The following is a 72,089-nucleotide window of genomic DNA, read 5'->3' on the forward strand; positions in this document are numbered from 1 at the left end:
AGAGATGAGGACCTTACACACTTTGATTTTATGTGTTCCTCTCATGTTCAATAACAATTCCCTGAATATGAGAAAGGTGTTTTTCTTCCAAAATGCATCTCCATGTATTATCTTGTTTTGATCTTCAAAGTTATAAACACTTCCTACTTTCTGGTTTGTACAAAAAGGAAAAAAAAAGATATGAAAAAAACATTCACAGAGAAAGCTGGACTTCTGCTGAGTCATTTCAAATGAAAACTTTTGGATCTGGAAACCAAGTTCAGGTGACTAATTCATAATGTTTTTTTTTTCTGTGTTTCATAAAGGACCAGAGTTGTCATATTTTGCAATATCTCATTTTCCCTTTCTTTAGAGTATTTATTCTAAGATCTGAGCAATCTCACTCAAAATATGCATTGCAGGTAATCATAAAATATTCAGATTTCTATAACATGAAGTCTGAACTTTCAGCCATTTTACCAATACTAATGCTAAAAAAAGCTCATTTCCCAACTATCTGATGATAAAATAGCTACTGAAATGTGAAGAAAAATTTGATTTATGTCAATAGAGTGAAACAACCAAAAAACCAAAACAAACAAGCCACTCAAGAAATGGGCACGGGAAATGGGCAAACATTTCGCAAAGGAACAAGTCCAAATGGCAAACAAACATATGAAAAAATGTTCCAGCTCCCTGGCAATAAGGGAAATCCAAATTCAAACATCGATGAGGTACCACCTAACACCAGTTAGATTGGCCCACATAAACAAGAACACCAACGATGCTTGCTGGCGAGGATGCGGGGAAAAGGGAACCCTACTCCACTGCTGGTGGAGCTGCAAATTGGTACAGCCTTTATGGAAATCAGTCTGGAGAACACTCAAACAACTCAAAATCTGCATACCATATGACCCAGCAATAGCACTCCTAGGAATATATCCAAAACACCTGTTTTACGACAAACCAACATGCATCCCTATGTTCATAGCAGCACAATCAGTAATTGCAAAAACATGGAAGCAACCGAAATGCCCATCAACAGAAGATTGGATAAGAAAGCTTTGGTTCATCTACTCCATGGAATACTACTCAGCTATTAAAAAAAACAAAATGCAGTTCTTTGTGGCTAAATGGGCCCAACTGGAAACTATAATGCTAAGGGAAATGAGCGAATCCCAAAAGGTTAGATACCACATGTTTGCCTTGATTTAACTTGTAATTTTTGTTTGGTTGTTGGTTATTTTTTGAACCTGTCATTGACACTGTCTCAACCCAGATGTTTCGAAGAATGGAACTTGCATTATTTTTAACATATTGTTTACCCAATACTATGTCAATTAATTCCATAATGTTGTATATTGATACTGAGGTTTTGTTGGGGCTTTTAACTGACTGGATCTTTACTCTGTTAGCCCTATCTTCAGACTAGAGAAGGTCTCCCCAAGAGGCCACTGAACTTATCTGGACAATAAGACGCTGGACTTTATGCTAGATATGTGTTTGCAAGGAACGAATCTCAACTGAACTGAACATAACTGAACATAACTGTGGTTATGCAACAAGGTGGAGGAATCCACCATGGGGGGAGGGGTATGGGAGAGGTGGGGGGAATCCCCAGTGCCTATAAAACTGTATCACATAATACAATGTTAACAACTGTATCACATAATACAATGTTAACAACAATAAAAAAAAACTGATAATCAAATACAATACAGTATAAATGACTGTACAGTTACGATCCAACATGAATGCCGACAATAAAACAAAATCTTACTTAAAAAAAAAAACTATTTGTGTTAGTAAGTAGGAGCAGACATTTATGAGCAGTTTCATGACTCTTTTCAAAACAGACGATCTGGTAGTAATTGGCCTTTTCTGCTGCATAGAATAAAAGGAGAAAAAAAGCCAGCAATCAAACCTCCCCTCGAGGATATGTTATCTATGAGGACCTGAAAGGAATTCCTTGAGATGAAGAAATCTTGTTCCATGAGTGAGTCAGCATTTCTGGATAAGTATTATTTACTTCATACCTTGTTTCTTAGGTTTCCCATACACAAAACTACAACTACTGAAATTAGGGTGATATCTGATTCCATAGGAAATTCCACATACTCAAGGTACAATAAAAAATGTGTGTTTATTGATATTTCATGCTATGTTACTGCTCACAGACCCATCCTAACTCCCTGGCATATGCTTTTTGATTTTTCCCAGGGTTTTTTTTTTTACCAATCTCCTATTTTATCAGTTCCGTAAAGGTTATAAGGACATGGTACACCTAGCTAAGAATGGCAAACGAGATGTATATATGATGAGATGTGACCCAGAAGAACTAGTAATGATCAAAATGAGAGAAGGTCTGCTGGCCTTCCATGCAGGAGCCACACTCCCACGGCTGTTGTGCAGCAGCTTTAGGGGATATAGGTTAGTTTCTTTCAGTTCAACTTTGGAAAAGAGTACAACAGGAGAGCTGGTGGCCCTAATTTAGGATGTAGGGATGTGCACTGCAGTGATGAGAGCTGTGATCTGAAGTTGCAGAGGGCAGGTTGGCTGCATGCTGGCTGTGAGACTTGAGATGAATTCACTTTGTCTCAGTTTGTTCATCCGTAAAAGAGAAGCAAATGCCAATATCTACTTCAAAATCTTCTTGTCTGAGAAAAGCACACCTGATTAAATCCTAGGTAGCCTTGGAAGGAAATTCATGTCAATCCAATGGTAAAAGCATGCAGCTTTCTTTTTCTTTAAGAAAGACGCAAGAACTGGAAAGAATAAATGAATTCTGGTAAGACCTAATAAACCATGTTTCTGTATAATATCAGGGATGTGATCTGCATTCTACTCCACATCTGTCTTGAACTCCTCTCGGAAGTGTCTGGAATTCTTCGTACAAGATAGTTCTCTACACACCCAACCCTTCTACCCTTGCCATCTAAATACCCAAGATGACTTAATCATGCAGATTCATGTTCTGATGGTCATGGTTGAGAATTACTCTTTGGATGAGAAAATATACTCACAATTCTCTCTGTTAAGACAACGCAAAATATGATTTGTTGTCTGTGCAGTTGCCATTCTCCCATTTCTATTTCTTGAAGATGTCAGTAATTCCAAACGCATACATCAAGAAATGTAAAAGAGATTTACAAGAAGATGACGTTGAGAGGGCTTTTGAGGAAACAAACACAAGGTTGTTGGGAATCAGAACTTGAAGATTGGACCATAGGGTTTCAGATGGAGAAACAACTACAATTGAAGTCAGTGATTTTCTAACATGCAGTATATATACTCATTTCCCACCATCCAGTCCCTGTGTAGATTCTGATACACAGGACCGAGATGTCACAATGTTAAAGCATAAAACAGAGAAGGAGGAACTCAGAATTAAAATCTTCCTCCTTTAATGTATTTCATGAAGCATCAGGGAAATGATTTGGGAATATAATTAAAAGAATATTGGAATGTTGTAAAAGGCTAACGGAAACTGAAACTTATGTGAAAATAGGCTGTTCAGACACAATGGAAATTTCAAAATAATTTCAAAGGAAATTACACCATTGTCTAAAATGTGAATATTATTATTGAAGGCTCACTGGTATAAACATAGAATTTGATTCCCCCAGCTAGCTTAACGGTTTGCTTAAAGTATTGATCTTTTGCTAAAAATTTGAAGGATATTTTGGCTTTAATTTTAAAATGCCTTTTTAGAAAAGTCTTTCATTTTTCAAGTATACTTTGTACTATTTCAGGAGTAATTATAATTGGCTTTGAAAGTAAGACTGGCAGGAAAAGAGATGGAACTACACATACCTCCTACTGACATCCTCCACTGGTTTTGCCAGGCTATCACCAGGAAGATTTACAGCAAATGAAGACACAAAGTAAGGAACAAGCATCAAATCGGAAGCCAGCATCAGGGTTGGGTTTTGTTACTGTGCTGCAATGCCAAACACTGTACTCTCTCCATTGCATAGCTTCTGTTTACTTGATGACACTTTTCTAAAACTTTCTAGTAAACTTAGAGATTCTTTCTCATCTTACCTGATTCATTTGCTTTGACTTGACATTAAAAATGCCTGTTAGAAGCACAGTTAGGGCCTGTTAGGGCCCTGCACAGTAGCCTAGTGGCTAACGTCCTCTCCTTTCACACGACAGGATCCCATATGGCCACAGGTTCTAATCCTGATAAGCAGCAAATAATTCAGGAAAGTCAGCGGGGCACCTTGTAAGGAGCATATAGAACTCAGAGAGTGACACTCGATCCCTACCCCACAAAGGTTTCACTTCTGAATCTTCAACTTCCATACTGTGACAGCCACATGATTCAGTCTAAATGTGGCTCCTGCCCGAGGCTGGTGGTCTGCGGCCCCACGTTCTCTCGCGGTGCAACGTGCTGTGGGGCTGGAACATGACCAGGCAGTGCCATTCCCCGCAGTGCACCATGCTGTGGGGCTGGAACATCCAGGAGGCTCGGTGTGTCACCTGCCGCGGTGATCCACGGTGCCTTCCACCTGGTGGGTTTCAAAGCATATCACCCCATGTGAGCCAAGGGGCAGCTCAACAGTTCTGTCCCAGGATCTGCATGCCAGCTTCCACACAAGGGATGCAGGGATGGCTGACAGAGGTTTTAGCCAATGTCAATACATGAGAAATATCCCGTTAGCCACGGCAAAGTGTACAGCCAGCCACACTGAGTCGGTCGCAGCTGGGCTGTTTGCACATTTAGTCTTGTTTTCACCTTTCCTTGCTCACAAAATGTTGCTGTTTGAAAGGCATACTGAAATTCACAAGATATGCAAGAAGTGTCTTTTTCAATGCACAGCCTCAACAACCAACACAAATAGGAGCATCTTGATACAGCTAAGCTTCAAGTCAGGATTTTTTTTTATATCTGGCTCATGCAAAATTTAAGAAGTATATTCTTACTCTTTAAGTTCTGAACACCTGGCGCGGTGATGGGTCATCCTCAGGAAGCCCCTGTTGAGGAGGAACTCCCCTGGGTCCTCTCCCTCCCTTGGTAGCAGCATCTGAGGCAGAGGCAGAGAGCAGCTCCATGGGCTTCTAGTGCCACTGCTCACTGCAGGTGCACGGGTGTGGCTGCACAGCCCAATGCTGGGCTGAAAGCTCTGCCTGGCTGTGTCAGGAGACATGTGGCTTTGGACAGACACCAGAGTCATTCACATGAAGTGGTACAGCCACACCAGGGCAACTTGCTGGGTGAAACCTGCTGAGAAGACTTAGTGGCTGTCAGGGGCTCAGCAGGGACCAAGCTGAGGACTTGTGCTGATCACCAAGAGCCAGCACAGGGAGGCTGCAATGGGCACATTCGCTGCTGGAGCTGGTGTTGGTCTTTCTGAATGCTCAGAACCAAGTGTACACTCCTTCTCGGGCACCAGAGCCTCCCGGGACACCCGAGCTATAAGCCTGTCACACACAGTGCCTCCACTCTGTGCCCACACTGTGCATGGGTGCCATCGCTGCTATTAATGTCTCTCTGACCTGCAACAGGTCATCACATTTCTCATGTTTCAACAAGCTTGAGAGACAGGAAATAAAAAGCTGATACACAGATACACAGCTACCAGCTTTTTGACCTTATACAATGTTTGTAAATTAACATAAAACGTAAATATTTCTAGCTTAAATTAGATCAAATCAGGAATGACGGCAACTGTGGAAAGCATTTAGGACGTTTTTATTATACATGGAGATTGACAATGGACAATACATGAATGTCTTGTAGGGCACTTCGTGACATGGACCTCGCACAGCATTAACAAACCTTCTTAACAGTGCTACGTTGTAAATGGTGAATACACGAACATCTTGCAGGGCACTTTGGTGTCAGGGGACCTCGCATAGTGTTAACAAACCTTAACAGTGCTACGTTGTAAATGGTGAATACATGAACGTCTTGTAGTGTACTTGGTGACATGGGACCTCGCATAGGGTTAACAAACCTTCTTGACAGTGCTATGATGTAAAAAAAGAAAAAAGCAAAAAAGGAACAAACGGAAAAGAAAAAACAAAACAAAGCAAAAAAAAAGAAACCAAAAAATTACAAAAACAAAATGAAAAATACAAATTCCCCAAAACAATAAAGAACAAAAAAGAAAAAAGGACAAGCAAAAAAAAAAACAAAAAACTGCGAAACAAAAAACAAATGAAACGGGAGAAAATTTAAGAAAAAAAGTAAAAAACAAAAAAGAAAAACAAAAAACTAAAAAAACAGATAAATCTAAAACAAAAAAATAAGAAACATCTAAAAAGCAAAAGAACATAAAAACATATTAAAAAACAAAAAAGAAAAACCAAAAACAAAACAGAAAAAAATCTAAAGACCAAAAAGGAAAAAAGTAAAAAACAAACAAAAAAACTAGAAAAAATAAGAAAAAAATTTAAAAACAAAAAAGAACTAAAAAGCAAACAAAAGTAGCAAACCTAAACCAAAACAGAATAAGAAATAAAATTAACAAAAAGAAAGAAAAACAAAAAAGCAAAACCTAAAACAAAAAAGGAAAATACAACAACCGAAAAGAACAAAAAACTAAAAAAACAAACAAAAATGTAAACAAAAAAATAAGGAAAACAACCTAAAACAAGAACAAAAAGGGAAAAAATGAAAACAAAAACAAAAAAACTAAAACAAAAGGAAAAAAAACACCAAAAGAACAAAAAAACAAAACCAAAAAGGAAAAATAACCCCCCAAAAACAAAGAACAAGATAAGGAAAAAAGAACGAACAAAAAAGAAAAACAAAACCAAAAAAGAACAAAGGAAAACAAAACAAAAGTTCTATGAAGGTTTTCGTTTCCCTGTTGGCAGAGATCTCTACTTCTTTGAAAGATCTTGTATCCCAACTGCAGTGCTGTTGTTAGGCGGCACTGGCAGTGATGTAAATGTGGGTACGAAGTTCTTAATGGGCTCCAGCAGAAGGCTCCCAGGTCGGCCCTGGCCAAGTCCAGCTGGGCTAATAAGGGGCACAGCCTCAGAGCGGGTGGCCGAAAATGAATCCACACCCGTTTTTCTACCAGAACTGGAACTGGTTGAATCTTGAAAAGTTTCTGGCACACCTGTGCTTGCTCTTGTTCCCGTAGAATGTAGAGGTTTCATCTCACTTGTGCAAAGATTTGGTGGTGGAATGGATGGGTGTGTCTCATTTTGCAAAAAATTTACAAAAAGTTCCGCAAATGAGTTGTTGGGCACAGACTGCTCGTTGGGTCTGAGAGGTTTGTTGGGGTCACTTTGGGCTCCTCCTGCAAGCCATCCGCTCACCCATCTTGTAACATAACCTTGGTCTTCTTTAAACAACTGATCCATCTCTTCTCTCTTCAGGCCCAGAATACTGCCCATCAAACGCAGCACTTCAGGCCGCTGACTTTTCGGAGTGTGGAATTGCCTAATAAAAAGGTTTCTCACTAATACTATGTCTATTTTGCCCTCCATGCCATGTACCAAATGTATCCATTTCTTTTGTACATCCTCCAACATTTCTTGTTGAAGCTCATTTTGATTTTTAAGCTCCTGGATTTTTCTTTCTTTGTGTTCCAACTGTTCCATTAGTCTTGATGTGGAATCCAGTACGGCGTTTGCTTTGTCCAAATGTTCTTGTAAGCCATTTGCTTTCACTGGCAGGTCTTGAGCCTTTTCTTTCCATTTGTGTACAAGCTGCTCTTGTTTTTCCACTTCAGCAGCATCCATAACTTTTTCCTTATGCTGGACGTGCTCACGCACCATCTGCAGGTTGCCCAGGGACACAGTGTACTGCTTCTCCTGGTCCTGAGCCTGAGAGAGCTGTTGGGCAGCCTCGTCCCTCTGCTTGGAGACTATGTTCAACTTCGCCTGCAAGGATTCTATTTGCGCGCTGGCTTGATGGCTGGCAGTTTCCATCGCATCCAAGGAAGAATCTAGTTTTTGTTCTAAAACCATGACATTTTCTCTAAGTTTGGCCTCTCTATGTGCAGCAGCCCAAACTTCGTGTGTGTTCCTCTCTTGTAATGCTTGATATGCATTTTCCTTCTCCCTCATCTCTTCTACTCTTCTGTTGTTTTCATCCTTTAACTTTGAAATTTCCATCTCCAAAATGAGTATTCTTTCCTTCAAGTCTGTTTCTGATTGTCTTAAAATTTCATTTTCATTCACTTTGTTGGTCAAAGTTTCCTTTGAGGAAAGCAGCTGCTCGTTTTGGTTCTTGAGCAGGAGCTCTTTCTCCTTGAGGAAGATTTGCAGCACATCACATGTTTGCTTCAGCTGCCTGAGCTCCGAATTGTGCTGCTGGTGCTCTTTCTTTTTTAGCTCTGCAGCAGCAGCGATGGAGTCAGACAGCTGTTGGTTATCCTGCTGCAGAGCTCTGATGCTGACGTCTCTTTCTTCCAGGGATCTTCTTAGGTCTTCTGCCTCTAGTTTTAACCTGTCATGTTCCTGCAACAGCTTCTCAACTGCATCACTGTTAAGGCCCCCGGCCTCATTCCCGGTGCCAGAGGTTTGCAGGATAGCCAATAAGGTCTCGCATTTTTGCCGTAATGCGTCTACCTCAATGTCCTTTTCTCTTATGATCCGTGATAGATTCTGAACCTTTTCTCTAAGTATTTCTTGGGTTGTGTTCTCAAACCTGGAGGACATTTGTTTATTTTCGTCTTGGAGTTTAACTAGGGCTGCCTCTTTGGCAAACACTATGTCTATCATTTTGTGGTACTCTGATTTGAGATGGCTGTTTTCCCTTGTTTTGGCACTGAAAACAGCTAATATCTGCTCTTTCTCCCTAGCATAGTCTTGCAGCTGCTGCTGAAGTTCAAGGATGTCCTGGGAGTAGGACGGTGAAGACATTTTAACATGCAGAGCTTGGATTTCCAAATCCTTCTGCTGAATCATTTCAGTTAGCTTCCCTACTTCATGTGTAGATAGTTGGTCAATTTGTTTAGTTAAAGATAGATTCTTTTCATTTAGAAGCTTAATCTCCAAATCTCGCTCTTGTATTCCTTTTACTAACTCTTCTATTTCTGCTTTAGCTAGTTCATGGTTTTCACTTTTGTTTTCAAGGCGAATGATGGGGGTATGCCGTCCTTCCTCGGGCAGCTGGGTTTTGATCCTTTCAATTGTGTTCTGCAGGTTCTTAATCTCCTCCTCTTTCTCTAAGATCAGCCGCCTTTGCACTTCATTCACTTGCTCATACTGGTGCTTATTCTCCTCCATCGCCTTCAGCAGCTGCCTCTTACTCCTTTTCTGATCTTCAATGATCTTTAGGTGTTCTTTAATTTCTTCTTCCAGATGTTTCTTGACAATGGTCAGCTGGGTCACCTCTGACTCTAGTTCGGACACACAGTCGGGGAATCCGGGCTTGGCCCCGTGCACAGCCTGACTCTGCTGCTCCCTGAGCCGCTCCAGCTCCTCCTGGAGATGATTCTTCTCTTGTTTCATGCAGCCCAGGCTTCTATCCTTTTCCTCTACCGTCTGTTGTAAGATTTCATTCTTTTTAGAAGTCTCAATACATCTGTCCAATTCCGCCTGCAGCTCTGAACTTTTTTCTTGAAGATTTTCAATGCAAGTTTCCTTCTCATTTAGCACTTGTGTCAACTGGTCCTGCTTTTCTAAACTAGAGGACAAAAGCTCCTCGGTATGTTTATGACATATGTCTATTTGCTCAATGCTCTTTCTCAGAACCGCTATTTCCAGGTCCTTCTGCTGATGCAGCTCCAGTAAACGATCCTGTTCCTGCTTAAGGGCAGCACAATCCAACTGGTGTGTGCTGGACAGCTCCTCCAGGCTCTGCTTGTGCTTGTTGGCCTCCTCCAACAGCCTCTTCTCAGCGCCACCTAAGTCAGCTTCTAGCTGGTGCTTTTCCCTTCTCAGGGTCTCCAGAATCGTGTCTTTTTCTAAAGAAACCTGACGGTTTAGAGCAACAGACTCTTCTAATTTCTGTTCCACCTGTTCACATGCCAAAATCAACTTCTCATTTTCTATCCTGAGATCAAAGGCAATTTTCTGTAAATTTTCATCACGCTTTTCAGCTTCTGAAAGCTGCTGCTCTAAGTTTCTTACTTGGATTTCCTTTTCTTTCAGTAAATTGTTGCAATTATTACTAAGGTTTTGATTAATAATTAATTCTTGTCTAATTCTGTTGTGCTCCTCCTCATTTTGCTGAATGCATCTTTTCAGGTGAACATTGTTTTTCTGGATGCCTTCCCTCTCTTCTTTTGCTTCATTTAGCTGATCAACTAAATCTTGTAATTTATCTTCATGCTCCTGCTTCGCTAAACCCAAAGCATGCAGCTCACATTCTTTCTGAATTACATTGTTTCTCGCCTCCTCCAATTCTTCAGAAATGTTTGCTTTGTCTTTCTCCAGCTGATGAACTTGCTTTATTGCATGCTCTAGATCTTCTTTTAGTTTATGGATAACATCGCCTTGGTTTGATAGCTCATTTTTCATTAACATTACCTGCTGACTCAGTGTTTTGTTTTTACTTTCACTGTCAGCCAGTGCCTGCTGGAGCCTGAGCACTTCCTCCTCCACAGCACTCTGCATGGTTTCTTCGCCCGCAGCAGGCTCCACAGGTTGATCAGCACAATATGCCAGCCTCTCACATTCCACTCGTAACGTCTCATATTCAGGCACCATTTGTCCATTTCCCACATTCAGCTGTTTGTGTTCTCTCTGCAAAATCTCTTTTTCATGTTCGGCACAAGTTAATCTTTGAGTGGTGTCTTTGAGTTTATCTTCCAGTTCGTTGATTTTTTGGGAGCATTCAGTTTTTTCTCTCTGTAACATTTCGATGGCCTTTTGCATCTCAGAGAGTTTAGGCTCCTGGTAGGCTCCTGAACCACCTTGCTCCAGTAATTGTTCAAGCTCCTCAATCCGTTCTCGGTGTTGACGAGTTACCTCCGTCAGTTTCAGCTGATATGCATCTTGCAACGCTGCTATTTCATATTGGCAGTTATCAAGTTGCTGTTTTTGATTTTGTTTAAGATCTTTGATTATCTTCTGAAGGTTACCGACTTCATTTTGATCAGAATGATGTGGTCCTTCGGCCTGAGGTCTCTCGGCTATGTTTATCCAGTGGCTAAGCTCAGAATCAGGCCCTGACACTTCCCTGGGCTGCCAGTTAATTTCTTCGTCTGAGCAATTTAAGTCAATAGTCTCCATGTCCTCCTCATTGAATGCTGGTGTGGGCTGACTGCCCCCGTAGCTGAGTGTGGACGATGTGGTATAGGTGACAGCAATGCAGCGGGGTGCTGAGAGGCCTGACTGCAGCTTCAGTAGCTGGTGCTGCAGCTCCGCCTGTCTTTCTTTAAGGTAGCTAATCTCCCTGTCTTTGTGCTGAAGCTGGTCTGTGTAACTTGTTGACTGTTGTTTCATTTGCTGCTGTAATAATTCATGTTTCTCTTCAAGATCAGTACATAGGTTTTGGAGCCTTTCATTTTCTGATTTGTAGAACAAATGAAGGAGTTCAATTTCACCTCTTCCAGAAGTTGGTAATTCTACTACTTCCTCTCCTCCTTTCAGGAACCTGTCCTTGGTGAAATTAGAAATATGGCCGGTGAGAGAGACCAAACTGCCTCCCACTTGGCCCAAAGAATGGCCTAGACCAGAGCCGATGCTCCCTAGCCAGGAAGACATGGCTACGGGTTTTGGAGAAGCCGTTTTTCAGCATCAAATCGCCATCCTGTGCGTCCCGACCATCCCTCGGAACCTTCTCCAACCGCGACCTTGGCGGGACTAACCCAGAACTCGGAGCTCCGGAGGTGACAGCACAATGAGGGGCCCACCTCCTGCCCGAGACACGCCCAGGCCCTCGGGATGGCGTCACAGCCAGCTGCTTTCACTCCTTCCCAGGACGTTCCACCGCCCAAGCAGGCACAAGTCCTTCCCTGGCTTTAATGACTTTGCCCACTTCCGCGGCACACTGCTGCCAACTCCATGCAGGCTGCCATGACACTCGCTCTCCAAGCAGCGAGGGAGCATAGAGCTCCGGGCTTTTCTTGTTCCCGTTTTTTTATCTGATACTTTTTCAATTTCTACTGTTGGCACTTATTGCTATACGCTTTCTTGTTAGCATTGCTAACATTGTATCCTATGTTTGGATATATTGCTTTCATTTTCATTCATTTCAAGGAATTCTTTTGTTTTTTAAAGGTTTATTTTTTATTTTTATTGGAAAGGTGGATATACAGAGAGGAGAGACAGAGAGGAAGATCTTCCCTCCGATGATTCACTCCCCAAGAGTGCGCAAAGGCCGATACTATGCAGATCCGAAGCCAGGAGCCTCTTCTGGGTCTCCTGCGCTGGTGCAAGGTCCCAAGGCTTTGGGCCGTCCTTGACTGCTTTCCTGGGCCACAGGCAGGAGCTGCATGGGAAGCGGGCCTGCTGTGATTAGAAACCAGCACCCATATGGGATCCCGGGCGTGCAAGGCGAGGACATTAACTGGTGCACCATCGCGCTGGACCTTATCAAGGAATTCTTAAATCTTCCTGCCGATTTCTGCTATGACCCATTGTTCTTGCAGGAGCGTCCTGCTGGCTCTCCATATGTAGACTCTGTTTGGTAGAGTTTCTTCTGCTGTTAATTTCCAGTTTCATTTCATTGTGATTAAAAAGATATGGGAGGGCCCTGCATGGTGCCTAGAGGCTAAAGTCCTTGCCTTGAGCGTGCCAGGATCCCATCTGGGCACCAGTTGTAATCCAGGCAGCCCTGCTTCCCATCCAGCTCCCTGCTTGTAGCCTGGGAAAGCAGTTGAAGAGGGCCCAGTACCTGGGACCCTTCACCCGCTTGGGAGACCTGGAGGAAGCTACATGCTCCTGGCTTCTATTGTTGCTGTTCTGCCTTTGCAGTCACTAGGGGAGGGACTCATCGGACACATCTCCCTCTCTGTCTCTCCTTATCTCTATATATCTGACTTTGCAATAAAACAAAATCTTAAAAAATGATATGTGACAATTTTTCAGCTTTTTGAATTTGTTGAGAATGATTTTACCGTTTAGTAGATGGTCTATTCTGGAGAATATTTCATGCGCTCACAAAGAGCGTGTATACTGTGTCTGTTCTTTGGTCTAGAGTGTACATTCACTCTTTTATTCCTTCATTAAGTTTTGTTGTTTTGGTGATTGACCTATCACTGTTGAAATGGGGCTTTGAAGTTCTCCCGTTACTTCTCCCTTTGGACGCATCAACATTTATCTTCTAATGCTGTGTATTCTAGCGTCATATGCATATACCTGTCATGTAGTCAAGTGTTCTTATTGAACTGATCTGTTATTGGTTACATCATGATCTTCTTTATCACTTAGAGCAGATGTCTGAAAGTCTGTTTGGTTTGACATGAATGTAGCTACTCAGGATCATTTCTAATTTCCACTTACTTGAATATTTTCCCATCCTTTCAGGCTGTATGCATACTATGTTTATTGGTGAAATATGTGTCTTGTAAGCAGCATAGAGATTTTTTTTTCTCCCATGAAAAGTAGGCTGTGGCTTTTCATTGGGGAACTTAACCTAATTATGCCCAAAGTTGTTAACTGGAATGGGTTGGTCCTGCCATTTTTAAAATAAAAATCCCTGGATTTTGCTTTGTATACTTGTTTTCTGTTTCTACTAAGTTTTCTGCTATCACATTATGTCATTCTGCTGATTGTCTTTCTACTCTTTGTGAAGTACACTCTTTTGTTAGGCTGGCTACATGCTGATAAATTCTCTTAATTTTTTGATGTTTTACAAGATGTTTATTTTGCCAGGCTACAGGCCCAACTGCCTTTAGCCAATTGTGTTACCAGCATTGTCGCTGTCCCGCAGTGATGGACTTGGTGCACAGAACCGATAATATCACGTGGACCCTGACTGATGGTCAAAAGCCAAAGTTTGTTAGGGGAATCAGAGTTTATACACGGAGAGTCCATATGGGATAAGGAAAAAAGTATTGAGCTCATGAACAAAACCCATCAATTGTTTCCCTACTCTTGATTGGAATTCCTTTTGTTTTGTATATTCCACCAGGTGTTCTCATTTACATGCTGTTTATACAAAGGTAGCCATTTGGTTGTTCTCATGCCAATACTGTCCAATGAACTGCAAACCTGTGCTCGCTGACCTTCCAGGGTCACAATGTCCTCCTACAAGCATCTTATAGTGGATGTCTGCTTCTGATCTACTTCCCTGCTAATGTGCCTGGGAAAGCAGCAAAAGATGTCTGATTCCTGTTTCTAGATGGAGTTCAGTTCAATTTAGGCAATGTCATAGCTCTCTTCATGTTACTTTCTCTGCTGAAGCCTTCCGTTCCATAGTGGAACATCCATAAACTTTTGCAATTAATTGTTGGAATTACACTGACCTGTTTTCTTTGTAATGCCATTTTCTCAACCAGTTCATGCTTCTAATTTATTTGATTCTAAGAGTGAACTACTTCTCTGAATGTACTATTCTGCCTCATGCTTCTTCCAGTACCATGTGTCCTCTGTCTTCCTTGTGTTCAAGGAATTCTTCAATTTTTCAGCACCTACTCAGGTGTGTGCTTTGTGAAGTTGATTAATCATGTATTTCACTCTAATCATCCCACTGGTGTATTACATTGGCCTTTGTGTGTGTGATCAATTCTGTATTTATTATTACATGTCACACTATCTCACGGTTATTACTAATTCTGATTTCTATGTCCTCTAAGTGGAAAGAGAGCTTATGTCAGGCCTTATTTACCTGAAACACCTCCAGCACCAGACACATGGTCCATCTGAGGAGCATGTACCCAGTGTTCACTGTTGAGCGGTTTCAGCTAACAAAGGTTGAACAGTCCACAAGAAAAAGTTCTTATATTCAAAAGGCTTATATTTTAGTGTGAATATAGTAAAAATATTTGGACAAACTTGAGATCCACTTTCGTAAAAGTTAACTTAGGCAACTGTGGCTGTATGACTTGATATTAGCTATAAGACTGTCCCCAAAATTTCCTAATAGAGAAAATACAGATATTTCCTTTCTTATCAAGGCTTGATTTGTGATTTGTATTTCAATTTTATAATGGTCATAAGTGATGTGTTTTTATTACAAAAAGTGCTTATACTTTTGATTCTTTGTTTTCAGTATAGCTATGTTCATTAAAATACCTTATTACCATCTTGGACTTGTGGCAGTGGGTCACAGTTCCAAGTGAACCACAGCATGTTCAGCGGTTTGAAACATAGATGACTCTGTATTGCTAAGCAATGAGATTCAATACATTGGGTATAATAGAATGACTCCCAAATTTATCAGGATACAACTCTATCAGAATCAAGGAGCACATTTATTAAACCATTAAGACATTTTAGAAAACTCTGAAGTAGAAAAATGTGTGTTTCAAGTTACAGCATATGTATGTTTTCCTGTGGAACAGCTCTAAAAGCAACACAGGGAGACTTATTCTATCCTGTATAATTAAATTGATTAAGAATCTGAACTCTGTGTATTTGATCCTTCAGAGTATTTTAAATGATGGTTTAAATGCTTTGGTATTATGCTTTGTTGTGACACTCGTCTAACCTTGATCTCATTCACTGCATGTTTATTTTATAGTTTGGAACCTCAACAATTTTTTTTGGTTGGGGGTAGCAGGGCTTGAAATGACAGCCTCAAACGTCTATGCAGAAAATGAGAATGCAACATGGAAAATTTGGTTTAGGAACTTGGCTGAATTCAGTTCTCAGCTTTGTGATCATACAGCTGTGTGATCTTGAACAAGCGTGTGCCTAACGTTTCTTTACTATAGAATGAAGCTGATGATCCCTGCCATGTACAGTTGTGAGGGGTAACCGTGATCAATACATGAAGAAAACTGTAGCTGGTCATGAATCACTGGGGACTCATTACATTTTACTACTGACCTCATTTCAAAAGGCATAGAAAATAACCACATCCCTATACTGATGTTAGACACTGAGCATGCTTATATTCCTGTGAAATTATTTCATAATATGAGTCATGTATCATATTTCATACTTTGGCCTTCTATTTGTATTTGAAACCATCTCCAAGATGATACAAATATATTCAATTAGGTCAAACAAAAGGATTTTGAATTATTTGTAGGAAATTGAAGCCATGGACATAGTAAAGTATACCTTTGGACTGGTGTTGTAGTTCAATGGCCTAAGCTGCTGTTTGCAATGTAAGCATCCCATATAAGAGAAGGTCAGAGTCCTGGCTGCCCTAGCTCCAACTTCACTCTTTATGTGGCAATTTGAGGAAGAAAATCAGCAGATGGATAACCTCTCTATTACTCACTCTGTTACTCCAAATTTAAAGTAGATAAATAAATAAACCCTTTAGGAAAATAGATTCAATTTCTTAAATGACATCGAGCTCAATATACTTTTTTTTGATAATAACAGTTCAAACCTAAAGAACTGAGGATTGAGTTGGTCTTGTATTGCAGTGGGTTAAGCTGTCACACATAATCCCAGAATCCCATCTGGCAGCAGTTTGAGTCCTGGAGGCCCCACTTCCCATGCAGTTCTCTGCTAATGAGTCTAGAGGTCAGTGAAATATAGCTCAAGTACTTGGACCCCTGCACCTACATGGGAAATCTCTATGGAGTTCCAGGCCTCTGACGTAACTTGGCTGTTGGCTGTCACAGCCATTTGGGGAGTGATTTCAGTGAATGAATCTTTCTCTCTCTCTCTCTCTACCTCTTTCCCTCTCTCTCTTTACCTCCTTCTCCTTTCTCTTCATTTGACTCTGCCTTAAAAATAACTTCATTAAATTAAAAACTAAAGCAACTGGGGGTCCTAGGAATTAAACTACACCAGTGCAATCTTTTAAAAGATGTTAATAGCTTAAGAAAAATCAGCCCACTTTTAAGGCGAGGAAACAACAAGAAACTAGAAGCATCCAAATCAGAACTGTAAGGCAGATGCTTAATGGTTCCACATGAAATCTCTTGTAACTTGCTTAATGTGAGGAATGACCAGCTGTTTGTTGTGGTGGAGAAGGACTCCAGTGAAGATTTCCTGGGATTTTCTGCTGAGAGTTTGGCTCACTTTCTCAATCTATTTCCAGAATTCATAAGAAAATGCCATCATTATTTACCCCTGAAAAATTCAGCAAGCAGATAACTTGGAAATCTCCAGTTGATCTTTCCCCTTGAATGCTGCATTCTGCTTGGACTGGACCACTTCACATCCTGGTGAATGTTATTTGAACTGAACTTTGTTTTGAGGATCATGCTGAGAACGTTACATTCCATTTCCTGGTGCTTCAGAATCTTCACCCCAGTTGTTTCCATTGATTGCTCAAAACTAATCTGGACCCAACTGTGGTCCCTTTCAACCAGAGAGCTTGCAACAGCTCCGTCTTTCAGGCAGAGTTGAGGAAGCTGAACCCCTTGAAGTACTAACCTTGTTGGCAATGGTTTCTACTGGTTACAGTCCGTATTCTTCAATGAGGGTCATATGCAGGCCGGTGTGAAATAACGAATACAAAAGGGCAAGTCTTCCTAGTATTATCAATACTAACACGTAGCCTTTCAATTATGTTCCACAAATGTAAAATGACTTCATAGGAAACTCTACCTATGAACCCAGACATATCTGCCCAATCTCAACAAAAAACCTTTAAATCTCGGAGTTATTCTTGGAATAATTACTGATGATTCATTATCTAAATGGTTTATACCACTTTTGTATGTCTCCCACCCCACCCCAAATAAATGAAGTTGCAGTGTGGAACTGTAATGCACTTCCTTCATCAGTCCATGGGTAAGTAACCATTACCAAGAGTCTTGACTCCAAATGTGACTGGCAACCGTGGCGTGAGTCTGTCTGGTTTAAACCTGACTGGGCATGCAACTTATAAGTAAAAGTGTAAAACTTATAAACCAGACAAGAGCTTTTCCTGCAGTTTGCCCTCTTCCAGGCTGATGTGTTTAATTAGACTTACGATTAAATTCTGAGTTTGACACTCCAGCTAGATTCTGATTATTTCACATGACAACATGAACAAGATTGATTTTTTTCCTTTACACTGAAAGGGTGAGCTTCTCTGTGGGTATCATTTTCAACATTTTTTCATCCCATCTTAAAATGAGTTATCTACTTGTAAGCTAATGATTTCTTTGAGCATTATCTTCAGAAATTTTTCGTTAAGGAAGCAATGATTTCATCATTCTTCCACGATGCTTCAAAATTGGCTTTACGCTTGTTTTTCCCTTAAATTTAGCCAAATTAATGCTGTTTTGATAGGGGTTCTTATCAAATGGCTGTTTTGTTTTCTTTAGTCACTCAAAACAGTATCCTGTTCAGACATGTCATAACAATTTAAGGAGTTTATTTTGATGGAAAAAATTGAACCCCATAAACAATTTCTTCATACTATTCACCTACAAAAGTAAAGAATCATTGTCTACAAAAACAAATAATTAGAATCATAACTAATATTTTAAAATAGGTCAAGTAGTAACACTTGTTTCAACAGTGTAACATACAGTGACTTTAAAAATTATATCTAAAAAGAACATGAAAAAGTTACAAAAATCCTAAATCAAATACTACATATTAAAGATGAAATTCAGATTTTGTATTTTTAATTAGATTATCCCATATATACAATATATATGCATAAATGTATGCATGTGTGCTTATGTGTTTATATATACACACACATACATACATATTATATACCGAGATAGAGAGAGAGAATTCTTTCATCCACTGGTCACTCCTCAAATGGCTGCAAAAGCCAGGATTTTGCCAGACCAAAATCTGGAACGAAGAGTTTCATCCATATTTCACACGTGGACTATCTTTTACTGTTTAGTCAGGTCATTATCAGGGAGCTGGATCTGAAGTGGTTAGCAGGAACCGGAATGGTTGCCCATACGGGATGGTGACACTACAGTGATTGGGATTCAGCCTCAAATTTCAAATGAGGAAATTGGTCAATAATGAATTAAACTGTGTCACGCAACTCAGTGATGAAATGATGGAGCAGGAAGTTGAACGCAGGTTATCGGCCAGATATCCAATGCCATTCACCATTAAATTCTTCAGCTTTCCATTAATATTATTTTACTTTTCTGGTTTCTTTTTATCCAGTGACCACTTTCTTTGGAATATTCTTTCTTTGGTGTAATCCTTTTAAAGAGGTGAGTCACATTGATTTTCCCGAGATGTTTCCCTTATGCTGAGTGTACAGCAACTTGGAAATGACTGAGGCATTGTCGAGATAAAACTATCACAATTCCGTTATAATCCTTTGCACATTCTTATTAAAGGTATGAAAGCATCCTCCTCAATTTCCTTTTCTACTCACAAGGAAATGGCCCAGACATTATATTAAGTTATAAGGGCATCAATTCTCATTTTGCCTTCCTGGCTGCAGAGGTCAGAGTTCCATCCATCAATAACCAGGTCCTTGCAATGCCATCCTGAAAGAGTGAGTCTCTTTATGACTTCTTTTGTTGGCAGCATTTCACCTTTCAGGCCGTTCTATCCTCTACTCATTGGGATATTGCACTGGTGAGACCTAAGATTAGTTGCCTGAGGAAAAATGAGTGGGAGTTTGGAGCAGAATCTGCTAAAATTGTTATCCATTCTCCTCATAGCACTACCTGGACCAAATGCCCAGATTTGTGAAGGTGTTCGAAAAACAATGCTCAAATCCCCAATGATAGCTTCTCAAATAGCCTTTTCTAGATGAAGAAGGAAAAGTGAAAACATTTTATCTGCTGTTATGTTGGGGAAATGACCTGAGAAATAAAGGGCATTCAATAAGTATTTGTTGAAACAAAGTGTGAATTGAAAATGTTTTCAGAATTTTCTTTTGAGAAGACCCATTCCCAATTGACTGGATTTTCTGCCAAATATAGTTTCCTTGTACTTAATGCCCTGCTACTTTTTTTTTCAAAAGTCACCAAATCCAACATTTATTTCTTCACAGACTTTTGGTTCACTCATGCTACACTTGCTAACTGCTTTCCATAAATCCAGATCCTTTGAAGGGAAGGGTATTTGGCCTAGCAGTTAAGAGATCAGTCAAGACACCTGTGTCCCATACAAGAATACCTGGGTTTAAGTCCAACACATAGCTCTTGACCCCATATTCTTGCTAAATCAAACCCTGGGAGGCCAGAAATGATCACAAGAAGTACTTTCCTGTTGCATGAGTCTGACACTCTGTAGACAGTTTAATGGACTTTAAAGATTTATTTATTTATTGGAAAGTCAGATATACAGAGAGGAGCAGAGACAGAGAGGAAGATTTTCCGTCCAATGATTCACTCCCCAAGTGAGCACAGCGGCCGATGCTATGCCGATCCGAACCCAGAATCCAGAAACTTCTTCCAGGTATCCATAGGGGTGCAGGTTCCTAAAGCTTTGGACTGTCCTCAATTGCTTTCCCGGGCCACAAGCAGGGAGCTGAATGGGAAGTGGAGCTGCTGGGATTAGAACCGGCGCCCATATGGGATCCTGGCACGTTCAAGGCCAGGTATTAGCCGCTAGGCCACGCCGCCAGGCCCAGGTTAATGGACTTTAGATGAGCAGGTATCTGTAAAGCAAAGAACCCTCAGAGGGATAAACAGAGAGTTAAGGGGGAAAAAAAAATGAAGTGGGAAGAGAAAACAAACAAGTTGCCCACGCCATCCTAAAACATTTGGCTTGAAACCCTTTAATTATACAGCTCTTCTGCAAATAACAACTTCAACAACTCAGTGACTTAACTGAAGAAAAACTCATTATTGACACAGAGTTCTTATCCACTGCCCATATGAAATGTGCTCACTGTTTCCAGCAACCCAGGCTGATGGAAGGCTTCACTGTTTTGAAGTGACATGTGAAATACCAGACTTTTCAATAATTTTCAGAGCCAAAGAAGCCATGAGACTCATGAACTGACTTTTCATGGTCTTAACCTGGAAGTGGTACTCAGTGTCTTGGATTTTACTCCCTAGGGCTAACTACACACATCCCCTTAACCACATAATGTTTGACAATGTGCAGGAGCAGTATTTAACAATTATTTTCTTAGCCACTAAGATTGTGTATATTTGCATATTTATAATGCAACTATCCTAATTTATGATATGCACTATCAGAAATCCATTTGAAATTTAAAAGGAGTAAGTGAAAATAAATACATATGAAGTTATTTATGTTTAATCTATTTTCTTCTTATATACTCATAGGACACCACAATTCTAGAACTGCTAATACTCGATTAGTTTGGCCTAGTTATAAGGAATGACACTACTACTGATAGAATTTCTTTTCTCCCCATCTGCCCTTGCACTACTCTAACAAATGCTCCATTACTGAAATAACCTGAGCTTACCTTTATCCCGGGCCGCCTGCTAGAACTTATTTAGCAAAGTGTATGTCTGGATATCCTCTCTGGGACCCATTAGGACACCATAGTCCAGAAATACCTTTCATCTGATTTCTGGATTGAGAGAACCAGCAAAGTTTAGGTCTTCCTTTCTTTCTTTGAAATTACCTTCTGTGTGAATCTGTTCTGCCTGCATCTAGCACAGTGACAGTACGTGGCAATTATTCAGAGACAGTTCACTGAAAATCATTCAGCCTCAAGACATAGTTTATGCACTGTACTGTAGTTCTTCCTACTTGTTGATTCCACATGCAAACACTCAATGAGTTTTAAAGAGTCTTTGGACTAAATTCATACAATCACTTCGTTATTTAGATGAGAAAACCAAGGAAGTTGAGGTCCAGCCATATATATGGCTGTCCCAGCACTAAAACCCACTATAAACTCATGTCATTTAACTCTTTTCTTCCTGTTATTATTTTATGACACAGTTCCATAGGCTCTGGGTTTTCCCTTACACCATTCCCAAATCCCTTTCTACTGCATCTAATTTCCCATTATTACAACAGTACTATAGTTCTTCATAAACAGTCCTAAGTTCATCATTCTGCCATTTAAGTGTATCCTGAAATTGCAGCATCCTATTGTCAAGATATATTTAATAGTTTCATCGGGAGTCCATCCATCATTGATCTGGAAGTAGAAATATATACTGCATTGTATCCTCACATCTAGATATGATAATCTTTATTACAGAGTTACTATCCATCTCCTTAAATGAAAGCCACAAAACAAAATCAGCAACCAGAAGAAAAATAGAAATTTACAACACCATGATGTCAAATAATATGCTATTGAGTGATTAATGTGTCACTAAAGAAAAGGGCCTTTGCTTCACTACACAAAATGGCACCCAATATTGCACTGGTGGTTGTCTGGGCTGTGAAATCCAACCAGTTCCTGCACTGCCTCCTTAGAATCTGTTGCTCTGTCTCTGCTCCTTATCAAATCAAACAGATCAGAAGGATGTGTAGTGTTTGCCTGGGCTCACCTCCTGAGCTCCCAGTGAAGCTTCCAAGAAGCTCCAACATCTGATAAAGCTCAGATCACCACTTACTGTCTGTCACTGTTGTATCTAGTCACTGCAAATCACTCCATTGTCTCTGCTGCTTCCCTTTGTCCATGGGTCCCCACGCCCCGCTCTACTATTGCCCTGTCTTCTCCTATTTCCTCAAATATGCCTTTCCTGCTTCACTCCTGTTCATGATTTTCCATTAATTTAAATGTGTCCTTACCCTATTTCACCATCTTGATTCCTCCTTTGTCTTTCCATTGTATAAGTATAATTGTAATAGCTTTTAAGCTTCTAAAGTTGAGGACAATATTATTCCAGATATCTGAATTTCTGTGATTATTATAAAGCATTAATAACCATAAGAGGATAGATAACAGAAAATTAACTATCACTGTTGCAGATGACATGATTCTAAATGCAGCAAAATGGAAGACTCCATTAAGATACCACAAGAACACGCAAGAGAGTTTTTTTAAATTGGAAGATATAGGTCCAAGTGTGGCAGCCTAATGGCTAAAGTCTTCACCTTGAGTGCAACAGGATCCCGTAAGGTTGCTGGTTCTGGTCTCAGTGGCTCTGCTTCCCATCTGCCTCCTTGTTTGTGGCCTGAGAGAGCAGTTGAGGATGACCCAAAGCCTTGGAACCCTGCACCCATGTGCGAGACCCATGTGGGAGACCCGGTAGAAGCTCCTAGCTCCTGGCTAATGATCAGCATAACTGTGGCCATTGTGGCTGCTTGGGGAATGAACCATTGGATGGAAGATCTTCCTCTCAGTGTCTCTTCATCTATGTATATCTGCCTTCCAATAAAAATAAGTAAATCTTTTTTTTTTTAATTGCAAGGTATAAAATCAATACACACACAAAAAAACAATGTTCATTCCACACACAATTATATGAACAAGAAAGAACTTGTAAGATCAGTACTATTCACAATAGGCACAAATATTTAAATATCATGGAATATATCTAATTACGGATGTGAAAGATCTCCACAATGAAAATTGCAAAAAAATAAATACGCAAAAATGGAAGAATTTTCCATGTTTATGAATTGGAAGGATTAATATTATAAAAAATCTAAATAATACCAAGAGAAATTTTTGAATTCAATATTATCTCAATCAAAATACCAACAACATTCTTCCCAGAAGTAGAAAAATTGATGCTAAAATTTGTATGAAGACACAAGAAACCTTGGATAGCCAAAGAAAATCAAAAAACAGAAACAAAGCTGGAGGCATCACAATGTAAGATTTCAGGACATTCTGCAGGGCAATAATAATCAACACAGCATGGTATTCATGCAAATATAGACATGCAGACTAACATAAAAAGATAGAAACACCAGAAATGAGTCCATGCATTTACCACCAACTAATCCTTGACAATGAACTAAATAGTCTCTGGAAAGAGCACAATATCTTCAACAAATGCTTTAGGTAAAACTGAATTTCCAGATACAGAAGTATAAAATCGAATTCTTTCTGCCTTATACAGAAATAAACCTAACATGGATCAAAGATCAAAATGTAAGACCTGATAATTTCAGATTATGAGAAGGAAACGTTGAGGAAGCGCTGAAAGATACCGGCATATTCAGAGATTTCTTGGAAAAAGAAAAACCTCCATAATCACAGGCAATTAAAGCAAAAAAAAAAAAAAAAACCAGATAAATACAATTATGTCAAGCTAAAAAGCTAGTGTACCACAAAGGAAGTCATCAAGAAACTAAATAGGCATCAGATAATGGGAGATAATATTTGCAAACTATGCAACTGATAAAGGATTACTATTCAGAATCCAAAAGTAACTCCAAAATTAAAACAATAATAATAATAAAACAAAAGCTAAGAATTCAATGAAGAAATGGGCAAAGAACATAAACAGGCATTTTTTAAAGGGTAATGATCAAATGGCCAATATACAAGAAAAAAAAATGTTCAGGATCACTATCCATTAGAAAATGTAAATAAAAGTCTAGTGAGGCTTTACCTCATTCCAGTTAGAATGGCAACAGAAAACAGTGAGCACTGCTGAGGATGTGGAGAAAAATGTAGCCCTATCCACCACCAGCAGTGACATAGTATATGCATCTGGGAGGACAGTATGGAGATCCTAACCCTATGGACCAACTACCCCACTGTTGGGAGTTTACTCAGGAAAAATGAAATCAGTATACAAGAGAGTTGTATGAACTCCCATGTGTTTTGCAGCTCATTTCACAGTATCTAATTTATGGAATCAACCCAGATTCCAATAAACTGGAAACTAGGTTAGAAATGTATATAAACACTGTGGAATACAACTCAGCCATAAAAAGCAACAAAATGCTGTCTGTTGCAACAGAATGAATTCAACTGGAAAACATAATCTTTAGTGAAATTAACCAATCCCCAGAAGACATCACATGTTCTCACTGATATTTGGTAACTGATGCACAGATTACAAAAAAAAAAAAATCTACGTGAGAGAAATAGACGTTTTGACATTTCATCATTAGTTTCAGCCTTTTAAAATCCATACTCTTGAGCAAGAGTTTTTCCTTTTTAAATTTTTTTTTGCATTCGCTATTATTGAGTTTTTTGCCTAATGGATTGTTAAGCCTGCAAATGTGAAGAGAACTGAAAAATTTAAAGTTAAAAGAAAGGAGAATTGGTAGGAAATGAGAGCAGCAGAAAGAGTAAGCAGAAAGTATTCTAACCCTTAGTGTGAAATAACTGAAATCAGTGCACTTTATAGAAATGAAATAGTTTAAAAAGAAAAGATTTTCACCAAGTCGTCTTCCAGTAGAAAGCTTTCTTCTCACGGGTACCTGCTTCTGTCCAAATTATACTGTGTTCTTCCCACAAAGGGATCTCGTTATTTCTCGTGATAATGAAATGTCCCTTAAGCTATACCCATCCATGTCTTTCACTTCACTAAGGAATAGTGTAAGCTGCAGATGGCTGCGACATCAGGGAGGAGAGAACCAGAATCAAGCTGTCAGAGATGGAGGACAACAGAGGCAACATAACATACCCAGCCAAAATGTAGGTAATTTCCACAGCTGGGATTTAAATCTGTAATAATCTGATCCAAAATCAGGGATTTTCTTGAAAAATGAGATAGCTCAATACTTGTTCTTCTGTTACCAAAAAATCTCCTCATTGTTGCCATCTCACCCAAGAAATAATGGGAAATGAACAAGGACCTTTGTCAACTGAAGACCCCACGTGTGTTTAGTAAATGTGCAGTTCCTGTTAGAATTGTTACAATCTTGTGGGAGTGGAATTCAATGGGCTTTATTTGGTGAAACTTGACAGACATCAGCACAGCAGCAACTTTCTTATTCTGCAAGCTTGGATGTGGATTTGTAAAGTAGAGAACTGCAGCTTTCTTCAGAGACAGGTGTTTGGGGTCACAGTTTCTCAGATACATTGGCTGGCATCATGGCAGCGAGAGGAAAACATGGAAAGTAATAGGTCTCCAGGTGACGGTCTCCCACTGTGACTCCAGATTATTCACAGCCAACTATGTATGCCAGGCAGGAGCACATTGATAACACTTTGTGAGTCATGCAGGCAGGTAAGCACCATTGCCAAACCTTGCAGTGTCAAGAGCCAGATATCTAAAAAGATCAGTATAGGGTCTTCCTGGCCTGTCCCACCAACCATGTCTTCACAGTGTGCCTTGGTTGCTTACACAACAGTATGTTCCTGTGCATAGGTATAAACCCATAGTTAACACGTACACCTAGACACACTATCTCATCCCCCAAACCTCTATTTGTGTATTTATGTAACTTATTTTTCAAGAGGGACTGCAAAGTCTAACACATGCCTCAATTGCACTTTCAGGAACCCTGTAGGACAAGCAGTAGAAGTGACCACCCAGTTTTCGGGGCAGGAAAATACTTGCCTTGCTAGGCCTAGTTGATGGTATGAGGCAAATCTGTGTGAGTCTAGATATCCATACTTTACATCCTGTGCGCTTGAATTTTAGCCAGTGTCTCCACAGTTTCGAAATAGTGTGTCTGAGTAGTTTGTTGTAGTGATTAAGTGCCCTCCACCTGCCCCCCACTCTAAGCTAGAATTTCTCAAGCATTCATGGAGGATTACAGTAGGAAGCTAGAGCCCCAGGTGATGCTGACCTGCCACTGTAAATGAGACAGCTGGGGAGACAGTAAAATACCAAAATGCGTCCACTACAGGAAAACCAAAAACAACAAACAAAACAATGACCCACCATTTCTTTTCTGAAAAACAGATGAGGTCAAATGGGAAGACATAAACTCAGTGTCTAGGAAGATGCCTTGTTGTTCCACTGTTCAGCATGTTCAGATTAAGTAGTCTGTCAAAGCTGCTTCCACAATAACACCTTATTTGGTGCTTCCAAAAGCAAAATTATCTCCTCTTTGGTTGCAAAAAAGAAGGAAATTAAAACAAGACCCTTGGTTCCCATTAGCAGAAGGGGAATCAATAAGAGGTAAACAAAGTGAAAACAAGACAGTTGTTCAAGAAAGGAACAAAACACACAGTTGACTGCACAAACAGTGCAAAATCTGAATGTTGTTTGGTTCTTCTTTTGAGGAACTTGGTAATTGTAGGTAAACCTTTCGCCAGACTACCCATCTTATGTGTATATGAATGCTGCTATTCTCGGAAGTAGAGTGACACTTCCTTATATAGAATGGGCAATCTGTATTATGTCATGACAATTGTAATGAGAATATAGGTATACTGGAGACTGAGTAACAGTCCATCTGAAGCCCATGTTAGAGTCAACCTGTTGGTGGTAATGTCTCACGCAATCTTCTGAGAATCTTGCCTTTGCTGTTTGGGTTCTGGGGTGACTTGAAGCTGGACTTGTGACATACCATCTCATTCCCCATTGAGAAATTTACTTCTTTCCCCTTATTCATGAAAGAATCTTGATACAGATCTTATCTTGCCCCATGGCTTTCTGTTGATATTGGGCATGGAACCTGTCTGTCTAGAAAGGAATAAAATCCTCTCTTGGCCCAATCTAAGAGACCCAGTGGCAAGGAAAGTTTTTCCTCAGCAGGCATTAGCTGAAATCCTTGCATGGCCACACACATGCAGACTACACACCTTATCATAAGCATGTCAATCAGATTCAACAGGGAAAACAAACAAAGTTCTAATATTGTCAGTGGTAGAGCGGCTGCCCAGGTCCAAAAAGGGGAATCAAGTAAGAAGGAAGCACTTCCTTCACAGCAGTCCCAACTGAGTGGTGTCAGGCTTTGCTGTTTGTACTAACACAACCAATGCACATTCATATATATTGCTTATGTCTGTGTACCAGAACTGATAGGTCACAGCACTTGTATGCCTTCGGTTGCCTTGGAAAAAATCTAACATCAGATGATAATGAATAGTTATTTTCACAACTGAATTATGTTGATCTTTGAAGTCCTATAGAATGTGTTTTTCCTTATAGAAGACCCATCCATATGATTTAGAAATAAAATACATGGAAATGTATTTAAATGTGATCAAACATTGGAATAGTATTTGGCTAAATCTATGCATATGTACCAAATTATGAACCAGGCTAAACAAAAATTTACAGAAATAACAAAGCCCAATTAATTATCACATTATGTAGAACCATTTGACTACAGTGAATAAAACCAAGGTTGAAAAAACAACTTGCTGGCCCAGCGGCATGGCCTAATGGCTAAAGTCCTCGTCTTGAACATCCAGGGATCCCATATGCGCGCCAGTTCTAATACCGGCAGCTCCACTTCCCATCCAGCTCCCTGCCTGGGAAAACAGTCGAAGACAGCCCAAAGCCTTGAGACACTGCACCCCATAGGATACCCGGAAGAAGTTCCTGGATCCTGGATTCGGATCGGTATAGTATCGGCCTTTGCGCTCACTTGGGGAGTGAATCATCGGAGGGAAGATCTTCCTCTCTGTCTCTCCTCTCTGTATATCTAACTTTCTAATAAATAAATAAATATTAAAAAAAAAACCTTACTCGTTATCTTAGGCTTCTATTTTTTAAGATTTATTTTATTTTAATTAGTAAGGTATACAGAGAGGAAGAAAGACAAAGAGGAAGATCCTCTATCCACAGATTCACTTCCAAAATGGCCACAACTGTCACAGCTGCTCCAATCTGAAGCCAGGAACCTGAAGTCTCTTCTGGGTCTCTCCCACGCTCAGGCTCCCAAGGCTTTGGGCCATCTTCTACTGCTTTCCCAGGCCACAAGCACGGAGCTTGTTGGAAAGTAGGATGGGAAGCAGAGCTGCCAGGATTAGAACCTATGGCCTTATGGGATCCTGTTGAGAGAAAGGAGAGGACTTTAGTCACTAGGCCACTGTGCAGGGCCCTAAATTAGGCTTCTAACAGGCATTTTTAGTGTCAAGTCAAAGCAAAAGAATCAGGTAAGAAGAGAAAGAATCTGTAAGTTGACTAGAACGTTTTAGAAAAGAGTCATCAACCAAACAAAGCAGTAAATGGAGGGATTATAACGTTTGGCAATACAGGGTGGAGCTGAACTTCACCTAGAAACAGGAATCAGACATCTTTTGCTGCTTTCCCAGGCACATTAGCAGGGAAGTAGATCAGAAGCAGACATCCACTATAAGATGCTTGTAGGAGGACATTGTGACCCTGGAAGGTCAGCGAGCACAGGTTTGCAGTTCATTGGACAGTATTGGCATGAGAACAACCAAATGGCTACCTTTGTATAAACAGCATGTAAATGAGAACACCTGGTGGAATATACAAAACAAAAGGAATTCCAATCAAGAGTAGGGAAACAATTGATGGGTTTTGTTCATGAGCTCAATACTTTTTTCCTTATCCCATATGGACTCTCAGTGTATAAACTCTGATGCCCCTAACAAACTTTGGCTTTTGACCATCAGTCAGGGTCCACGTGATATTATCGGTTCTGTGCACCAAGTCCATCACTGCGGGACAGCGACAATGCTGGTAACACAATTGGCTAAAGGCAGTTGGGCCTGTAGCCTGGCAAAATAAACATCTTGTAAAACATCAAAAAATTAAGAGAATTTATCAGCATGTAGCCAGCCTAACAAAAGTTAAGAGTGTACTTCACAAAGAGTAGAAAGACAATCAGCAGAATGACATAATGTGATAGCAGAAAACTTAGTAGAAACAGAAAACAAGTATACAAAGCAAAATCCAGGGATTTTTATTTTAAAAATGGCAGGACCAACCCATTCCAGTTAACAACTTTGGGCATAATTAGGTTAAGTTCCCCAATGAAAAGCCACAGCCTACTTTTCATGGGAGAAAAAAAAATCTCCATGCTGCTTACAAGACACATATTTCACCAATAAACGCATAATATACATACAGCCTGAAAGGAAGGGAAAATACCCAAGTAAGTGGAAATTAGAAATGATCCTGAGTAGCTACATTCATGTCAAACCAAACAGACTTTCAGACATCTGCTCTAAGTGATAAAGAAGATCATGATGTAACCAATAACAGATCAGTTCAATAAGAACACTTGACTACATGACAGGTATATGCATATGACGCTAGAATACACAGCATTAGAAGATAAATGTTGATGCGTCCAAAGGGAGAAGTAACGGGAGAACTTCAAAGCCCCATTTCAACAGTGATAGGTCAATCACCAAAACAACAAAACTTAATGAAGGAATAAAAGACTGAATGTACACTCTAGACCAAAGAACAGACACAGTATACACGCTCTTTGTGAGCGCATGAAATATTCTCCAGAATAGACCATCTACTAAACGGTAAAATCATTCTCAACAAATTCAAAAAGCTGAAAAATTGTCACATATCATTTTTTAAGATTTTGTTTTATTGCAAAGTCAGATATATAGAGATAAGGAGAGACAGAGAGGGAGATGTGTCCGATGAGTCCCTCCCCTAGTGAATGCAAAGGCAGAACAGCAACAATAGAAGCCAGGAGCATGTAGCTTCCTCCAGGTCTCCCAAGCGGGTGAAGGGTCCCAGGTACTGGGCCCTCTTCAACTGCTTTCCCAGGCTACAAGCAGGGAGCTGGATGGGAAGCAGGGCTGCCTGGATTACAACTGGTGCCCAGATGGGATCCTGGCACGCTCAAGGCAAGGACTTTAGCCTCTAGGCACCATGCAGGGCCCTCCCATATCTTTTTAATCACAATGAAATGAAACTGGAAATTAACAGCAGAAGAAACTCTACCAAACAGAGTCTACATATGGAGAGCCAGCAGGACGCTCCTGCAAGAACAATGGGTCATAGCAGAAATCGGCAGGAAGATTTAAGAATTCCTTGATAAGGTCCAGCGCGATGGTGCACCAGTTAATGTCCTCGCCTTGCACGCCCGGGATCCCATATGGGTGCTGGTTTCTAATCACAGCAGGCCCGCTTCCCATGCAGCTCCCTGCCTGTGGCCCAGGAAAGCAGTCAAGGACGGCCCAAAGCCTTGGGACCTTGCACCAGCGCAGGAGACCCAGAAGAGGCTCCTGGCTTCGGATCTGCATAGTATCGGCCTTTGCGCACTCTTGGGGAGTGAATCATCGGAGGGAAGATCTTCCTCTCTGTCTCTCCTCTCTGTATATCCACCTTTCCAATAAAAATAAAAAATAAACCTTTAAAAAACAAAAGAATTCCTTGAAATGAATGAAAATGAAAGCAATATATCCAAACATAGGATACAATGTTAGCAATGCTAACAAGAAAGCGTATAGCAATAAGTGCCAACAGTAGAAATTGAAAAAGTATCAGATAAAAAAACGGGAACAAGAAAAGCCCGGAGCTCTATGCTCCCTCGCTGCTTGGAGAGCGAGTGTCATGGCAGCCTGCATGGAGTTGGCAGCAGTGTGCCGCGGAAGTGGGCAAAGTCATTAAAGCCAGGGAAGGACTTGTGCCTGCTTGGGCGGTGGAACGTCCTGGGAAGGAGTGAAAGCAGCTGGCTGTGACGCCATCCCGAGGGCCTGGGCGTGTCTCGGGCAGGAGGTGGGCCCCTCATTGTGCTGTCACCTCCGGAGCTCCGAGTTCTGGGTTAGTCCCGCCAAGGTCGCGGTTGGAGAAGGTTCGGAGGGATGGTCGGGACGCACAGGATGGCGATTTGATGCTGAAAAACGGCTTCTCCAAAACCCGTAGCCATGTCTTCCTGGCTAGGGAGCATCGGCTCTGGTCTAGGCCATTCTTTGGGGCAAGTGGGAGGCAGTTTGGTCTCTCTCACCGGCCATATTTCTAATTTCACCAAGGACAGGTTCCTGAAAGGAGCAGAGGAAGTAGTAGAATTACCAACTTCTGGAAGAGGTGAAATTGAACTCCTTCATTTGTTCTACAAATCAGAAAATGAAAGGCTCCAAAACCTATGTACTGATCTTGAAGAGAAACATGAATTATTACAGCAGCAAATGAAACAACAGTCAACAAGTTACACAGACCAGCTTCAGCACAAAGACAGGGAGATTAGCTACCTTAAAGAAAGACAGGCGGAGCTGCAGCACCAGCTACTGAAGCTGCAGTCAGGCCTCTCAGCACCCCGCTGCATTGCTGTCACCTATACCACATCGTCCACACTCAGCTACGGGGGCAGTCAGCCCACACCAGCATTCAATGAGGAGGACATGGAGACTATTGACTTAAATTGCTCAGACGAAGAAATTAACTGGCAGCCCAGGGAAGTGTCAGGGCCTGATTCTGAGCTTAGCCACTGGATAAACATAGCCGAGAGACCTCAGGCCGAAGGACCACATCATTCTGATCAAAATGAAGTCGGTAACCTTCAGAAGATAATCAAAGATCTTAAACAAAATCAAAAACAGCAACTTGATAACTGCCAATATGAAATAGCAGCGTTGCAAGATGCATATCAGCTGAAACTGACGGAGGTAACTCGTCAACACCGAGAACGGATTGAGGAGCTTGAACAATTACTGGAGCAAGGTGGTTCAGGAGCCTACCAGGAGCCTAAACTCTCTGAGATGCAAAAGGCCATCGAAATGTTACAGAGAGAAAAAACTGAATGCTCCCAAAAAATCAACGAACTGGAAGATAAACTCAAAGACACCACTCAAAGATTAACTTGTGCCGAACATGAAAAAGAGATTTTGCAGAGAGAACACAAACAGCTGAATGTGGGAAATGGACAAATGGTGCCTGAATATGAGACGTTACGAGTGGAATGTGAGAGGCTGGCATATTGTGCTGATCAACCTGTGGAGCCTGCTGCGGGCGAAGAAACCATGCAGAGTGCTGTGGAGGAGGAAGTGCTCAGGCTCCAGCAGGCACTGGCTGACAGTGAAAGTAAAAACAAAACACTGAGTCAGCAGGTAATGTTAATGAAAAATGAGCTATCAAACCAAGGCGATGTTATCCATAAACTAAAAGAAGATCTAGAGCATGCAATAAAGCAAGTTCATCAGCTGGAGAAAGACAAAGCAAACATTTCTGAAGAATTGGAGGAGGCGAGAAACAATGTAATTCAGAAAGAATGTGAGCTGCATGCTTTGGGTTTAGCGAAGCAGGAGCATGAAGATAAATTACAAGATTTAGTTGATCAGCTAAATGAAGCAAAAGAAGAGAGGGAAGGCATCCAGAAAAACAATGTTCACCTGAAAAGATGCATTCAGCAAAATGAGGAGGAGCACAACAGAATTAGACAAGAATTAATTATTAATCAAAACCTTAGTAATAATTGCAACAATTTACTGAAAGAAAAGGAAATCCAAGTAAGAAACTTAGAGCAGCAGCTTTTAGAAGTCCAAAAGCGTGATGAAAATTTACAGAAATGTGCCTTTGATCTCAGGATAGAAAATGAGAAGTTGATTTTGGCATGTGAACAGGTGGAACAGAAATTAGAAGAGTCTGTTGCTCTAAACCGTCAGGTTTCTTTAGAAAAAGACACGATTCTGGAGACCCTGAGAAGGGAAAAGCACCAGCTAGAAGCTGACTTAGGTGGCGCTGAGAAGAGGCTGTTGGAGGAGGCCAACAAGCACAAGCAGAGCCTGGAGGAGCTGTCCAGCACACACCAGTTGGATTGTGCTGCCCTTAAGCAGGAACAGGATCGTTTACTGGAGCTGCATCAGCAGAAGGACCTGGAAATAGCGGTTCTGAGAAAGAGCATTGAGCAAATAGACATATGTCATAAACATACCGAGGAGCTTTTGTCCTCTAGTTTAGAAAAGCAGGACCAGTTGACACAAGTGCTAAATGAGAAGGAAACTTGCATTGAAAATCTTCAAGAAAAAAGTTCAGAGCTGCAGGCGGAATTGGACAGATGTATTGAGACTTCTAAAAAGAATGAAATCTTACAACAGACGGTAGAGGAAAAGGATAGAAGCCTGGGCTGCATGAAACAAGAGAAGAATCATCTCCAGGAGGAGCTGGAGCGGCTCAGGGAGCAGCAGAGTCAGGCTCTGCACGGGGCCAAGCCCGGATTCCCCGTCTGTGTGGCCGAACTAGAGTCAGAGGTGACCCAGCTGACCATTGTCAAGAAACATCTGGAAGAAGAAATTAAAGAACACCTAAAGATCATTGAAGATCAGAAAAGGAGTAAGAGGCAGCTGCTGAAGGCGATGGAGGAGAATAAGCACCACTATCAGCAAGTGAATGAAGTGCAAAGGCGGCTGATCTTAGAGAAAGAGGAGGAGATTAAGAACCTGCAGAACACAATTGAAAGGATCAAAACCCAGCTGCCCGAGGAAGGACGGCATACCCCCATCGTTCGCCTTGAAAACAAAAGTGAAAACCATGAACTAGCTAAAGCAGAAATAGAAGAGTTAGTAAAAGGAATACAAGAGCGAGATTTGGAGATTAAGCTTCTAAATGAAAAGAATCTATCTTTAACTAAACAAATTGACCAACTATCTACACATGAAGTAGGGAAGCTAACTGAAATGATTCAGCAGAAGGATTTGGAAATCCAAGCTCTGCATGTTAAAATGTCTTCACCGTCCTACTCCCAGGACATCCTTGAACTTCAGCAGCAGCTGCAAGACTATGCTAGGGAGAAAGAGCAGATATTAGCTGTTTTCAGTGCCAAAACAAGGGAAAACAGCCATCTCAAATCAGAGTACCACAAAATGATAGACATAGTGTTTGCCAAAGAGGCAGCCCTAGTTAAACTCCAAGACGAAAATAAACAAATGTCCTCCAGGTTTGAGAACACAACCCAAGAAATACTTAGAGAAAAGGTTCAGAATCTATCACGGATCATAAGAGAAAAGGACATTGAGGTAGACGCATTACGGCAAAAATGCGAGACCTTATTGGCTATCCTGCAAACCTCTGGCACCGGGAATGAGGCCGGGGGTCTTAACAGTGATGCAGTTGAGAAGCTGTTGCAGGAACATGACAGGTTAAAACTAGAGGCAGAAGACCTAAGAAGATCCCTGGAAGAAAGAGACGTCAGCATCAGAGCTCTGCAGCAGGATAACCAACAGCTGTCTGACTCCATCGCTGCTGCTGCAGAGCTAAAAAAGAAAGAGCACCAGCAGCACAATTCGGAGCTCAGGCAGCTGAAGCAAACATGTGATGTGCTGCAAATCTTCCTCAAGGAGAAAGAGCTCCTGCTCAAGAACCAAAACGAGCAGCTGCTTTCCTCAAAGGAAACTTTGACCAACAAAGTGAATGAAAATGAAATTTTAAGACAATCAGAAACAGACTTGAAGGAAAGAATACTCATTTTGGAGATGGAAATTTCAAAGTTAAAGGATGAAAACAACAGAAGAGTAGAAGAGATGAGGGAGAAGGAAAATGCATATCAAGCATTACAAGAGAGGAACACACACGAAGTTTGGGCTGCTGCACATAGAGAGGCCAAACTTAGAGAAAATGTCATGGTTTTAGAACAAAAACTAGTTTCTTCCTTGGATGCGATGGAAACTGCCAGCCATCAAGCCAGCGCGCAAATAGAATCCTTGCAGGCGAAGTTGAACATAGTCTCCAAGCAGAGGGACGAGGCTGCCCAACAGCTCTCTCAGGCTCAGGACCAGGAGAAGCAGTACACTGTGTCCCTGGGCAACCTGCAGATGGTGCGTGAGCACGTCCAGCATAAGGAAAAAGTTATGGATGCTGCTGAAGTGGAAAAACAAGAGCAGCTTGTACACAAATGGAAAGAAAAGGCTCAAGACCTGCCAGTGAAAGTTATTGACTTACAAGAACATTTGGACAAAGCAAACGCCGTACTGGATTCCACATCAAGACTAATGGAACAGTTGGAACACAAAGAAAGAAAAATCCAGGAGCTTAAAAATCAAAATGAGCTTCAACAAGAAATGTTGGAGGATGTACAAAAGAAATGGATACATTTGGTACATGGCATGGAGGGCAAAATAGACATAGTATTAGTGAGAAACCTTTTTATTAGGCAATTCCACACTCCGAAAAGTCAGCGGCCTGAAGTGCTGCGTTTGATGGGCAGTATTCTGGGCCTGAAGAGAGAAGAGATGGATCAGTTGTTTAAAGAAGACCAAGGTTATGTTACAAGATGGGTGAGCGGGTGGCTTGCAGGAGGAGCCCAAAGTGACCCCAACAAACCTCTCAGACCCAACGAGCAGTCTGTGCCCAACAACTCATTTGCGGAACTTTTTGTAAATTTTTTGCAAAATGAGACACACCCATCCATTCCACCACCAAATCTTTGCACAAGTGAGATGAAACCTCTACATTCTACGGGAACAAGAGCAAGCACAGGTGTGCCAGAAACTTTTCAAGATTCAACCAGTTCCAGTTCTGGTAGAAAAACGGGTGTGGATTCATTTTCGGCCACCCGCTCTGAGGCTGTGCCCCTTATTAGCCCAGCTGGACTTGGCCAGGGCCGACCTGGGAGCCTTCTGCTGGAGCCCATTAAGAACTTCGTACCCACATTTACATCACTGCCAGTGCCGCCTAACAACAGCACTGCAGTTGGGATACAAGATCTTTCAAAGAAGTAGAGATCTCTGCCAACAGGGAAACGAAAACCTTCATAGAACTTTTGTTTTCCTTTGTTCTTTTTTGGTTTTGTTTTTCTTTTTTGTTCGTTCTTTTTTCCTTATCTTGTTCTTTGTTTTGGGGGGGTTATTTTTCCTTTTTGGTTTTGGTTTTTTGTTCTTTTCGTGTTTTTTTCCTTTTGTTTTAGTTTTTTTGTTTTTGTTTTCATCTTTTCCCTTTTTGTTCTTGTTTTAGGTTGTTTTCCTTATTTTTTTGTTTACATTTTTGTTTGTTTTTTAGTTTTTTGTTCTTTTCGGTTGTTGTATTTTCCTTTTTTGTTTTAGGTTTTGCTTTTTTGTTTTTCTTTCTTTTTGTTAATTTTATTTCTTATTCTGTTTTGGTTTAGGTTTGCTACTTTTGTTTTCTTTTTAGTTCTTTTTTGTTTTTAAATTTTTTTCTTATTTTTTCTAGTTTTTTTGTTTGTTTTTTACTTTTTTCCTTTTTGGTCTTTAGATTTTTTCTGTTTTGTTTTTGGTTTTTCTTTTTTGTTTTTTAATATGTTTTTATGTTCTTTTGCTTTTTAGATGTTTCTTATTTTTTTGTTTTAGATTTATCTGTTTTTTTAGTTTTTTGTTTTTCTTTTTTGTTTTTTACTTTTTTTCTTAAATTTTCTCCCGTTTCATTTGTTTTTTGTTTCGCAGTTTTTTGTTTTTTTTTTTGCTTGTCCTTTTTTCTTTTTTGTTCTTTATTGTTTTGGGGAATTTGTATTTTTCATTTTGTTTTTGTGATTTTTTGGTTCCTTTTTTTTGCTTTGTTTTGTTTTTTCTTTTCTGTTTGTTCCTTTTTTGCTTTTTTCTTTGTTTACATCATAGCACTGTCAAGAAGGTTTGTTAACCCTATGCGAGGTCCCATGTCACCAAGTACACTACAAGACGTTCATGTATTCACCATTTACAACGTAGCACTGTTAAGGTTTGTTAACACTATGCCAGGTCCCCTGACACCAAAGTGCCCTGCAAGATGTTCATGTATTCACCATTTACAACGTAGCACTGTTAAGAAGGTTTGTTAATGCTGTGCGAGGTCCATGTCACGAAGTGCCCTACAAGACATTCATGTATTGTCCATTGTCAATCTCCATGTATAATAAAAACGTCCTAAATGCTTTCCACAGTTGCCGTCATTCCTGATTTGATCTAATTTAAGCTAGAAATATTTACGTTTTATGTTAATTTACAAACATTGTATAAGGTCAAAAAGCTGGTAGCTGTGTATCTGTGTATCAGCTTTTTATTTCCTGTCTCTCAAGCTTGTTGAAACATGAGAAATGTGATGACCTGTTGCAGGTCAGAGAGACATTAATAGCAGCGATGGCACCCATGCACAGTGTGGGCACAGAGTGGAGGCACTGTGTGTGACAGGCTTATAGCTCGGGTGTCCCGGGAGGCTCTGGTGCCCGAGAAGGAGTGTACACTTGGTTCTGAGCATTCAGAAAGACCAACACCAGCTCCAGCAGCGAATGTGCCCATTGCAGCCTCCCTGTGCTGGCTCTTGGTGATCAGCACAAGTCCTCAGCTTGGTCCCTGCTGAGCCCCTGACAGCCACTAAGTCTTCTCAGCAGGTTTCACCCAGCAAGTTGCCCTGGTGTGGCTGTACCACTTCATGTGAATGACTCTGGTGTCTGTCCAAAGCCACATGTCTCCTGACACAGCCAGGCAGAGCTTTCAGCCCAGCATTGGGCTGTGCAGCCACACCCGTGCACCTGCAGTGAGCAGTGGCACTGGAAGCCCATGGAGCTGCTCTCTGCCTCTGCCTCAGATGCTGCTACCAAGGGAGGGAGAGGACCCAGGGGAGTTCCTCCTCAACAGGGGCTTCCTGAGGATGACCCATCACCGCGCCAGGTGTTCAGAACTTAAAGAGTAAGAATATACTTCTTAAATTTTGCATGAGCCAGATATAAAAAAAATCCTGACTTAAAGCTTAGCTGTATCAAGATGCTCCTATTTGTGTTGGTTGTTGAGGCTGTGCATTGAAAAAGACACTTCTTGCATATCTTGTGAATTTCAGTATGCCTTTCAAACAGCAACATTTTGTGAGCAAGGAAAGGTGAAAACAAGACTAAATGTGCAAACAGCCCAGCTGCGACCGACTCAGTGTGGCTGGCTGTACACTTTGCCGTGGCTAACGGGATATTTCTCATGTATTGACATTGGCTAAAACCTCTGTCAGCCATCCCTGCATCCCTTGTGGGGAAGCTGGCATGCAGATCCTGGGACAGAACTGTTGAGCTGCCCCTTGGCTCACATGGGGTGATATGCTTTGAAACCCACCAGGTGGAAGGCACCGTGGATCACCGCGGCAGGTGACACACCGAGCCTCCTGGATGTTCCAGCCCCACAGCACGGTGCACTGCGGGGAATGGCACTGCCTGGTCACGTTCCAGCCCCACAGCACGTTGCACCGCGAGAGAACGTGGGGCCGCAGACCACCAGCCTCGGGCAGGAGCCACATTTAGACTGAATCATGTGGCTGTCACAGTATGGAAGTTGAAGATTCAGAAGTGAAACCTTTGTAGGGTAGGGATCGAGTGTCACTCTCTGAGTTCTATATGCTCCTTACAAGGTGCCCCGCTGACTCTCCTGAATTATTTGCTGCTCACCACTGAATTTTTATTTCAGTGTGGAGCAACAGAAATACTAGGTTATAAGTTAAAAAAAAATGGTCATGCTGAGAACATACAGAAAATTTTTAGTTTGTAAAGGAAGCACATGTTGGCTATGTCATCATATTTGAAATGCATATCACCATATTTGAAATGCCTTTAATGACATTCTGAATATTCTTTCCCTGATCAGTACAGCCTGTCTCCCCCCACTCCCACCTCATCCCCAATCCAGCACCAACCCCAGAGCTTCACATCAGTTTGGAAGCTGTTGCCGATGGATTGCATAGTCACATATCACAAAGCATGCTGTTACAAAGCCTCAGTTGAAAGCAGTAGCTCCTAAACAATGTCTGGAAGCATAGTACCCACATGTTTTCCTCTGTCACTGAAGCTGGAGCTGAATGACCCGCATACCAGACAGAACTCATGGTTTTCTGGAGCTGAGTCGTGTCAGAGATGAGCCATCTGCTCAAGGAATCTTTCCTGGCTGGGTGGCAAGGAAGCCTAGCAGTCCACTCCTAGCCCTCAGCCCTGTGGTGCTGCGGCCATAGTCATTCTGCAGGGTTGTATGTGTGTGTGTGTGTGTGTGTGTGTGTGTGTGTGTGTGTTGGGGAAGGGGGAGGTAACTGGCCTTCAAGTCCTGTGAAGGAGAACATCCAGTGTTATGAGCTTTTACGTTCTAGATTATTCACATAGTGGCTTTAGGTTTCAAATTCATTATTCTTTTTATTGTGACCTGAGTCTCCTTTCTAGCTTTACCTTTTACTATTTCCTCATTTTATTTTTTTTCTGCCTGAAAGTAATTCTGACAGATGGAAACAGTGTAAAATTCACTTTCTGTGTGTTCCTGCGACACTGTTAAGATATTAAATTTACAAAGAAGTTTGCGTCAGCCTCAAGCTTAGTTCAGAGTTCTAAGAACAATGCTTTAATTTTTGTTTTTGTTTATTTGGAAATCAGAGTGATGAAAAGAGATGAAGACACAGAAGGACCCTCCATCCACTGATTTACTCCCCAAATAATTGCAATGACAAAGTCTGGAACAAGCTAAAGCCAGGAATATGGAACACCGTCAAGATAGATAGAGGAATCCAAGGGCTTGGGTCATCTTTGGCTACTTTCCCAGGCGTGTTAGCAGGGAAGTAGATCAGAAGCAGCGATCCAGTATAAGATGCTGGTAACACAATTGGCTGAGCCATTGTTCAAAACATAAGCTCTTGTCAGATTCAGACTGATTAAACTCCCTTGGAGAAATGATCAATAATCTTGTCTGTGGCCTTTAAAAGGGGGAAATTTTGCACTAGAATTCTTGCAAAGAAGAAATGGCAAATTTAACATTCTAAATTCCCACTGTAAGGCTCTGAAATAAATGAACTCCTGACATGTTTCTAAAAGAATTAAATATTTTATACCTATAGATCAAAAACTACTGACCTAAGTGGTAAACTATAATTACATGGGTTGCACAAGAGGATGAGCAAATGAGTCTGGAAAAGATGTATTGTACTTTACAAACAAAGGCAGAGTTTCTGTGGTGCTCAGCGTGGACTATCTAGATTGATTTGTTTCAAGCTGAGCATTTTGATGATAACGTCTTTCTGATGCTCCTTAGCCAGGAGGGAAGAAGCTAGCTTTCCTTGGCTATGTAAATGTCATCAAATACTTTTTTTTGGGGGGGAGGGAATGAAGAGTTTTATTTCTTTGTGTTATTTTATAATCATCCTTTATGAGTTCTGAGAGTTTAGCCAGGTCTTGTAAATAATCTTTGGCAGACACTAAGCCATAAATGTGGGAATTAAAATTTTAACAATTTTAGACCAAGGTGATATGTCTTGGAATGGGTTGTTGCCGTCCATGAACTAACCTGAGATTCTGGATGTAACATGTTGGCTTGTGTGCATCGTTGACTGTAGAAGTTCTTTTCATTGGCTTGCTCTGTATGGTCTATGTTTAACCAAATTGAGATTCTAAAAAGTCTTTGATAGAATGTAGAAGAATTCCAAAGGACATAAGAATTTTGGAATGGATCTATTATGCATGAAATATTTGTCTTTCTCATCCCACTATCTTCTTTGAGAGAACCCAGAGGGTATTACTTTCATGAGGTTACTGCTAAATATATTAGTATTGTGTGTGTAACATAGAGGGTGAGGCAACACTTACCATACCAACATCCCACATGGCACAGGTTCGTACCCTGGCTGCTCTGCTTCCTACTCAGCTCCCTGCTATTACCCTGGGAAACACAGCCAAAGATAGACAGGTCTTGACATCCAGGTAGGGGACTTGGATGCAGCTCCTGGCTTCATCCCAGACCAATTCTGGTTGGTGCAACCATCTGTGGTTGAACCAGCATGAGAAAGATATTCTTTGTCTCTCTCACTCTCTCTCTCCCCAACCCTTGCCTCTCTGCAATTCTGAATAAATATTGTGATAGCTCCTTTACCTGTAGGCCAGGTGTGATGAAAACAAACTACAGTTCAGATGTGTTGCTTCTTTACATTTATTTTCTTAGTGTAAGCTTATTAATTTCAAGTTTAAAAGTTAACATCTTCGGGCCCGGCGCAGTGGCGCAAGTGGTTAAGGTCCTTACCTTGCACGCCCGGGATCCCATATGGGAGCCGGTTCTAATCCTGGCAGCCCCGCTTCCCATCCAGCTCCCTGCCTGTGGCCTGGGAAAGCAGTCGAGGACGGCCCAAGGCTTTGGGACCCTGCACCCACGTGGGAGACCCGGAAGAGGCTCCTGGCTTCGGATCGGCATAGTATCGGCCCGTTGTGGCTCACTTGGGAGTGAATCATTGGACGGAAGATCTTCCTCTCTGTCTCTCCTCTCTGTATATCCACCTTTCCAATAAAAACATAATAAAAATAAATCTTTAAAAAAAAAAGTTAACATCTTCCAGTATTTTCCACCGTCACTTCAAATGTAGCCAGTATATCCGCACACATATATACTATTTTTTCCTTGAAAACAGAGATATTACTATCACAGAGGGTTGTTTATATTCAGTGTGACTAATGGAATCCCTGAGTGCAGAAGTGAAGCAGCAAAGCACAATTGCCGAGATAGAGTGAGAACAAAGTTTGGATAGAGCAAGTATGGTCAAAGAGAGATCAGAAAACATTGACCGTCAAAAATGTCTAGTGCTGACTAAGCACTGTTTCCAGAAATGAAGGTAGAAGGCTGACCAAATATCCTTCTCTCTGTACATCCAAAGATAAACCTCTGATTTTAACTGGGAAAATTTAATTTCAGTTTTGACTGTGAAGAATCAGTGATGATGGGCCCAGCGCGGTTGCGCAAGTGGTTAAGGTCCTCGCCTTGCACGCCCGGGATCCCATATGGGCGCTGGTTCTATCCCTGCAGCCCCGCTTCCCTTCCAGCTCCCTGCCTGTGGCCCAGGAAAGCAGTCGAGGACGGCCCAAAGCTTTGGGACCCTGCACCCGTGTGGGAGACCCAGAAGAGGCTCCTGGCTTCGGATCGGCATAGCATTGGCCGTTGCACTCACTTGGGGAGTGAATCATCGGACGGAAGATCTTCCTCTCTGTCTCTCCTCTCTGTATATCTGCCTTTCCAATAAAAAAAAAATTAAAAAAAAAGAATTTAAAAAAAAAAAAAGAATCAGTGATGAGATTTATTCCGGAATTAAACCTAAGCCTGTTCATTAAAAGGGAACCTTTGTTCTTTTTAGTAACATTTTAGTAATAATATATCTACTGTACATCTTCCTGCGAGACTTAGCAAAGGGTGAATCCTGCTGTCAATATATACAATAGCCATTGTGTACTGGGTGCAGTAGCCTCGTGGGCATGTTCTGTGATTTCTCAAGTTCCTAAATGTAAAAATGAAATAAAAACAGCTCATAAACCGAGGCAAGCCTTACATTGCCTTCCCAATCAGTGGAGGGAAAAGAACAGTCTACAAGAAACCCTTGGAATTTCACTCCCATGCCAAAAATGAAATTAAAATGAATTCTGTCATCCAAAAATAAAATGTAGCAATTACTGTTAATATGAGAGTCTAGAAAAAAACATGAATTATATTTTTTAACAAATCTCCATTTAATTCTGTGTATGTGCGTGTTCCTGTACCGAATTCATGCAGGTCTCAGAAAATGACTACAAATTAGAAATTCATCAGTTGGTAACATCACTTCAGTATCAGCTACTGTTGAAAATGTAATTTCTCGACTAACATCTACACTGCCTTTGGTATTTGACCTATGAAAAAGTCGCCTTTGTGTTTTAAACAGGTTCTCTCAAGTTCCCACACCATTTGCCAGAGCCAAACTGGAAAAAAAAAGTCATTGTGTCTTTTAATATTATCATTATAAAAGTTTAAGTAGCCGTTTTGGATTTTGGAAGTAGCATAGCACATTTTTATGAGCTATCATGACACACTTGTTGAGGGATTTGTATTGGAAGTTTTGAGTGAATTCTTGGCAGCAGGTGAAGGCTACACTGCAAGTGCATTCTGCACTTGAGTCTGCAACTGAACATTGCACGGAGCCTTGTCCACCCTAGTCAAATAAGGCCTGGCATATGGGAACAAACCTTAGTCTCCTTCTGAAAACAACTATTCGCCTCTGGAGAAGCAGATACTACTTGATGGTAATCATAGAACATCATCAACATGAAAGCATTCAACCTTCCATCTCACTCCCCCTTTGCTGATAGAGAAAGAATGACATTATAACTTAATCCCCAGCCTCTATGAAGGCCCATCAACCTCAGTCAGAACAGGTGCATATCAGAGTAAAACCTGATCTCATTAAAATGCTTTTCTTTTGTCTTCTTAGCACTTAGCATGCATAATGACACTAAGAACGAGTATCGTGAAGGGTCACAGATAACAGAAGACATGTGCTGAGGGGAAGGGAGATGAGTCTCTGATGCCAGTAAGTGTACCCTGGAGCACTCTATATTGGTGCTCCCAGGAACAGGCTTGAGCCCAAGTTCATTCACCAAGGCTGCAGGAACAGATTTTATCTCACTTAGAAGCACATGGATTAAGGCTAGGACAGAATTGGATTCTTACGTAAAACTCACAGATCTGTTTAAGTGAATAGAATTCCGAAGAAAATGACAGAGGGGAAGGTGAGAAATATGACCCAGGTTGACAAGAATAAGTAGCAACCTATCTAACAGTCTGAGTCTCTCAGATGATGTGATTCTCTCATCAAGTACTGTACCTGCTGAGAGAGGAAATACTGGATGAGAATGGGATAGCGGTTTAAAAGACATGCTGACTTCTCTGGCACTCTGAAGAATTCAGAGGGCTAAACTCAATGTGTAGAACACACAGATGGAATGCTGGCACAACAATGAAGGACACATAGCCACAGAAGGTTATATAAAGCTACGATGTGTTAAGAGTACATATCTGTGTAACCATAGCCCTTGTGTATCATGATACGCAAGATAATGCCACTACACCCAAATGATCCATATCACTGGGGTCTGTGAACATGTCACATGTCATGGACAAGGGGAATTAAAGTTGCAGATAGAGCTACAGTTGCTAATCAGCTGAGATTTCACAACTTTTTTTTTTTTTTTGGAAATTCAGATATAGGGAGAGGAGAAGGGACAGAAGGTCTTCTGTCCGTTGATTCACTCCCCAAGAGGCTAAAATGCCTGGAGCTAGGCCAATCCAAACCCAGGAGCCGAGATCCTCTTCTGGGTCTTCCACATACGTGGGGGATCCCAAGGCTTTGGGCCATCCTCTACTGCTTTCCCAGACCACATGCAGGAAGCTGGATGGGAAGCTGGCCTGCAAGGATTAGAACCAGCATCCATATGGGATCCTGGTGTGTTCAAGGTGAGAACTTTAGCCACTAGGCTAACACACATGGCCCTAATCAACTGATTTTTAAAACATGGATATATATATATTTTTTCATATGTGAATTTACTGTGATCACCAGGATCCAAGTTTTAAAAAGATCACTTGCAAGGTAGAGTTACAGAGAGTGAAGGAGAGAGATGTCTGAGAAATCTCCCATCTGTTGATTCTCCCCCTAAACGACTACAACTGTCAAGGTTGGGCCAGGCTGACACCAGGTTCCTTAAACTCCATCTGTGTTGCCATCTGTGAGTTATCTTTCACTTTTTTCCCAGTAACATGAACAAGAGGAGCTGGACTGGAAGTGGAGAAGCCAAGACTCACCGCATCACAGTCTAGAATGCCAGCACTGTGGGCAATGGCTTAACTGACCATACCACAACACTGCCCTCAAAATCAGGGTCCTTTAAAGGGGAAGTCAGGGAAGAGGAGATCAGAACGAGGTAAGACTTTGAAAATGCTGCTTACAGGCTTCAAAGAGGAAGAAGACCACAAGCTTAGCAAAATGGGCAGCAGGCGGCCCCGGAAACTAGAAAAGACCAGGGAAGGATGCAGACTTTCTGATCCCTCAAGTTTATACCCTGTGGCACATTTTGTACTTATGAACTACAGAACTATATGGTAATACAGTGTTGATATTTTATCACTAAATTCTTAATTATTTATTACAGTATAAATGGGAGATGACAACATCCTTAGCCCAGATACCTTTGTTCAGTCTTTCTATAGCTAAACCAACTGGGGTCATGCACATTAGCCGGAGAGATCTGTGGCCATCCAACCTTTTCTAGCAAATGGTGAAGTGGATTTAGGAAATAACCCCACCTTATCTCCATCCCACTGTGCAAGCTGACAGGAAAAGCAGATCCCAGCTGGGATTCCAACCAATGAGCTTCAAGGTCATTCCTCTGTCCTGATGGCAGCTCTAGCTCCTTCTTAGGAGAGAAAGAAGAAGCCTTGCCGAGGAGGTCAGAATGAAGATGTTTTAGCACAAATATATCTAGAAATATTCTAACAGTGAAAACAAAATTCAGTCAGTCCACACTAAACAGTGTGGCTCTTGGAGTGGGAAAACACAAACAGAGCCAAAGCACTTGCTATAAATATCGCTTATGACAGGAAAATACTCACGACTGTGATAATTATGGCAGGGAAGATGTTGAAAACCAGGAAGGCAAGATGCTGTGTGTTGCTTGGAGAATCAAGTGACAGCCTTCACAGTGGCAAGGAACGGAGGATGAGAACCGGTGGTTAGGAATAAAGTTAGATCTGCAGGAAATGACCACTGGTGACATAGGAGAGGTGGTTCCCTTCACGTCATTCTGTGCTTAGTGTAGAACAGCAAAGGCATCATTTTCTACTGTTTCCTTCATGCATTAAGATGCCCAGGACATTTGACCTATCGGGGAAGACTTTCTGGAAACAAAGAGTCTGCGAATTGGCCAGACCTGAAGCAATCTCCCTGCTGTGTTCTTAAAGACTGTGAAACAACAGCCCAGTGTTGTCCACATTTCTGAGTTAAAAAGTTATAGACTCATTAACACTAAACTGGCCACGTGTTGCCCTTTAGGGTGGTGTGTTAGGAGCCCAGGCTATCATATTAGGGCTGAAGAGGATCCAGAGCTCATAAAAGGGAGATTTCTGTAAGATCCAAGGTAATTCTCTGCAGAGCAAGGTAAAATGTGTTGGCATGAATGCGTAACGAGGCAGTTGTCCACAGGCTGTGAGAAGGGCCCGATGAAGGAATATCTCATCTACGTGCTTCTGTGATTAAAGCTTGTCATTCACACCAATTCCTCTTCACAAATTTGTTTCCAGTGTCTTATATTTTAAAAGCAAATCGGATCTCAAAAATCCCTTTTACACTGATCGTCTTCGCAGCTGTCTTGAATTGTTCTTCTGATATTGAAACGGAAATTGGTCGGACATGCTCCGTATTTCTGCCCTAAGAAGCCCCACAGGCTGAGCAGCTGCCCTCCCAATCCCAATGCTGCACTCCCCACATTCTACAGAGTTATCTCTAAACAAACAGAGATGCTAATGCACACAGGCAAGAAATCCACGGAACTACTCAAGACATTCTTGGCTTGTCTAAGGAAGGAACTAGATAAAAAGGACAAGAGCTCTGAAACAGTCACTGGCTGCTGTCATATTTAGCAACTCTCTGTCCTGCAGGTGGGGCCACGGGAGGTAAAAATGTAGATGGCATCCATCTTGGTCCATTCTGCATTACTTGGGCAAAATGCATAAGACTAGATACTTCAGAAGCAAATAGGTTTATTTGGCTGAAAATTCTGTTATCAAAAGAGTCCAGACAGCATGGCATCAGTGTCCTGGTGTTTCCTGGTCTGTGTCACAACATGGTGGAAAAGGGAGGAGACCATGTGCACAGCAGCTCAGACACATGGGGGGCTTTGTTCCAGGACAACCTGTTCTTGTGAGAAGTGATTCAGTCTTGTGAGCTATGACTGATTCTGAGATGCCCACCCACATACTTCTTTATTTATTGATTTATTTCAGAGAGAGATTTTGCACTGACATATTCACTTGCCTCATGGCGGAAATAGCCGGAGCTGGGCTGAGTTGAAACCTGGACCCAGAGACTCTGTCTGCCACACAGCTGGCAGTGACCCAACTGTATGAATCAATATCTGCTGCCTTCCAAGGAGCACAGTAGCAGGCAGTTGGAATTGGGGCCACCATCACAAATTCAACCCGAGCACTCCAAAATGGGACATGGGTGGCCCAAACAGCATGTCCACTAGTGTGTCAAATGCCTACATGAATATCAACCCAGTAACCCAATGACTTCTCATGAAGCCTTGCCTCTTCACGGTTCCCACTGTTTCAGCTCTGTCACACTGCAAACTAACCTTCCAGCATGAAGCACTTGGGGACAAACTGTGTGGAAACATTACAGTATCATTGAGGATGACTTCACATTTGTGTAGAGAAGTCTAACCAGAGAATACACACAGACATTGTGGGCACGAGCTCTGAAGAGTATATTTATTGGCAATGGAAAATCTTAGTTCTTCTGAGTTTCCATTTCCTTATTGAAACTTAGGTAGGGCTATCGCAAAGTATTTTCCTGAGTGTGAAACATATGTAAACTAATTAACACAGGGCTTGGCAGTAGCAAAATGGATATTAAATATATGACATTACTATTGTGTTGTTCTTGTAGTGGACTCCCTGAAATAGTCTTATTTGAAGGTAATTTGGAGCTAAAATAAAATCTTACCTTCAGCCAACATGTTTGTTCCATGAGTGCTCTCCTGGTTCAAGTCACTTATTTTCCTAGTTTCAGTGTGGTGTATCTTTTAATAACAAAATGCTTGCATACCCAAAAACTCAGGATCTAAACTTTGACAAGAAGCTACACCAAGGTTACTGATGCAGAATTTTTACAAATAACATTTATTCGGACTATGTGCAAATGTCACTGAGTGAATGTTCCAGGCATAACCAAATCAGGTATAACTCCACCTTCCAACAGTATATACTCTACACAGGGTACAGTAAATCATTAGGAGAAGAGGTGTTCAGTATTACAAGGCAGGATGTTCACAGTAGGGACCTCATTGCAGTTAAGATCAGTCTGATGGACTATGTTGGTTCTGAAAGGGTTGAAGACATTTGATCGCTAATTCTTTTATTTAAGAGGCAAAGAGAAAGGTGGAATTCCCACTCAGAGTTGCTTTTGAAACACTCACAAGTGTTAGTGACTGAAACTAGGGGCCAGAACTCAGTCCAGGTCTGGCCCAGGGAGGTCAGTTTCTTGTGACAGGAATCTGCCTATGTGAAACGTCACTGCTGCCTCTGAGGAGCTGCAGCATCAGGGAGCTGGAACAGGAAGCTGGAGGCAGAATCAAACCACTGGCCTGTGGCGACTCAGATACCACACCTGCTGGGGGAATATTGAGTGGTTAGGTCATGGATAAGTGCAGCCCCATGGGGAACAATGAGAGACTGGGCCATGCTGGGATATTCAGCACAGTATGAAAGCACAGAGCTTTAGTTTTCAAAATATCAGATCTTCCAGGAAACAGAATTTTTTTTTAATTCGTGTGAATTTATGTTGATCCACTAAACAGATACACACTCGCTCAATTTTACTGATAGTTCTAATTATGAGAATCAAAACACCTGGAGGCTTCTAAAGCCCACTGTTTTCTGTACCTTCCATTCCTTGGGCTGACTGTCAGTTGTTACCTTTTAAATCACCTTTCCTGATTTGCACTTAGAATTTTTTCTTCTATGTACATGCATGCCTAAAATTATCTTCTGTGTTTTAAGATTTATGTCTGTTTTATCAGAAGGTACACATTCTCCCATTTGCTTTTTAAATTCTACATTCTCCCAAAATGGTTTTATTTTCACATGTAAAGCTGTTGTTTCCTGTTAATTACAAGATATTTTTGTTATCAAGAGTCATATTGATTAATTCAAAGACCATAAACCTCACCTGGTTAAAGTGGTCCATTCAGTGATTGGTAAGACAGTCAGAATTTGGGCAGTAATTGCAACTCTACAGAAAAACATTTCTGTCACTACTGACCGCCCCCAAAGCAACTCAGTGTCCATAGCTGTCATGCACTGTCCCCTTCTCCTATGTCTCAGGCAACTGCTAACCTCTGTGCAAAATTTCATATAAATCAAGTCACATAACATGTGGTCCTTATGTGTCACCTGTTTTAAGTGATAGCGCTGGAAAAATCACTACCGCATATTTCTGAGGCCAGATAATCCTTCGGCGTGTGAATATCTTACTCTTTCTCTGTCGATTCAAACCGAGATGTTTGGTTGTTTTTTTTTTTTTTTTACTTGGTTACTATGAGTAATGTTGCAGGGATAGCTATTCAATCCTATTTTGTTTAGACAGATTTTGCACATAACTAAGAGAGGAATTGCCAAATTTTATGAAAACACAATGTTAAATATCTTCAGAAATTGTCATACTCTTTTCCAACCCAACTGCTCAATTTTAAAATCATACTACCACTAAAAAAAATAGTCTGAACTCCAGAGTATTTAAAAATACTCTTATATTTTAGCCACCCCAGTGCATGTAAAGTAATAGTATTGCAATGGTTTTGATTTATAGTCTTATGCTAATTCATGGCACCGAGTGTATTTTTATGTACGAATTTTTGATATCTTTGGAGAATTTCCAGTTAAGCCCAAGGACACGCCTTTTGCACGATGTTTAAAGTGCTGCCTGAGACTTCCACGTCTCCGTTGAGAGTGCGGGACTCAAGTTCTCAGTCTGCTTCTGATTTTAGCTTCCTGTTGATGTGTATGCTAGGAGGCACCAGTGAGGGCTCGAGGACTGCAGTGCTCACCTCTCACAAACTGAGTTCTGGTTCCTGGCGGTGGTCTGGCCTTGACCATATGTTGGAAGCATTTTGGTCGTGAACCTGTCAATGGTAGACCTCTCTCTCTCTCCTTTTTTTTCCTGCCTATATCTCCCTCTTCCAAATAAAAAATAACCAATTGAGTCACATATCTTTTCAGTGATGACTGCCTATAAGATGTCACATTTCATGAATATAACTCTGTGGTTAGATGTATGTATGCCAAATACTTTATCCTATTCCATATATTGTTTTTAACTTTATTGATGGTGTCTTTTGACACATAACATTTTTTGTTGTTTTTATGAAGTCAAATTTATCTACTGCCTTACTTTTGTTCATTGTGTTTTTGATGTTCTAAGAACTATTTGCCTATTCCAAAACTGTGAAAATTTACTTCAAGTTTTATTCTAAGAGTATAAACTCTTACCTCTTACACTTAAATCTCCTACTCATTTTGATGTGCTCCTTTTTTTTTACATTATGCGAATTAGAATTTAAAATCAAATGTATATTATAGGCACACATCTTTAAGGCAGTCCACTGCCCATAAAATCAGGTTGCTAACACAGTGCAGTAGCTTCCTGTATCCCCTTTATTTAATCATAGCCTATATAATCTCAGCTGTGATATTATTTCAGTTAATGATCCAAGGTTTTATTCCCTTTCACATGTGCATTTTACATGGACATGGTAGAGGAATCTGACTTCCTGTACCTGAATCTGGTCTCTAAATTCAGCATACAACCTCCACTTTCCTCCACTTCCAACTCCCTTCCTCTACGCACCGGCTTCCTCAGGAGGTTGGAACGTCCTAGAATGCAGCATGAGTTCAGTGTCATAGGCAGAGAGATAAAAGTCCCTGGAAAAATACCTCACATTGAATCACATAATATATCAGGTCTTTCCAACATTTGGATTAGGTATGGAGAATCAAAGGATCCCCAGGCAATAGAGCAGGGATAATTTTAGAACTGCAGAGATGTGGGGTGTATGTATGTGTGTGAGAGTGAGAAAAGAGAGAGAAAAAAGGAGAGATCTTTGGAATGCCCTAGAAAGTGTGTCTAATGTAGGACATGAAAAAAATTCAGTTGCTACCATGAGTCAAGGAAGGATCAAGTGCATGGACAAGTCTCTGATGGGCTGTAACTGGTCCTGGCACAATGCCATCCACTTCCCTGAGCTCTGAGTCAGGGCTCCCCCCAGGGTTTAGTGCGTTATAGGGCAGCAAAGTTCCAGAGCCTTAGGAGTTGTACTCGAGGCAAGGGTACAACTGGGAACAGTGCAGAATCTCCACGACCTTCTGCTTTCGGATAACATCCACTGAAATTTCAAAACTCTTTGAAATAAGAACCTTTCACCCCAGATTATTTGCTGTCTCAATACTTCCAGCAACACCTTTACCATATATCAGCATTCATGTATTCATTCACCTGCCTCTTCTACAAAAACTCTGCTTCTCATACAGAATGTAAGGTAGGGTCACACCGTCTGTTGATTTGCTATAGAAAGAGGGAAAAGAAAGCAGACGCGAAGTGCTCACTGCGTTGTCACAGTTCCAGTGCTCCACAACTTCTCTTCACATGTGAGAAAACTCAATTTGTCCAACAGAAAGGTGCCTGTCCCTTGATTGTCATGGTCGATATGCCATTTGTTTAAAATGCAGAAAGCAGTGTCTGTCAGTCTCCTGGGTGGCCACTGCAGTTTGGACATAATGTCTGATTTAAAAAGAAAAAAAGAAAGTTTGGCTTCATAATGCAATATCTGACCAAACAGCTCTGACACATACGAGGGGCATATCAGAGCAGGGGCCAAACAGAAACATTGCCAAAGAAAAAGGGACAGAGAATCTGTTAGAGAGAAGATGGCATCTCTAAAAATTTTAGCCAGGAGAGTAAGAGAAAACATGGGGTGCTTGAATGATCAACGCTATTGCTTGTCATTATTTTTGTGTCTTTGTTCACTTCTCCTGTGCTAGTAGAGAAGATAAGAGGGTTATAGGCCTTATTCTAAATACACAATGAAATAATGTGCCTGTTCTTATGATTGACAAGTTTAAAAAAAAAAAAAGAAATTTCAAGGAAAAAGGCTGTATCCTCCTTGGAAAGCAGGTTTTAATAACTTAGAAATTGGAGAAGTTTTAGATAATTTTAGATCAAGTTTGTAAAGATCAGAGTCTGTTACTGAAAATTCAATAGGCTTTTGATCACTGATCAGAATTCTTTATCTTAATAAGTAAAGACATCAGAATGCCTTGAGATTTTTTTTTTTGATTGCCTACAGGGTTTTCGGAAAATGGATCATTTTGACTTGTGAATTGGAAGCAATCACGTGATCCTGAAGATACTCATAGGAGCCTGGAGTATAAGAACACAAACCTGTTTGTACTGTGAAATGAGACTTGCCATCTAAGGAATGCTAAATTATGTGCCAGAATATTTGTTTTTAAATAAATACTTATGTATTTATTTAAAGGAAGAGTTATTTAAAAAAAAGGTCACATCGAAAGGGAGGGAGGGAGAGAGGTAATTAATCATTTATCTTTTGGTTTACTGCCCATATGGCCGATAATGCCAGAACTAGACCAGGCGAAAACCATGACTATGGTCCATCTGATTCTCCTGTGTGGGTGGCAGGGGCCTGGGAACTTGAGCAATTTTCCACTGTTTTCCCAGATGCATTAGCTGAGAACTGAATCAGAAGTGGAACAGCCAGGATTTGAACTGCCACTTCTATGGAGTATCAGTGTTACATGTAATAACTTAACCCACTGAACTCCCTCTATCTCTGCTTTCTGAAAAAAAAAAAAAAACACTGAGTCTTTTCCTTGATGATCTGTATTTTTTTTTCAAGATTTGTTTATTTATTGGGAAGTCAGATATACAGAGAGGAGGAGAGACAGAGAGGAAGATCTTCCGTCCGATGATTCACTCCCCAAGTGAGCGCAATGACCGATGCTATGCTGATCCGAAGCCAGGATCCAGGAACTTCTTCCAGGTCTCCCATGCGGGTACAGGTTCCCAAGGCTTTGGGCTGTCCTCAACTGCTTTCCCAGGCCACAAGCAGGGAGCTGGATGGGAAGTGGAGCTGCCTGGATTAGAATGGGAACTCATATGGGATCCCGGCGCGTTCAAGGCCAGGATTTTAGCCGCTAGGCCACACCGCCGGGCCCTGATGATCTGTATTTTTATGCAATATAACACAAAGTCGCCACCTTAGATGCTGTTGAGAAATATGAAGTAATTTGTCTCTGTATTAAACACCAAATAGTGATGTGTATGTGTGAATGTGTGAGTATGTGTATAGTTCTGTTGTCTTTGTTTAGTAACAAAGTGTAATTTGACAATACAGGGGGGGAAACCAGGTCATTTGAAGACAATGTGAGTCATGCATGCATGGCTTAAAACTTTGGATGCCATGTGTATGAGTTATAGAAATCTGGGGAATGCATCAGACCACTTGGATCCTGTGCAACAAAACTGGTACATTAGTAGATGAGAAACAACCTGCCTACTTCAAAACTTTGGTTTCCCTACTACTCCAGAGATCAAGTTTCTCATCAGATAATTCAAAGGCTGGAAAGCAAATGACCACCCTTATACTAAAATGGAAAGTGTGTTAAGGGGCAACACACCCAAGCACAAGACCTCACTTGGGGCACGGGCAACTTCTTCCCTTTTTTTCTTCCATTAGAAGTGAAAGGATAGTGATGCTGATTGCAACCTTCTGCAGAAGGTAGAATCTAGAACTCTGTTCTTATGTGGGCATAGACTCAGAAAATAGTAGTGATCTGAGCAAAAGGTGGGCAGGTCCAGCAGCATAGAGCTAGGCCTCTGGGAGAACACAGTAACTTCAGGAGGGAAATGGAATTAAATATAGATTATAGGAAAAGAGTAAAAGCTCTATGGGATGCTCAAAATAGAAAAAAAAATATCTAAATGTCATCCAGAAATGTACCGAATAGCGCTCTTAGTGTGGCGTTTCAAATACATGTCAGTTATCTAGCCTGGGAAGTCAAACGTGAATGCCTCACTTATGAAACACCCTCTATATGCCTTAATAGTCAAAGGGATTTAAGATAAAAATTCTGTTTTGTTCATAAAGGAAAAGAGAATGTTTTTGACATTACTGTACAGATCTTCTATTTATAAAGCTTTCACATATGACTTTGATTCAACCCTTGCAACTAATGAAACAATTGAGTACTGAGACATTAAAAACTCACGTAGTGTCATCCCATTAGAGTGACCCACATGTAAGAATGAGACTGAAGAGTGGGCATTTGGCCTAGCAGCTAAGATGCCTGTGTCCCACAGTGAGGTAGCTCAGTTCAGTTCCCAGCTCCAGTTCCTGACCCCAACTACTTGCTAATACAGACCCAGTAAGGCTGCAGTGATGGCTCAACCAGTTGGGTCTCTACCATTCATTTGGGAGACACGGGTTGAGTTCCAGACTAAGTCTAACTCAGCCACACCATTGAGGGCTTTTGGGTAGTGAATCAACAAATAATAGTGCATCTCTCTCTATATATATCTGACTCTTTAAATAAATAAATGCAGTTTTTACAGAAATCAGGACTAGACTTTTCAAATTCATCTTTGGCAATTTCATAATTTTAATTTATTCACCTTTTGGTTAGAAAATCTATCAGTTTGGAGTCCTTCAAATGCAAAGTTCCAATCAGAAATCATTTCCAGTGGAGAAATGTGCCCTCTCTTAGTGCAGTACAGATGGAGGATATCCCAGGGCTCATTGGTATTAACAGTTTCAGGCTCTGGGATGCTTGGTGCTTTGTACGCTGGTATATAATCCCAGGCATCATATCCTTATCAAAAGATGCTGAAAATATGCCTCATCGCCTTGTTGGAGGAAGATCCCTGCCACGTGCTCTCACTAGATATCAGTACATGGCCAGTGTAAGCTCATCCATGCAATGTGAGAGGGGCTGTCACAACCGATTAATCAGAAGTTCTCCTGCTGGAATTGCTGAGCATTCATGGAATTCTTGGGCAACCAGTTGAACAGAATTAGACCAGAGAGCTCTGTGCATCTGAAGTTAGAATCAAGTGCAGAGGAACTAAGGGAAGAATATATTACCAGTCTTTTGACATCCAATGATAATTAAGCATTTTGAGTAGTCCAGGAGCCTCTCTACTTGTATTATCTGATTTAATACACATGCCCCAATGCTGTGGGACAGTTTTCATTATTTCTACACTACACAGGAAGTAGTGACTTCAATACTCATAGACCTATCAAGAAATGGAGCTTCAACTGGAAGACAGATGTCCAACCGCAGACCTCACATGCTTACTCCAAAGCACCTGGGGAAATGAGCACAGGATCGTGAGGCCCACTGCTCTGGAGAACCAGCAAGACACGCACTGTGGTTAGAACACAGTAAAAGGATGAGTACTTTTGGGAATGAGCTCCACCTGTGAGTGCTATACCCCAACAACTGAATCTCGCAGACCACAATGAGCAGCTTGAAGTTCCTTTCCAATGTCTTAGATAATTTGGGACTGTTAATAAAAGGAAATAACATTACATGATTAATGTTCAGAATTAAAACAGGACAGTTTTCACAGTTCAGGGTTTGCTAGAGAACTAGAATCAATAAGATAAATGTATAAAAAGGAATTTTCAGAACAGATGTTGTAGTGCTATGGGTTAAGGCACTGCTGGGGACTTCCATATCCAACATTGGAGTGTCTGTGATGATATCTTGTCTTTGTTTCTGAGTTAGATGCCTGCCATTGCATCTTGGGAGGCAAAAGAGCCTAGAACCACATGTTTGGGGTCATTGCCTCCCATGTGGGAGACATAGACAGAGCTCCTGTCTGCTGAATTCGGCCTGGCTCAGCCCTAGCTCTTCTGGCCATTTGGACAGTGAGTCAGTAGATAGATGACTCTCACTGTTAAGTAAGTAAACTTTAAAGAATACGTTTACTTTAAGTCGTCGGCTCAGGAGATCATGGGAGCTGGCAAACCTGAAATCTGTAGGTTTCAAGGTTGGAACAGCATCCCCCAATCTTCTCTTTCTTCTTCATTCAGCTAGGTCAGTGACCCTACCTGTTGAAAATTCCCCAAATTTCTTAATCAGTGGCTCAAACCTGACACTTCCCTCCTATCAACTCTGGCTTGCATGCCACAAATTAAATCCAGCAATAAGCCTTGTTGCCACCACTTCCAAAACATGATTGAAGTATTGACTCTTTCTAATCATCTTTCCTACTAAATGACTATCCCTAACCACCACACCTTCCCAGAGTGCTTGAGCTCCGGTACCTTCCCTGCTCCTAAAACATCCCTGCCATCATAGCAGCCACAGGAACCTTCCCACGAACAAACCAGATCTTGTCCTAGTGTGAATTTCTATGATCTGTTCACTTCCTTAGAAGAGGATATAAACTCTGCCCTTTCCTCTGGCATTAGCCCTTTGTGCTGCCCCATTGGTTCCTACTACATGATTCCCTGTTACCCTCCATATGGCACTCTTCTCACTAATCGGCCTAGCTTAATCATTTACTGCTTGACTTGACGGCTATGTGCAAGTTCTCTCTTGAGTGCAAATTTCACAGGAACCTTGTTTTCTGATTACTACTGGTGCCTGTCATCTTGTGCTAGACACTGACATTTGGCAAGTACTAGATCAATACATATTGGCTGCCTGCTATCTCTTTTCTCATTTTCATAGAATCATAATAAAATGATGTTATATTCCTCTACATTCTACTGAAGAATGCAGCACCTGATTAAGATATTTTAACAAATTAAAATTAATGTCAGCCTAGTATGGGGCATCAGAAAGGTGTTTGATGCTTAGATTTCCATGATGGACAGTGAATCCAGCATCACAACAGTTCCATTTTTAAATAAAAACTCAAAGTTGTGATTTTAAATGATAATTCATGGTTTCCTTTATTCTTTTGTTTTTGTTTTGCTTCTCCTTTTCCTTACATGTCTTCGCAGGGTGTACAGAGAGCTGGCTGGGGTCCCTCTGATAGACTTGCTCATAGCCTGAGGGCTCTGTCTTCATGACCGCATCAGCTTCCAAAGGCTCTGAGTCCTAACACCCATGCTTGGCGGTATCGATTTCAGCACATGAACTTTAGAAGGCAAAAACATTCCGACCATTTCAGTGAATTTTTGGGTTTTACTCCTAAGCAAGTTCTGACTCAGCATTTTCGAGCTTTGCCAACCTCTGATGTTCGGCCTCAATCTCCACACCCAGTGTTTGAAAGGACAGAGGCACTTTCTCTCCTGAAGGACACTGGTTTCTGTGCTCTATGAAAACAAAAATCACAGTGAAATAAAAGGATATTAAGAATAGCCAGAGGCCTTCACTTGTTTAGGAATAGAGGCAGGGAAAGCTACCAAGACAATAAAATTCTTCGTTTGGAGTTTCAGAGAACATGGGAATCCCTTTAATTCATGCTCAGACCTGCCCTCAGGCTACCTTCTATGCCCAGAATGATGCGGCATAAATTGAATTGTGAAACCTTCCAAATCACACTGATTCTAGTACTTGTTTTCAACTCTAGTTGCTATAACTCACAAAGGAGAAGTTGTTTCAATTAATTTCTCCCCAATTAAAATAAATGAATATTCTCTGGGTGCTTCCTATAGGATAGATACAGTGAATACTTCTGTAGAAAACAACGCTGAATTAAAAATCATCTGCATTGCTAAAGCTGAATTATAGTCCACTGCATGAATGTACATCATTTTGTTTTTCAGAAATCTTTTTCATGGGCACTATATTGCTTCCAAATCTTGGCTACAATGCTGCGATTGCAGAAATAACTCTTTGAGATACTGACCTTGTCCTGTCAGATATTCCTAAACAGTATTGCTGGATTGTACAGTGTTTCTATGTTTAAAAGTTTTCATACTAATCTCAATGTTTCCCATAGTGGCTGTACCAATGTACCTTTCCGCCAACAAGGTTCAAGTGTTGTAATTTCTCCACATCTTTTCCCGCACATATTATCCTCTGGTAATTATCATTAAAGTTGTAATAATAGGTATAAATCTTGGGTGCATTATATGCAGTGAAATAAGTCAGAGAAATACTGCAAGGTGCCACATATATGAAGTACCTAAATGAGCCAAGTGCACTGAAGCGGAGGATTGAATGACAGCTCTGGAAGTGGGCTGGGGTGGAGTGTTGAGCTCGGTGCAGTTGGTATTTTTCAGCTTTTCATTATTTTAACTAGACTATTTGAAGCTGTATTTGGGCTTTCAGTTTGGCAGCTCACAGTGTTGAGTCAGCCCATCACCCAGCATCTGCTGACGGATAGCAATGATAGAGTGGATTCACTGGGAGCAATATTTCATTAGCTAGGAAGCAGAGAGGAAAGTGAACTGAAACTCTATGCGTTATCCAACCCCCCCGTGAGAACTTCCTTCTGAGGGCCCCAGTGACGGAAAGGCTCCCACAGACTTCCACAGACGCCATACTGTCGTGTAGTCTCTATTCTTAATTCACCAACATTGATGATGCCAACTTCAGAGTTAAAGTGTACAAGTGTTGGGGATTTTATCCAATGCAAGACAGATGTAAAGTTTCAGCTATGTAAGACGAATAAGTTATCGTGAACTGACCGACATAACACCTATACTTGGTGAGATGGGCTTCTGCCATTTTGTTACCAAAGGATGTCTCATACTTAGTGATCTCAAGCACATGGACAAGTGCATACTCACACACACACACACACACACACACACACACACACTCACTCACACATGATAGAGGATGCAGGAAGACTTTTGGGGGTATGTTTATTATCTTGATTTTTGGAATGATATCATTGGCATATGCATATGTCCAACATCATCAAATTATATATGCTAGATATAACAATTTTTGGTAATATTAACTATTTTGCAACCACACTGTTAAGCTAGTGTATAACTGTTGTCTTTAATGAGAATATAGATTCCGCTTTGTTCTGTTCTGTTAAGATTTGTTTACTTACTTGCAAGAGTTACAAAGAGAGATGTAAAGAGAGAGAGAGAAGGAGATCTTCAATTTGCTGGTTCACTCCCCAGATGGCTGCAACAGCCAGGGATGAGCCAGACTGAATCCAGGAGCTAGCAGCTTCTTCCAGGACTTGCACATGGGTGGCATGGATTTACACACCATGATCATTTTCTACTGATTTTTTTTTTCAGGCCATTACCAGGGAGCTGGGTGAGAAACTGAGCAATCAAAATACAAACGAACACTCACAGGAGATGCTGGTGTCGCAGGCAGCTGTTTAACTTGCTATGCCACAATGCCAGTCCCTCCAACCTACTCTAATAAGCCCTTCCAGAACACCACAGTCCACAGTAGGGAGTAGTTCTTTCTCCTTGAACCCACTTTAAAGGAGACTTTGTATTAATCATTGCCGATCAGTAGAACCTCCTTTCTAGCATTGATTGAGTTACTTCTTCATCCTATGTAGTAATTATCATAAATGTGAGCTTGTGAAAGGGAGCAATAGTCATAAACTCCTTTTCACGTCCAAGCCTTAGCAAAGAATGTTCCAACTAACTCATATTGGTAATTGGGACACATTAAAGTGTCTTTGCCAGAAAAAGACACTTGATACTTTGATGATCAAGTCAAGGAAATATGTTAACAGTTATTATCTTCATGTTTTGTCATTATTCTTTGTGAGGCAAGAAAAGGAGACTCAACATTTTGCATTGGAAATATCTATTCTTGGATTGTTCTAAAGTGTACACTATTGAAAATGTTAGTTGATTCCACAGTTGTGATTTGGTTCTAATGGGACAGACAGGAAAAAGCTTGGTCATGGCCTTTGTTAAGGCTATGAAATTGAAGAGAATCCCAGTGGTTTGTGTTCCACTCCAATCCCCAAACATCAATAATAAATCTCACACATCTGCTTTCTAAATTTATTGTGTCCAAGCTTGTGTTTATAACTGGCAGAAAAGAAGATAGAGTGAAACCACATACTTGGAACTCATCCACACTGAGTTTAGTCAGTGAATATTCAAAGAGATGAATATTCAAAATCTTAATTAATGTATTTAACATCACAATGAAACAGGCTAATCTGTTTATTCCCATTTATATCAAGTGGCAGAGAGAAACTATCTCACGGCTTTAGAATATGAACGAAACAAGTTCAGCTAGAGGTCATCCTTACCTGGGCCATTTTCAGGGAGACAGCCTTAGGTCTGTTCCCAGAGTGTCTATCCCAACCCTTATCCTGAGTCGTGGTGATCAATGTCCCCTCACTGGTTTTTCAGACAAAAATGATTGAGAGAACAGCCCTAGAACCAGTGAAAAGAAAGATCTGGTAGCAAATAATGATTCAAAAGTGCAGAAGCATCCAGAAAGCTGTTTGGAGTTCCTCATGGGAATGTCTTTCCCTTCCTTCCTTCCTTCCTCCCTTCCTCCTTTCTGCCCTTTCTTCCTTCCTTCCTTCCTTTCTTCCTTCCTTCCTTCCTTCCTTCCTTCCTTCCTTCCTTCCTTCCTTCCATTTCTCCCTCCCTCCCTCCCTCCCCCTTGTGGGTGACAGAGACTCGCTTGAGCCATCACTACTGTCTCTTAGGTTTGCTTTAGCAGGAAGCTGTGGTTAAGAATACAGCTGGGTATCAAACTTGCCACTCCAATTTAGCCATGGGTATCCCAACAAATACTTTAACCGCCAAGCCAAATGTCCACCCTAGAACTAAATTTTATGTTGCACCTTCAAAAAGAAAGAAAAAGGAGTTTAAGTTCCAGGGTTATTCTGAAGATTCAGTTACATAGATTATCAATCATTCATATTGTACAGAGAAGTAAGCCATGGATCAGAGAGGTTGAATAAATAGCTGAAGTTTTAAACTAATGATATGATCTGAAATAATTCCAGAGCTCATCCTCTTTGTATATACAACATTTATACAGAATACAGGCTATGTGCAGTTTTCTTTTCTAATGGGGAAGGTGGAGTAAGATGCTGGCAGTTGCAAAATGTCTGTGACTCTAGAGGGCATTTATGCCGCCGTATGTCACCAACTCTGTTAAGAACTGTGGCACATCTGAGATTTTACTCTGCTTAAAAATCAACAAGTAAGCCTAATTTACTGTCAGAGATACCAGCAGAAAACATGCTAATGACATTACCAAGTGTTACAAGGTCCATGCTGGCAAGTGCCTTGAGTCATGAGACTGGTCTCCAGTACCCCATGGCAGGCACAAGATCTGAGGCTGGGAGCAGGCCTATCAGAGGAACAGTGGAAACTCCCCTACTAGAATACAACTCCCTCTGGTGGTCATTAAAGCCAGGGCTAAGTGTGGGCAAGGTTGGTCAAGGTAGCAGCACCTGTCAACATGCGTGTGGGCTGGGTCTGGGGTTGGTCTGGGGATGAGTTGAGCTGAGCTAAGCTGTAGCACCCACGGAAGTGCACAAGAACCAGATGGGATACTGGATGGCCTTGGTTAGGCCACAGCACATGGTGGCACATGAAAACACCAGGGCTGGGGATAGGCATGGTGGGGGCTACAGGGGATTGCCCCAACTAGGCTGCAGCACCCGCTGGTGTTGGTGAAGACCAGACCTTTCGCAGGCTATGCAGGACTAGGCTGTAGCATCCATCAGTTCATGTAAGAGATGTGCCTAGACGCAAAACTGGTTAGGCAGCTTTATCCACCAGTAGGTGATGGGTTGAACTTGATCCTATACTTGCTGTCACCATACAAGAATCAAGTCTGAAGTTACCCCAGGTGAGTTTTCTCAGGAGATTTCACAGCAAGACCACTGGACCCAAACCCTGGCCACAAGGAAAATCACAGTATATGTGGTCTGGCCTTGAAGTGCATGTATTCTGTCTGGGCGTCCTCAGTTGCTGATGCCTGTGCAGTGGACAGTATGCCAAGATGCACATAGCAGGAATGATAGACAGCTTATTCAGGGCTGTAGAGAACGTGAATGAACTTACTTAGTGGATGCACTGTGGATGCACTTGGCCTGCCTGTGGATTTACCTGGTCATCTAATAGATCTTGGAAAGATTTTCTCTACCCAGATGCAAGGAGCTGACAGAATTATTCAAATCACTCATTATACAGTTTCATAATACTCTTCTCCATAGGGGGTTCTCTAAGACATAATCAAATGACAGTCCCCCACTGCCAGGTGCTAATGTGGCTTGACAAAATGGAGTGCTCCCACTCCTTTTCACTCAGCAGACACAGGAGAATTTGTCCCACCAACCTTCCTCCATATCTCAACCCTCCCCACCCTAATGGGAGGCCCACATAGCAAGTGTGCCAATAATACTAAAAATAAAATTTTTAAAGTTTCACTTATTGAAAGTATGTCATTAATGTTATTTATCCCAACAATTTCAAGAAGTTAAAGATAGAATTCCTCCTTCACACAAAGAAAGAGCTTTTGAATCATGGCCCTAATTAGTATGGCAAGTCTGTGCTCATCCTCACCCTTATCAGCTTGTCTTGTCTTGCCACTTTAGGTTAATGCATTCACAGAAAAGCCTTTACAGGAACTGTCGAGGAGAATAGGGCGCTTCTGTCTTTGTGGAAGTGGCTGACAGGTACACAAGTTTACGTGTAACACACACCTCACTGTCTTTAGCTTTGAGCATTGTAAAGGAAGGACATTCGGTGGGAGGGGATACTAGCATCATGGTAACTCTTGAGCAGCCCACCCCTGATGACATGAGCCTTTTGCTAAAATACAGATTGTGATCTGTTGAATCTGATGACTGTTTGAATCCAGGGACCACACAAAGGAGCAAGAATCTAGAAAGTTTTGCAATGATATTTTTGGAGTTTTGCTGAAGTGAGACCCCTGTATTGAAGAAACAAACAGATCAACAAAAATAAAACAGTGGAAACAAATATAAGAAGTCCCAAATGCAACAAACATAGTCAGCAGTAGAGATGGATTTCTGGTCACCAGGTAGACTGAGGGCAGTGGAAATGAGAATCCAGTCAGCATAATTTGTGACCAGTCTCATAGTTGACTTAACCCAAACACAATGCGGGATGCTGACGGAACACAGCGGCGTAGTCAGATCTCCCATGTGAAAGGCCATTGTGACTCAAAGGGAGAGGGAAATTGGGCAGAGGAGTGCAAAGGCAGTATCAAGCCCACATCTGGAAAGCATGTTGCAAACGAGGTTTCCTAATCTTGTGGAAACAACAAAGAGGTTGGGATGTTGAATGGAATCTCTAGGTGATAATGACCGAGTGTCGCAATGATAACCGAGGATTCTGCAGAGGAAGTTAGTTCAGCTCCAGCAACACTGTGTGCAATAGACATTTTAGAAATAAGATTTTAAAAATCGGGAAGCAATTAATCTTTCCTGTGTAAGTCAAGTTTTTTATAGTGTCCTACCAGCAAGATCTTTAAGGTCCCATGGCAGCTTAATTGAGATTCTTCTTCCCTGGACAGCATTTTACATAGATAACGAGAGGACACATCTCAGCTGACCCTTTTCCTGGCGTACCAGAGAATGGCTCCCAGGAAGGTGTCCTGGTCTTCTTTTATCCCTGCTAAGTTATTAAAAGCCATTATCCCACTGTCTGAATAGGTGCCCCCTACTGTAAACATCAGATTGTCTTCCAAACTAAGCAGCTTTTCTTTCCCTCCCTTCCATTTCTTTCTGTTCTATTTTCTGGTATTTCTTCTCTTCAACTTACTTTGGACTTGATTTCCTTTTCATTTGTAGCTTACTAATGTTTAAACATGGATTACTGATTCTGATTCTTTCTTTTCCAACATACACTTTTTAACGTTTTTCAGGTTCTCTCTATGAGTCACACATTATTTGGAACTGTGTTGTTTATTCTCCATGAGCTTTGGAATTTGCCAGATATATTTCCAATGCCATTTTTTTTTAGCTTAATCATACTGTGATATGAGAGAGGACTTTTAAAATTTTATTTATTTTATTGGAAAGGCAGATGTACAGAGAGGAGGAGATACAGAGATAAAAATCTTCCATCCGATGATTCCCTCCCCAAGTGGCCACAATGGCCGGTGCTGTGCTGATTCAAAACCAGGAGCCAGGAGCTTCTTCCAGGTCTCCCAAGCGGGTACAGGGTCCCAAAGCTTTGTGCCATCCTCGACTGCCCTCCCATGCCACAAGCAGGGAGCTAGATGGGAAGCGGGGATGCCAGGATTAGAACCAGCACCCAAATGGGATCCCGGTGCATTCAAGGCAAGGACCTTAACCATTAGGCTAATGCGCCAGGCCAGAGACAGGACTTTATGCAAGTTCTATTCTCTCAAACTTTTAAATTTGCGTTTGTGATTCTGAATATTTCCTGATTAATTAACAATCCTTGAGAGAGTGACAATAATATATATTCTGCTGTCACTAGAAGAAGCAGTCTTTAGATGTCAGGCATAGCCTGATGATGGATGGTACTGTTGGTTGCAATTAAGTTTATGCTGTTTTTCTGCCTGGGATGCATCTAATACAGAAACAAAATCTCCAGCTGTGCTATAGATCCATCTATTTCTCCTTGCAGTTTTCTGGTTTTGCTTCCCAAACTTGGCTGTTTTATTGTTAAATCTATACATGCTAACAGCTGCTGTTTTCCTGGGACACTGACTTCATTATTATGATGTAATGCCCTTCTTCAGTTACTTTCCTTCTTTGAACTTAATTTCATCTCTGTTGTTCATTGTTCATGCTTTAAAAAAATCTCTTAATTTTAGTCTTATGATTAAAAAAAAAAACAAATCATACAAAAATATGTGAACCCAGAAGTGAAAAGAGAGCTATAATGGCTATAATAAAACCAAAAATACAGACAATTGGATATAATCAATGACAGATACAAATAATAATCTTTAATAATGATAGAAGGGTCAACTAATCAGGAATATATATGAAGAGAATGTATTTTATTCTTTAAGTCTTCCGTCACTGAGATCTTTTATGGTAGGGAAATGACTTTTAGGGTACAATCCTTTCCATCTTATCATTTTTACTATATTCTTTGGATTTATTATTTACTGGTGACTTTCCAAACATGACACCTAACAGCTCAACACAATTACTGATTTGAATTAAGGTAATTTAATTTCAATCTTATAAAAATGTTGACCCTATACTCATAATATTTTCTTCCCCTTTATACAATTATCTTTTTAATTTATATATTTAGACATGTGTGCTTATGAATTCGTTTTTATATTAGAATAAAACATTAACAAATTGTGCTTTCATCAATTATCTTTGCATCATAGGAGAAAATAAGATTTAAAAATGAACACTAATTTTCGCTATGTTCTGGTGTCTAGGGTACCAAAATAATTTCCTGTATTTTTTTTTTCTGCCAAATGTTTCATCATTAAGTCTTTTCAGTCTCCAATAGCCTGATTCATGCTAGATATTCATAGGCCTGTAAATGAAGGTTTCTAGGGAACTGCTAGTCAAACCGAAAATGACAACTCTTTCAAAAAAACGTTCTGAAAAAATTCAAATTCCATTCTGCTCTCACCACGAGTTTCCAGGCTAGATTTGTGGTGGGGCAGGCATCTTTCAAATGAATTTTGGTAATAGGAATTAAGAAGTTTGATGCTATAAAGCCCCTTAGTCTTTCCCAAATTCACATTTTCTTGCATAATATTCTGTGGTTTGCCGTAAGCCATTGATCTATGTCGAGGGTTGGAAACATGTTACTTCTAAGCTTTTTTGCCATTGTACCATTTGGCCAATATCACTTCTTGCAACAGATTTAGCATTTTTAAATTAAGGAGAATTGTCTTGTTTATCTTTGGATTGCCTGTAATGACTATAGAATTTGACAGGTGGAATCATCATTATGTCTAGGGGAGAGAGGACACAGATAAAGGATGGGAAAAGAAGGAAACGCTGAAGTAGGCAAGCACTTGTGTCTCTAATGACAATGTTGAATATGATACTACAGAAAACTGATGACTTTCGATATTTTTGAAAGAATCGTTTAATAATAGAGAGCAGTCGAGTATATTTTTTGTTGAGGAGGAAAATGACTACAGAAATATCTTACAAAAACTTCTCTATTGGAGCCCCAATCACAGTGGAAGATGATGAAATATTGGGGTGAGGTCTTTCCTTAATCACTAAGGCTGGGGCAATGTGGGGCCCCTGATCACTTTCTTTATAATAACTCACATGTGAGGTATACAGCTAGTCTGCCTTTCATTTCTTAGGGTTAAGTCTCAAAAACAAGTTTACTGAGTAAAATTGGATATATTATGGTGTTTAAACAAATTACCAATATTTAGCATCTAGGTAGTGCATCCACAGTGTTCCAGGTTTCACTTATTCTTCCTCATCCCGGGCAAGAGAATATCGTATTTCTCCTCTGTCTTTCTCACCACAGCATGCCACCAAGCATTAAAGCATTTCATTGTGCATTTTAACTGAATATGTATGCCACTAATAATACAGGTACCAGTGAAAACTAATCTCCAAATCATTAGAGAACAGTTTTGAGTCATCAGTTAAAAACAAGGAGTGAAAAAATCTCATAAAGAATGTTTGATTTCCCAATTCTCCCCCTCCAAGACTGATTTGTACAAACTGTACACAAACTCAAACTTAGTTACTCCAGCTCAGTGGCTCCCAGTAGGGACCGAAATATTTTGTTAAGCACTTTTCTATATTGCCTTGTGGGAGTCTGAGCATTTATCTACAAGGAAGAAGGCAAAATGAGAGGAAGTAAGTGGCTTGATTAGAATTTAGAGATAGGCACAACTTGTTCTGACACTGTCAGGCTGTTCCTGCGAGCAGCTCTGTTCAACCTGATAATTAGGTTATAACTGAACTGCGCAGACTCAAGACAAGCCTGCGAGGTCCCTCTTTTCTCAAGCAAAACTGCAAATGGCTGATTGCAGTTGTAAAGTTGAGCACCATCCTTGCTCTCTCCAATTCTGTGCTTCCTAAGAAATACCACTTGAAACTTCAACCGAAAGTGAAGACACAATTATTCCTGAAACACACTGCACTATTAAGAGTACAGCTCACTTGAGAGAATGGAGTTGTTTTACAACCGTTTCAAAAGTTTGTCTCACAAATATGCCAAAAATATACTTCTCATTTTATTTTCTGTTGCAAATTCAGTCTATGTCTTCATTATTTCTGGGAATAGGAATAGCATCCTTACTGGAATGTCTGTCTCCACCCTGAGTCCTTTAAACGTGGTTGCCAAAACTCTAAGTGAAACACTAAAATTGTAATTAGATCATGCTGTGAAAGCTGTCACAGAGTGGCTTTTCTTTTTCATGAGATAAAACAAAAAGATCATAAGTGATTTGATCCACATGCCCCTCTTTTCTGTCACTGATTTTTTAAAAAGATTATCTATTTGGAAGTTTGCAAAATTACAGAGACAGAGGAAGAGAATGGGAGAGAGCTTCCATTTGGTGCTTTATTGCGCTAATGGCTGCCACGTCTGCAGCCGGGCCAGTACAATGCCAGTCAAGAGCCCCTCTGGGTCTCCTGCGTGGGTGCAGGAGCCTAGCATTTGGGCCACCCCCAACTGCTTTTCTAAGCACTTCGGCAGGAAGCTGAGTCGGAAGTATATCAACTAGAACTTGAACTGGTGGCTACATGGGATATTAGCACCACAAGCGGCGGGGTCTTACATATTACGTCACACTGCTGGCCTGTCATTGGTCGTTAGCTTCAGGATTCCCACCTTTTTCTCCCTCTTAAAACTCATTCTCCTCTTAAAGCCTGTGTACTTGGAGTTATAGGTGGAATATTCTTCTTCAAATTCCTTCAATATTCCCTCCATATTCTCACCATTCAAAGCATAAAATAAGCTAATGGCAGTGATGATGTCTGGGATGGAAGGGCTCACCCCATCTGCTAATAATGGAAAGACCTCTTCAAGACCCAATCAGAAATGCTCTAGGAAAATCATCAATGATCCTCATGGAATCATCGATAGTTATTTTCTTTTCCATCTAATATTTTTTAAAGATTTATTTGTTTTTTGTTGCAAACTCAGAACAAAATACATATATATACACATGCAGAGAGAGAGAGAGAGAGAGAGAGAGAGAGAGAGAGAGAGAGGAGGACAGAAATATCTTCCGTCTGATAATTCACTCCCCAAGAGAATGCAAGAGCCGGTCCTTCGCTGATCTGAAGCCAGGAGCCAAGAGCTCTTCTGGGTGTCTAACGCGGGTGCAGGGTCTGAGGCTTTGGATTGTCCTTGTTGCCAGAAAGGCCCGGTGGGTTCTTTCCTCAGCTTAGTATAGAAAAAACAAACAAAAAAAAAGCCGGGACTCTGTTGAAAACAGAAAAGTGTATTTGCGAAGGGACCAGGTGAGCAGGAAAGCGAGAGGGAAGGAGAAGCACCTTCGGAGAGAAAGCTGGGCGGTGGGGTGCCTCTCCAAAGGGGAGGAAGAGAGAGAGACACCAAAAGTTTGAGGAAGGGTCTTAGGATTTTAAGCCTTCCTTGACCCCATTGGTGGTCTCTTAATTAGTTAGAAAATGGGTGCTCAATGCTGGTGCCGCCCACCTGAAGGTGTGGCTAAGACCTCAGCAGGCCTGGATGGTCTCAGTCCTGGACTGCTTTCCCAGACCGCAAGCAGGGAGCTGGGTGGGAAGCGGGGCTTCTATCTAATATTTAATTATTTACCTCTTAGCATCATTTGATGAAGGGAAGCACTTCTTCTTGAGGAATTTTCTTCTATTGAAATCTTTGGCTGCATATTCTCTTTTTAATTTACCATTTCATAGAAATCTTTTAAATTTTCTTTGCTGACTCTGCTCAACTTTTAGTAAATTAATATTTATTTATTTTTATTGGAAAGTCAGATATACAGAGAGGAGGAGAGACAGAGGAAGATCTTCCGTTCGATAATTCACTCCCCAAACAGCCGCAACAGCTGGAGCTGAGCCAGTCCGAAGCCAGAAGCTTCTTCTGGGTCTCCCAGGTCTCCCATGTAGGTGCAGGGTCCCAACGCTTGCACCCATATAGGATCCCGGGCGTGCAAGGCGAGGACCTTAACCACTACACTATCATGCCCGGCCCTCAACTTTATTTTTTGAGATTAATGTATGTGATTGAGTTGCAGAGAGAAAGGGAGGAACGCACACATAGAGTGTGAGAGAGATTTAGAGAGAGAAAGAACATATTCCATCTACTACTGTACTCTAAATTGTCAAAATGATTGGCTGGGCCGGGCCTGACCCAGCAGCCTGGAACTCCATCTAGGCATTCCACACAGGTATGAGGACCAAAAGACTTGCGTCATCCTCTACTGTTTGCCCAGACACATCAGCAGGAAACTGGATTGGAAGTGAAACATCTGGGACTAAAGTGGCCCCCATAGGGGATGGTGGTACTGAAGGCTCTTGTTAACTTGACACACCACAGCGCCAGTTCCTCTGCTCGACTTGTAAATATCTGAAAGTCTCCATGTTAAGTGCTGCGCCTGAGTCCTAAGTTCATTTATATGCACTCTCTGAATGATCTCATTCAATCTCATGGTTCCAAACATCATCTATATTCTGGCAGCTTCCAAAATTTTATCTTCATTGAAGGGTGAACTTGCCTAATTAATGGCTTGCTTGACATTTTCACATAGACATATCAGCTTAGAAGGAACATTGATTTGATTTCCATAACCCTCTTCATCTTAATAAATTGTCCCTCTTCTATCTGTTGCTCTTATTTTTGCTCTCAAGTAACATATTCACCCACAATCATATCTGACACTACCTATTTTTCTCTATTTAAATTTTCCCTTGAGCTACTTCAACAGAACGCATCTCAGGACTTTCTTTAACCTTCTGCAATATCTCATCTACAGAACAACTATGATGATTTTTCAAAATAAATGTATAAATTGAATTACATCACTCCTTCCAAAAATGTTCTCTTGCCTTATTCTTTTAAGTACAACCGCCATGCTTTCCCATGGCTGCATGCCCTCTTTCAGCATTCTCTCTGTCTCTGCTCTGGTGGAGTTGTTACAGTAGAGCTCTGGTATGGGCCATGCCGATGCCCTCCCTGGAAGAACTGTCATGTCTCGTGTGGAAGGTTCTTTCCTTTGTGTTGTTGCTCCTGTGTGATTCAGGACTCAGCAGGGATGTTTATCTTCAGAAAGCCTCCCTGATCATCACGTCCAGGTGCCAGTCTCCCAGACCTGCTCCTTTCAGCTCACTCAATGTGACTTCTTCATACCAACTTCATTATGCTTATCACTCCTTGACAATATATTTAAACGTAATTTTTAAATCATTTGCCAGAATATGAGTTCAGTAAGAGGTTTTCATTCACCCTTCTGTATCTTTAGTAGCTAGGAAAAGGCCTGAATATTACAAATCAACAAGTATGTTGTGAATGAATGGATATTGCACAGCAAGCATAGGATAAATTAAATTTGCAGCCTTTTTCCTGAATTACAGAGTGAAAATTTCAAATTCTAACCATATCTATCTTTATATGACCTCTGGGGACTTTAATCTCTTCAACTCAACTCAAAATATCACACTTTCAATCATGATACTTCACGCTGGCTAAAAGCTTGATTTCCGGTTTTGTTTGTTTGTTTGTTTGTTTGTTGATGGCTGTAGATACCATGCACCCTGTTCTCCCAATGGAGGGGCCTGGGAGTTAAACTATCTTGTTAGCCATGTGCAGCTAGCCATGTCTGCTGTGAACTTGTTGTCCTGGCCATGAATTTGTCATTCTAATGGCCCATTCCAATTGTCAGAGAAAACTAAAACACAAAGTCCAATGTGTGTCTCTGCTGTACAAGGTCATTAGTTCTCCTGGGATGGAATTCTATTTACTATTACATTCAGTAAATATTTAATGCTGACAGCTCTAGAATTGTAAGTGCTAGAGACAGAGCACTTAACAAGTGTCCCTACTGCACTTAAGGGTCAAGTAGGGGAGGCAGACCAAAAATGGGAAAAGAATTAAACATATTAAAATGGAAACAGTGAAATGCACTGTAAGAAAATAGAGGAAACACAAGAGTACAGCTGCTGAGGGCATGGAGTGTTTTGATGTGCTGGCCAGGGGAGGACAGTTCTGTTAAACAGCAGTGGGGCACATATCCACACACAGAAATTTCTAAGGGAAGATCATTTCAGATGGAAACAACAATGGGAAGCAAGTTCTGGAAGCAGACATTGGTTTTGTGTGTTTGTGAAGTAGCAAAAAGGCCAGCACTATGGGCTAAGAGTTAATGAAGGTATAACACTTCGGACTTTGTCCATTACCTCACAGGCTTATGGTCTCCTCCCTTCACAGCCAGTGTTTCATCTTTGTCCATTTCTCAAATGCCTGCATCTTTGTGAATGCTGGCCTCTCTGTCTCAAAGCATCTTTACTTGCTACTTCTCTAGCCAGGTCTTCATTCAAACGTCTAGTGCCAGAATCAATATTGCTGCTCAAAATAGTGAGTTCTTTCACTGTGTTTGTGTTCAGCCACTGGGCACCATCTCTGTGAGCTTCTTGCTTCTGCTCCTCTTCTGTCTTAACATCAAAAATCTCATTTTAGTTGTCTGGTCATTCATTGCTTTCCCCCATTCATTCTTTCAGCTGTTGGATAATTAAAATACATCCTTTGTTTTTAGAAGGAAGGAAGGAAGGAAGGAAAGAAAGTAGGGCTTATTAAATTTTTCAATTGATTTTGTTCTCTCTAAGTGGCTTTTTGCTGGGTAACTTTCTTACTCTATTTGTCTATATTTCCTGAAAATCATTGTAAAGGAGCCCAACATTCACATAAGAAAAAATCCATGGAAATCACTCCATCATTGTTCTTCACAAGACTTATATGAAATCAGGCACAAACCTGCAGTGGCAGGTTGCCTCATGCATGCCAGCCTTACACAATATGAAATACCTGGATGCTACCATGGTAACAATAGCACTAACAAAAACCAGCAACTGATGTAGAGGAAAGAAACAGAGAGGCACTGGAGAGGTCACAGGCTGGGTACCAGTGGATGGACTGGACCAGGTGTCCTTGGGCAGACATAGTGATGTGCCTGACCCCAGTGCTGATCCTGAAACTTTAGG

The 72,089-nt window shown here is 41.0% G+C and overlaps 2 protein-coding genes across 2 annotated transcripts; one reads left to right on the forward strand and one right to left on the reverse strand.

Moving 5' to 3' along the window:
• Positions 1–6,813: 6,813 nt before the first annotated feature.
• LOC121165400 (thyroid receptor-interacting protein 11-like) lies at positions 6,814–11,598 on the reverse strand. Its single transcript, XM_040994126.1, has one exon. The coding sequence runs from the start codon at positions 11,596–11,598 to the stop codon at positions 6,814–6,816; it is 4,785 nt and encodes a 1,594-aa protein (XP_040850060.1).
• A 19,846-nt stretch (positions 11,599–31,444) lies between these two features.
• LOC121165402 (thyroid receptor-interacting protein 11-like) lies at positions 31,445–36,229 on the forward strand. Its single transcript, XM_040994127.1, has one exon. It carries the CDS (start codon positions 31,445–31,447, stop codon positions 36,227–36,229), a length of 4,785 nt encoding a protein of 1,594 aa, XP_040850061.1.
• The last annotated feature ends 35,860 nt before the right edge of the window (positions 36,230–72,089 follow it).

The sequence above is a fragment of the Ochotona curzoniae genome, unplaced genomic scaffold, assembly GCF_017591425.1.
Source record: "Ochotona curzoniae isolate NIBS_2020 unplaced genomic scaffold, NIBS_Ocur_1.0 contig_883, whole genome shotgun sequence".
NCBI lineage: Eukaryota > Metazoa > Chordata > Mammalia > Lagomorpha > Ochotonidae > Ochotona > Ochotona curzoniae.

What these genes read in the sequence shown, in the direction of transcription:
- LOC121165402 (XM_040994127.1), top strand. Translation starts at nt 31,445, where the DNA reads ATGTCTTCCTGGCTAGGGAGCATCGGCTCTGGTCTAGGCCATTCTTTG.
- LOC121165400 (XM_040994126.1), bottom strand. Translation starts at nt 11,598, where the DNA reads ATGTCTTCCTGGCTAGGGAGCATCGGCTCTGGTCTAGGCCATTCTTTG.